Below are 60948 nucleotides of genomic sequence, written 5' to 3'. Positions count from 1 at the left end.
AAGAAAATCATTATTCCTGTACCTCTCTTTAGCTACCTACCTCTCTCTCCTTCTTGTCTAACCCAAGTTTCTCAAAAGGAGAGTCAATACTTGATGCCCAATCGCCTCTATTTTTCTGGACCAGATTTGCCCATATCAGAGCTTCTTCTAAGTATGCCCTCTGTGCCTACAATCCCTATGACTCCCACACCACTGCAACCCTGCCTGCTCTATAGGATAGAGATGGGGCCCAACCTATCCCAGGAAACATGCTAATCTTGCTCCACTGAATTCAGCAATGTCACCTCAAGCTAAGCACAGATTGAGGTGGAAACTTTCCCAGTTCATTTTAAAATATGATACAAAAACGTGACAGCCCACCAAAAAAGGCAATAAACTCAGAAATGGCAAATAGATTTAATGTAGAGTGTCAACTTCAGTTGATTGATAGTGGCTGCCTAGAGCGCTGTGTTGAATAGGTTTCTGAGGATGCACCCTGGCTCGAAGAGAAAGACTGCTGGGATTAGGAATATCTGAAAACAAGTAAAAGAAAATAAAAAAGTCAATTATATCCACCAATAGGAAGGAATAAAATGCCAAAAGTAGTGTCTTCTCACACTCTCCATGTGATCCTCCAACCCTGGCCTTCCTATAACCACCCAGCTCTTTATCCCACCCCCATGAGCCCTGGCTTCCCCCCAGAATAAGTAGATACCTGAAATCTCACTTGTAGGAGAAACCACAGGCACCAGAACTGCCACTGGCACTGGCACCAGCTCCACCAAGGCCTGCGAAGAGCCCAAACGTGAGAGTGGCTGTCAGGCTGGTGCTGGCACCAAAGTTGCCACCAGCACTGGCACCAGCACTGGCACCACCACTCTCCTGGGCTTTGGCTTTAGCTTCAGCTCCCGCCTGGATACGGGCTTTGGCCCAGGGTCCAATATCAGCTTCATCCCAGTTGCAGGGCCCAGCAGCATTCTCAGAGCCGAGCCCAATGCCCATCTGAGCTCTAATCTCAGCCCTTGCCTTGGCTTCAGCTGCAGCCTCAGCTGCAGCCTTCATATCTGCTTCCATTGCCTCTCGGTACTGAGCTGCCCATTCCTTAGGGTCCTTCTTTTGTACCTACAACAGGAAGAACAACCATCTGAAGGATCTAAATCTGAGCACCAAGTGCCTACTCTATGCAAATTATAATACCATGCTGCTGCTGCTGCTGCTGCTGCTGCTAAGTCGCTTCAGTCGTGTCCAACTCTGTGCGACCCCTAAGACGGCAGCCCACCAGGCTCATACCTAATATTCCAGCTCTGCTTTGACACTTACTATCTCTGTGACCTTGGACATGACACCTAACAACCTCTGAGCCTGAGTATTCTCACTTGCAGTAAGGCAATGACATGTCAGTTGTAAGTATTAAATGATTCAAATAAAGTGTTTGCACATTAATACAGGCTTCAGAATGTTCATGCATGAACCACAGACTGCTCTGCACACAGCCTACCCCAGACAGTGGCACCCCATGCTCTTGGTATGCCAAGCTTGGGCAGTTCTCCAATTACCTTGCAGGCAAACTTGAGGACTTTCATTTTGCTGGTTTCATAATAAGAGCGCAGGCCCCAGAAGAACTCATATTCAGGGGGATTGCTATTAGGGACTCTGACATAGTCCAGGTACCTTGAAAAGAGAGGGTCAAAGCCTTTATGTCTATAAGACCACTAATGGCCCATTCATGCATTTAGGTGGCAAACTCCCCCACTGACTACTGCAGCTTTTCTTCCAATCTTCAGCCCTATCTCACTGACCTTACCCAACAGCCATGTGGAGGTACAAGGGGCCTATATAGAGTATTTCTTCATAGGAAGGCCACAAGTTTTGTGCCTCTATCACAATAACCCAGATTCCTATTGGGTGTATTGCAAACAGAGAAGCCAATTCTTTAGGCCCCCTGCTCTGAACACACCCCACCAATGGGCTCATCCATGGCCTGGCTGAACCCTGGTACAGTCCATCCTAGGAAATGACTGTATGGGACAAAACAGTCAACCAAGAGCAGCGGATTCAATGCATACTCTGGACCATTTGTGTGTGAGCATACAGGTATGTGTGCTGGTGCAGCTGCGTGAGTGCACACATGTTCTCCAAGGACCAAGAATAGGGTGGGACCTGGCCAGAAAAGTCAGGAGGACTGGGTTTCAGATCCAAATGGGTCCTTTACCAGCCAGGGCCATGTTCAGACTTCTACTCTCTGAGTCCCAGGCTCCTCAACTGATACTGGGGTTGGGATGATGGCAGCTATTCTGCAGAGTAGTTATGAAAATGAAATGAGATGTTCAAGTCAAGACTCCAAGACAGTACCTTGCTGCCTAAAGCTACCATTCTATGGCATTTCTTTATGGAAATTAATTTCTATGAAGCCCTAGCTAGCATAGTAAAAAGAACCAAGGTATTGAAGTCAGGATTTAAATACAACTCTTCTATCTGCTGCCTGTATAACCCTGAGCAAATTACTTCACCTCTCTCAGTTTTAGTTTCCTCACACATACAATACTGGTGATGACAATCCTTCCCCTGAAGAACTGCTCCAAAGGCATATATGAGAGCACAAGTAGGTCGGTAAACGTGTACTCATGTTCTCTGCCACTACCTCAGGAATAAGCTACCACTTGCATATGCACTTATATAACATGCACAAGCACATGCACATGCACCATAGCTTTATCACTCATTTCGAAGACAGGCAAAATGCATGGAACACAGCAACACCATACAGACTTACTTCTGCTTCACAAACTCATCAGTAATGAGCTTCTTCACATCTCCAAAAAGCGAATGATGTATCCTTACAGTAGAGAATGATAAAATAAATACATACATACATAACTACATACACAGATAAATATAACTGGGGCTACAGCACTTCCCAGATATGGACAGAGACATGTCCCACATGGAAAAGAAGCTTCCAGCATAAGATGGAAATTCCATAGAAACCCAAGAGTCAGTGACATAGAGCAGAGTTCAGGACCATTTCCCCATCCACCTAGGTCAGAACCCTGGACCCAATCCAGCACCCCTGCCCACCCCACCAGACCACCAGGCTGATGCAATCCTGGGACCATCCTCTCTTGCCAAAGGACAACACGGACAGCACGTGCTGACAGAGTCCAATCATACCCAGGGCGCAGCCCCAACTTGCGCAGCACCTCCCAGATGACAGCTGCAAGGGGAGGAAAAAGGAAACAGGGATAGAAAATGAACATGTGCAATTCTGACCATGACCCCCCATCCAGCTACCAACCCAGCCACTCACCCTCACTGGATCGATTTCCATTCATGAAGATGATGCTAAGAAGCACCATGAGGAGACCGAGCTTTGGTGAGTCCTTGGTCCTAGGAGAATAATGGGACAGAGAGAAGGTTTACATCCAGCAGCCATCTGCAAAAAAAAACACATCAGCCAGCTCACTAGGCTAGCTTTTCCCAGATTCTTCAGATATGGGAGAATTCTGCCCAGTCTATGCTTCAAGCTCTATGTATCCTGGGTAAGGCACTTATGATTTTGAGCCTAGTCTCCTATTCATAAAACGGGAAAAACACATCCTTCTCTTCCTGTGTTGCTGAGAGAATAGAAGAATGGTATGATCTGAGCACCCAGTCAACTGTGAGTCCCTTCTTACTCCCCTAGACCCATCAGTTTCAAGAAAATTCTAGGCATAGCCCCACTGATGCCCCTGCCCATCGAGCATCATGATCCACTCATACCAGGAAGCCCTCCTGTGAGAACTATTCTACCAAGGCCAATATGAAGAGACAAGGAATGACAAGTCTGCTTTCTTGGAAAGCTTCTGGAAAACCAGAAAATCTTACAGTAAGAGTACTTCTACCCGAGGCTTCTACACCCTACAGACAATCATAATCAGGTACCACTCCTGTGTGCAGGGCTCCAACTATGTGTGGGTGATAGAAAAGGGGTCTGGGGTTCTGTCCTTCCTATTTCTTAAGGGGGTATAGGGAGAAGATAGGGATGAACTAGTACCATGAACGAAAGCAGATGCCTCCCTCCCATCCCAGCCCTATCCCAGCTTACGTTCCCAGTATGCCTGCATCAGTGGGCTCTAAGGTGCTGAGAAGAATGTACAAGTGATCATTCTTATCAATCTCCTTTAATTGGATCCCAAAAACCTGTGGATGGGGAGAACAGTTTGTGAGACCACAGAATTCAGCTTCCTTGGCATCCCATAGCTCCCCATGTACTCAGGAGTCTGTGTGTGTGTGTGTGTGTGTGTGTGTGTGCATGTGAAATCAGTGAGATAATGCACATAAAGCACTTAGCTGAGTGGCCAGCACACAGCAAACAGACAACAAATGCATTACTGTTATTGTCATCTTTGTGATCAGTGGAATCCAGGGAGCCAGAGAGTGGGGAAAGAAATTGAGAAGTGAGTATCTGAAGTACATTACAGGACTGTCCAGCAGTGGACAGAAGCCAAGACTAAGCTGGTTAGCTTGGGTTCTAGCTGTGATTTTACCATGGACTTGCTGTGTGACCTCAAGCTAGTCTATGCCCCTTGATAGGCCACTGTCTTCCCATCTGCACAGTGACGGGGCTGGATTAGTCTCTGTGGTGCCCCCCAGAAGAGACATGTACACCTTTGTTTGATTCAAGGTTTCCCCATTGCACCCATCCCCCAGGTCTGCCCCTTCACCTTCTCCAAGGAATAGCCTGCTCGTTCAATGATTTCAGGGTACACATCAGTGTATTCTTTGATGATGTCCTTCAGCATGTCTGCAAGGGGAGAGTGTTGCGAGCACCTGGGCTGAAGTGAAGCCAAGTGGCCCCCATACCCAAACTATACACCCTTTTCCAACCCTGCTGTGGGTGGCACAAACAGGTTCTGAGCTAGTGAACAGAGATGCTACTACTGCCAAATTAGAACTTTGAGAGGGCATAAGTGGAAGCAAGAGAGCAAGAAATGCCCTCAGCATGTGGGGGAGAGGGCAATGGAGGGCAGAGCTGGAGGAAGGAAGGGGTTAGTAGGACTCTACCTGAGCGTTTGATGGGAATCTTCGTCTGGTCTTTAACCAACAGGTACTTCACCAAATCGTTTGCCTGGGAGAAGTGGAAAAGATGGAAAGATCAAAATGTGTTTGCAAAAAACTTGACACAATGGCAGAGAAGAAGGCAGGCAAAGCAGAGAATAATGCAGAGTGGAGAGGACAGGGTTCTTACCCTCCCTTGCAAAAGGGCCACATCCCGGGCTGGTGGCACTTCAGGCTCTTGGGATGACTGGAGCTTGGCAGCTCTGCGGCGAGCCTTGCCCCTACGGGCCTTGGGTGATCTCAGAGAAAGCAATGCTCTCCGGGCCCAAGCAGCCAACCGAGTCCTTGATGCCCTGCGGGCCCAAAATGCTATGGGGCCCCTTGAAGCCCTGCGGGCCATTGAAGCCATTAGGGCCTTTGAGATCCTTCGGCCACCTGTGGTTCCAGAAGCCTGACTCTGATCACTGCTGCCATCCTCTTCCCCATTCAGATGCTTCACCTGCATCAACAGAGAGCAAACACAACATTGCCAGATGAAACAGATGGTTCTTTTTCCTTCATCTTCTCTTTTCCAGAAGTCCCCTCTAATCCCACCCTTGTAGTAACAGCCCGACTCACTAGATATTGGCCATGTTGAGTCTTGGATTCATCTTTCACTGGTTTCCAAGTAGGAGTTTCATCTTCCCACCAGGACAGGAGCAACCCAAGTGTAAAGCCTGAGGCTTCTCCTCTTCCTGTGTCCACCACTGATTCTGTTTATATCACCCTGGACAAGTCACTCCACCTCTCTGGGACTCAACTTCCTTCTCTACAAAACTAGATCACTTTCAGGATTTAATGAGATAACCTGTGTGAATATGCCTAGCTCAAGCCCTTGACATATGGTAAGCTACTACGTAAACATAAACTGCATTTTGTTTAGATTTCGGCTATGCGTATTCCTATCTCATGTCCAGTCTATGAGCTTTCTGAAGACAGGAATTATAACAAATTCCTCTTTGTTTCCCCCCACAGCTATTATGAGGAGAGGGAACCAACCTTCTAAAGGTTTACAGAACCATGAACCAACTAAGAGAAGTAGAAAAGCAAAGATCTTACCTTTCGGGCTTTCTTGGCCTTGATCTTGGGCCGGGTATCCTGATTCTCCTGAGCCTGACCAGCTGCACCCTCAGGCTCAGGTTCATCTGCCAGAGCCTGAGAGGCAGTAGACTCAGTCTCCAGGGTCTTTGTATTGACCTTTGTATCAGCCACAGAGCTAACCTTTTTGGTCTCAGTAGCAGGCACTGTCACAGCCTGAGGGTCAGTATGCTGCATGTTGGTGTCAGCTGCCAGACTCTTCTTTTTGGCTGCTAGAAACTGGGTATCGGTCAGCTTAGTGGTAGGTGAAGCCTGAGTGGCAGATACCTCCTGAGCCTCAGTGGCCTTTGAGACTCCTGCAGCATTTGAGATCTTCGTGGCCTTTGAGACCTCTGGTGTCTTTGAGCCCTTCGGTGTTTCTGAGGCCTCTAAGTTCTGGGTCACTGTCAGTACGGTCTGCATCTTCAAGCCAGGGTCCTCTTCTGAAGCTTCAGCCTGCAAGATGAAGCAGGGAAGCTCACAAACTTTCTCCCCACCCCCAGTTAAGCAAATGGCTCCAAAATTCCAGGGCCTCACTTCTCTTACCTATACTAACTCCTATTTGCGGTGTGCTCTGACCACCTCTGCCCAACAAGGCCTCTCCTGAGCAGAAAAGGGGCGGGCCCACTCTCCCTCTAGCGTTGCTTCCTCCCTCCTTCCTTCCCTCCTCCTTCCCTCTACTTGGGGGAGGGGGGCAGCACCCAAGCAAGGAGGTAGGTGGAGAAGGATTAGGATGGGAGGGGAGGTGCCAAGGGATTGGGGGCAGCAACAAGAGCTGGAGAGCAAAAGCAGCTAGGGAGAGGGCAGAAGGGCTTACCTGGAAGCGGGTTGGACCTGTACCACTCTCGCTTGTGTCAGACATGTCTCAAGTCGGCCTGGCAAGAGCTGAGCCTGAAGGGGAGAAAGCCTGGGTCAAGAGGCAAACCCACTAAACGTCTTCTCTCCCGCTTTGCCTGCAGGCTGATCCCCATCCAATCCCAAACCCTCCCAACGCCCCCCACCCCCACCCAAAGACTTCGTTCTCAAATTCAGTATTCCAGAACGTCTAGGTCTCAATTCTCTGCAGCCGCACCCTCCCCTTCTCCAGGAAGATGTGCCAGCGCGGCAGCCCTGAGGACCCCGCCCCCTTTCCCAGTGCACCCCCCTCCCCAGCCGCAAGTCGACAATGCGCATGCGCATCCGTTGCAGGGCCCATCTCAGCCCCACCCGCTTTCCCAGCAGAAGCCCTTTCTTTGATGTCCACCCTGCACATGCGCACACTGCAGCTGGTGTCTCTCCAAGCTGGCCCTTCTCTACACGCCCCTTTCTAGCGAGCCATAGTGCGCATGCGTAATAGTCGAGGACTCAGTCCAACACCTTTTTTCCAACACGCCCCTCTCCAAGTTCATAGTATCATTCGGTCCCGCCCCCTCCCCAACAAACCTCACTCTCAAATTGTCGCAGTGTCCGTTAGTCCTGACTCCTCCCCTACTGAATACACCCCAAGTCCAGTACACCGCCTGGTCCCGCCCTTTTTCATAATATGCTCCCCCTCCAAACAGGGCCCAAGTGCATCTTGGTTCTTCCCCGTCCCTAATACACCCCCTCCTCAAATCAGTACTGAGCTAGTGATTCCATCTTTAGGCCCAGCCAAACAGGGTCCGGTCCCCTCCCCTCCTGACTGGATGGATCCGGTACGATCCAGTCCTTTAGAGCAGAATTTCTGCAGATCCCAGAGGGTGGGGCAGATCCCTCCCGGGCTCAGATCCAGGGCTGCTCACCTCGTCCTTCTACAATTCCTGAGTGCGTCCACTCCCTCTGAGCCCCTCATAAACTCAGAGACTTCCCTCTCCGCTCCAGGCCGGAAGTGGCCCCGCCCCTTTCCGCCTCCCTAGGGGGGCCTCCGTCTGCCCTTCCCCCGCTCCCTACTCCTCATTCCTTATCCCCCACTTCGTACCAGTCCGTATTCCCTCTGCCTTGATCCCCGCTCCCTAGTTCTCCATTGACTTTCCTATTTACCCCACAGGATTCCTTATTTCCATTCCTCACACCATCCTCCTTCATGTTACTATTGCACTCCCTCCCCTAGTATTCCTTAACCCTTCTCTACACTCCCCTATTTTCTTTTCTGAATTTCCAGTTCCCCTCAGCATTCCCCTTCCCCCTCATATTCCCCATTCACCATTCAACACGCCCAGTTCCCAGTTTTTCTCCCCTCCCTTCCTCAACTACTCTCTGCTCTCCAGTCCATAAACCTACTACTCTCTTGGTCGTCTTCGTTGCCTACATCCCACTCCGAGTAACCTCTCCCCTAGCTGCAGTGGTGCAGTAAAAATTGCCCACCTGCCTGGCTCTATGTTCGAGAGGACTGGAACTACTGTCTGGAAACCTCAATCTCAACGTCCCTCACCTTGTCCTCCAGCGAGTCCGGAATTTGTCTTCCGTCTCTCAGTCCCTCTGGAAGTCAGCGTCCTGGACTAGAGCTGCAGACAGCCCAGCCCAGCCCCTTTCCGCAGCCCCCTGCCACCCCCCTTCTCCTTCCTCGGGGGGTGGGGCAATGGGGCCCAGCTCAGGGCTGTCTGACGCCGAAGCCCGTGTTTATGCCACTGTACCAGGCTCGGTCTGAAGCCATTCCAAACCAAAACCACCGCCTCAAAGCGATTCATTCATTGAATATATTTATTTTTATATCTTTATTTTTGCTTATTGCAAAGTAATGTGTTGTAGTTGTGAAATTTCAAATAATACAGAAATTTGTAACATACTTAGCTCATGCCCCAGAAATAGCCACTATTAATATTTTGATATACATTCTTCCAGATTTGTTTCTATTCATATACTGATTATTTGAGTTTTCTCCCCACAAATGGTACACTATATCTGTTATTCTGTGACCTGGGTTTTTTTCCCAGTTGTATATTCTTTAGAATTAAGCTGTTTACAGCTTTCCATAGTGTACATTTTTCTTAACTGCTCCATAATCTTTTTTTAATATAAATTTATTTATTTTAGTTGGAGGTTAATTACTTTACAATATTGTATTGGTTTTGCCATACATCAACATGAATCTGCCACATGTATACACGTGTTCCCCATCCTGAACCCCCCTCCCACCTCCCTCCCAGTACCATCCCTCTGGGTCCTCTCAGTGCACCAGCCCCTAATCTTTTCTGTATAAATGTCCCATAATGTATTTAACCAGTCCAGGAGTACATAGACATTTAGATTGTTTCCATTTTTTATTTACTGTTACAAGCAGAGCTGACTCCATTTTGATACACGAACTTGTCAGCTTACTCTAAAAAGATACACAGAATAACATTTCCACAAGCAATGTCTCTTGCACATTTGTGTGCTGCATATATTACAAATGTCTTTCATGTTATTTATAATATTCTTAGCTGTACAAAAAGATTTAATTATTATGTAGTGAAATGTATCAGGTTTTCCTTTATCGTGACTGATTCTGCTTCATGCTTACAGATGCTTTATAGACTTCTACTGTATAATAATCAGTTTTTTCCAGTTTTATGTCTCTATTATTTACATTTAAAAGTTTGATCACTCCAGCATTTGTATAAGGATTATTTAAAAAAAAAATGCAGCTTCTTCCCTATTCCATGTGCAAATTCATCCATCTTTCCCCCAAATGACTTGAAATGGTACTTTTACCACATAACAGATTCATATAAGTAATTGAATCTATTCAGGAGAACAGAATAAGATGTATAAAAAATGGAAAGACAACATTATTATTAATTACAGAGTATATGAATGCAGAGCTGGACAACCTGAGAGCAGCAATTGATATTATTCGAAACCATAATAAAATTCAACATAGTGGTCAGTTATAGAATTAATATTCAATGTCTTTCCTACATCCAAAAATAATTTAAATGGTTATACCTTCTGCTTTATGAAGTCACCCTTTCCTCATTTAAGCAAATGAAATGTGAATCCCTATGTTCTGTGAACAATTCAACATATGTATACACATACACACACTTTATAGATATTCACAGTGGGTTTCTATTCTCCTGGTTTTTTTTTCTCTAAATTGTTGCTTCCTCCAAGTTTGTGACATCAGCTCATGACTTTTCTGTCTCCTAGGTTCTCTCCCCCAGCTACTGCTGCTGCTGCTAAGTCACTTCAGTCGTGTCTGACTCTGTGCAACCCCATAGACGGCAGCCCACCAGGCTCTCCCGTCCCTGGGATTCTCCAGGCAAGAACACTGGAGTGAGTTGCCATTTCCCTCTCCAATGTATGAAAGTGAAAAGTGAAAGTGAAGTTGCTCAGTCATGTCCGACCCTCAGCGATCCCATGGACTGCAGCCTACCAGGCTCCTTCATCCATGGGGCTACAGGGCTTTATTTCGCACTAGACACAGCCCTTCCGTTTTTCCAGTTCCAGTACTCTAAATCCCCATCCCTTTCAAATCACGGCAAGCCTTGAATGCCAAGGTAAGGACTTTGTTCTTGATCTTGAGAACACCAAGAGGTTATTGAAGGGTTCTAGGCTTGGATACAGCATAGATTTGTTTTAAAGAAAGAACACCATTCTAGTTGCCTAGCCCATTAGAAGTATGAATTAGATGTCTTCCTGGAAAAATGGAGAGTAGTCATCCAGCTAAGCAGTGACTGTGGTTAGGCCTAGAATGGTAGCAGCAGAGGTGGTGAGAAATGGCTGAATTCAGAGATATTGAATTAAAAATGACAAGACCTTATGAATAATTGGATGTAGGAAAAGAAGTGAGGAGGAGGGAAGTGTCAAAGGGAACTCTTGGGAATCTAATTTGAGAGATCAAATACTAATGGAGGGGACCATTGATTTTGAGGTACCTGCACAACAGCCAAATGGAAATGACCCAAAGGCAGTTGAATATACATATCTGAAGCTTATAAACGAGGTCTGGACTGAGGTTACAGATCTATAATATGAACAATTCTTTAATCCATGGGAAAGAGCAAGAGCACCTGGGAAGAATGAAAACCTTAAGAAGAGAAAGAGGCCAGGGAAGAGCCCTGGAGGCCAGCAGTGACCTCAGCATATGCAAAGGAAGAGGAGCCCAGGAGAGAGACAGATAAGTAATGACAAAGGAGATTGAAAAGCAGGAGAAAGTAATGTCACAAAAGCAAGGGAAGAGAATATTTCAAAGGGAGGGAGGGGTCAATAGCATTGAATGCTACCCAGAGGTCAAGAAAAGGCCTGAAAAAATGGTTAGGGATTATAGCAGTCAGGTAGTGGTCTGGTCTCTGGTGACCTTGGAGGGGATAGGTTCAGTACAGACACTTGTGGCATAGATTTCTAATTATTTACCTCAATATACACTCCCGTCTCCTTCCCTAGTGATAGAACATCTGATTTTTACACAGGATGTCTTCTGGAATAAAGGCTCTGAGGACAAAGGTCATCACCCTAAGGATAGTGGAGGAGGAAACTAAAAAGAATAGGGACCTCTAACAATTTCAAATTGCCAACATCTGCTGGATCATGGAAAATGCAAGAGAGTTCCAGAAAAACATCTATTTCTGCTTTATTGACTATGACAAAGCCTTTGACTGTGTGGATCACAATAAACTGTGCAACATTCTGAAAGAGATGGGAATACCAGACCTCTTGAGAAACCTGTATGCAGGTGAGGAAGCAACAGTTAGAACTGGACATGGAACAACAGACTGCTTCCAAATAGCAAAAGGAGTATGTCAAGGCTGTATATTGTCACCCTGCTTATTTAACTTATATGCAGAGTACATCATGAGAAACACTGGGCTGGAAGAAGCACAAGCTGGAATCAAGATTGCTGGGAGAACTATCCATAACCTCAGATATGCAGATGACACCACCCTTATGGCAGAAAGTGAAGAGGAACTAAAAAGCCTCTTGATGAATGTGAAAGAGGAGAGTGAAAAAGTTGGCTTAAAGCTCAACATTAAAAAAACTAAGATCATGGCCTCTGGTCCCATCACTTCATGTGAAATAGATGGGGAAACAGTAGAAATAGTGTCAGACTTTATTTTGGGGGACTCCAAAATCACTGCAGATGGTGCTTGCAGCCATGAAATTAAAAGACGCTTACTCCTTGGAAGGAAAGTTATAACCAACCTAGATAGCATATTGAAAAGCAGAGACGTTACTTTGCCAACAAAGGTCCGTCTAGTCAAGGCTATGTTTTTTCCAGTGGTCATGTATGGATGTAAAAGTTAGACTGTGAAGAAAGCTGAACACCGAAGAATTGATGCTTTTGAACTGTGGTGTTGGAGAAGATTCTTGAGAGTCCCTTGGACTGCAAGGAGATCCAACCAGCCCATCCTAAAGGAGATCAGTCCTGGGTGTTCATTGGAAGGACTGATGCTAAAGCTGAAACTCCAATACTTTGGCCACCTCATGCAAAGAGTTGACTCATTGGAAAAGACTCTGATGCTGGGAGGGATTGGGGGCAGGAGGAGAAGGGGATGACAGAGGATGAGATGGCTGGATGGCATCACTGACTCGATGGACGTGAGTCTGGGTGAACTCCAGGAGTTGGTGATGGACCGGGAGGCCTGGCGTGCTGTAATTCATGGGGTCGCAAAGAGTCGGACACGACTGAGCAACTGAACTGAACTAAACTCAACAATTTCATAGGGCCACCTCACCAGCTTTGGACTGCCTAACTCTGAATTTCTTTTAGGTGAGATCAGTATGTGTATGCCTTATTGAAGCCACTGTTTGGGAATCTATGCCATATGGAAGGTTTCTTTTTTAAATTTTTAATGTTATGTTTTTAATACAATTTTGAAAGGCTACTTTCCTTTTACACTTACTACAAAATGTTAGCTATATTCCTTGTATAATACAATATACCCTTGTAGCTTATTTTTTCCCTAATAGCTTGCATGTCTTAATCCCCTTCCATCTCCCCACTGATAACCACTAGTTTGTTCTCTATATCTGGGAGTCATACAGCAGTTCTATGATTGCAGTGAGTTGAAATGTGAATTGCAGGTGAAGTATTCCTGACAGTGTGTATAAACTACTTTTTAAAGAAATGTCTGACTCTGATTCTGAGCCTCTCCCAAAATATAGCCCTGACTAGTTTTCCAGCCTTTTTCTTGCTATTCTTCTGAGTGCTGCCTATATTCCAAACACTTCACTATCACCAAACATGTCCTGCCTTCTCTTATGTAGGAGCCTTTGTTCATACAATTTCTCCCCATGGAATGCCCTCTGTTACATCTACCTTCTGTTATACCTCCATCATTTTAAATTTCACAGCATTTTAAGTCCTGGTTGTGGCCATTAGGATCCTGGAGTAACTTTAAAAGAATATAAAGTCAGACTCTTAGCAGTTATTGGACTCAAGGAACTCAGCCGAACTCTCAGTCCATGTCCATTGGAGAGGCATTCCCCAAAATTTTCAAAGTCAAACTTCCTAGACTTTGAAGTTTGTCTAGAACTATCACCACCTTCCTAGAAAAATACCATAACCGCCCTTATCTTATGATCTGGGGGGTCAAAGGACAGGATGAAACTTTATCAGGAGAGAACAAAACAAATTCACTTGCAATCTTCACCATTTGACTAGAGAGATTCCCCACCACCTTCTCTCCTCTGAACTCTTGGAATCTTTTGATCTTCAGCATCTGCTCAGAAACTCTGAACAAACCTAGGTCACTGGGTCCCAGATGGGTTTCCAGCATTCACGGATCAGCAGGCAAATACCTGCAATCACATAGATCCTACATATTTACTTGGAACAAAGATGAAAAGCTGAGTTATTACCAGGTAGCTTTGTTCAGGAGATAAGGAAAGGCAAGCTAAAGACTGTTTAGTGCAGAATGTCAGGGAATGAAACTGCCTAATACTGGAGCAGTCAAGATTTCAGACCCCTAAAGTTTACATGGAAAGCCCAGAATATCCTCACCACCAGTCCTCTCCCAACACATTTCCCTTTCCCCAAACTATATAAAATCAGTACCTCTGAATGTTGGAAAATTCTCAAAGCTGGGAGCAAGTGGCAAAGGTTTCCTTCCAAGGCTACCTATCACTTCTTTAGTCATCTAAGTTGTACAGCACAGCATAGAAATCAAGTTAATATTGAACATCAGACGTTCTTGCTCTTCACATTTCCTAAGCTGTTCACATCACTGAGACAGGCTTCCTAACCAACCCTTCTCCTGGACCCCAATCCATATCTCTGTTGGGCTCTTTCTGTTCCAAACATGCAGAGAGAGGAGCTCCCCTCCTTTCCATTTCCAGGCTCATGTGCCCTCTCCCTGGAGCTGCTGGTGAACTCTCATTGTTTTCTTCCTTTTATGTACAGGGCAATTTAATTCAATTTGTATCACTTTAAGCCCTGAGAGCTATTGTTTCCACAACCAAAATGACTACATTTTGTTAAACCAAAGGCAAATTTCTCTTAGACAAGGAAACCAGCTACCCACTTTTGGACTAACACTCCTCCTCTTCTCTTTGCACACACCTGTGAGGCAGGTTCAGGCCTCACATGCAAACACTGAACACCAACTATATATTAGGCACCTCTACAGAGGTGGCTTTTTCTCTTCAGGGGCTTACATTTGACACCTCTACAGAGGTGGCTTTTTCTCTTCAGGGGCTTACATTTCTACTGTATGAGCATTAGCCTCACTTTCAGTTCAGTTCAGTTCAGTTCAGTCGTTCAGTCGTGTCCGACTCTTTGAGACCCCATGAATCGCAGCACGCCAGGCCTCCCTGTCCATCACCAACTCCCGGAGTTCACTCAGACTCATGTCCATCAAGTCAGTGATGCCATCCAGCCATCTCATCCTCTGTCGTCGTCCCCTTCTCCTCCTGCCCCCAATCCCTCCCAGCATCAGAGTCTTTTCCAATGAATCAACTCTTCGCATGAGGTGGCCAAAGTACTGGAGTTTCAGCTTTAGCATCATTCCTTCCAAAGAACTCTCAGGGCTGATCTCCTTCAGAATGGACTGGTTGGATCTCCTTACAAAGGACAAATCGAGGGTAAGGGAGGTAACTTGCCCATGACAGATCAACTAGTGAATGGCAGAAAAAGAACTTGAACCCAGGTCATTGTGATGCCAAATACCAGAGACTTTACCACTATATGGGATATTAAGTCCCATAATATCTTTTCCAACCCTCTTCATGAACATATGCAAGGCACATTACAGTATGATTTTCCTCTCCGGAGGGCAAGTCTAATTGGATATCCACATACCCTTTCTGATATTGTCATAAAGTATCATAGGATATATAATTATTTTGTTGTAAAATCATTATAAATTTTTAAGATCTTATTTTTATTAGAATAATGCGCATACAAGGCAAAAATCAAACAGTATGGAAGGAGAATGACCCTCCTCAATCTGTCCCACCCTTCAAAGCAAACTTTTAACAGTTCTTGCACTTAGTTCTACTGGTGGTTGCCTTACAACTCTAGATAACACCTATATACTTTATCTTTTGGTTTATAAAATTCAGACAATATCCTGTTGACTCCCAAGTATGACAATGAGGGCTTTGCTTATGTACACTGCCTCACTTTTCCCTCGACTCCCCTGCAATGTTTAACACTGATATTCCTCTTTTGTTCCTAGTTGACTTTGTAACTTGAAAAGACTATATACTTAAACTTTATTCCATTTATTTTTGACAGTTAATTTTGACCACCCACTTTTTAAGACAAGGATATTAGAATCACCACCCTCCCTCTACCATTCAGTGACCCACATTGTCAGTCTCATCTTTCCTTTACATTGTCTAGGTTATTAACATTTACATTCTGTTCTGCAGCCACATCCAGGTCTTCCCCGCTTTGTCCCCAGATTGACTTTAAAACTTGAAAACCAATAAACAGCATCTACACTATCATGACTATTTTTAAAAACCAAGCTAAGTGGTGAGCCAGGAATACAGTTCTTCTCTACAAGTCCAACATCACAATATCTGGGCATCTTAAAAGAGAATGTTTCTACTATTAAGGCCAGAAGGAGTCCCTCTTATATTCTATCAGCTGCTTATAATCATGTTGCATTTCATTTAGCTTTGTAGTTAGCCCATGATTTTCTTGAACAGTTACACACACACACAAACACATACACATGAATTTTCTAATAGCCTTTCTTTTTTCTTTGAATTGTTTGCCTTTGTTGTATTCATTCTTTCAACAAATATTTATTGAGTATCTACTATGTGCCAGGCATTGTTCTAGAATCTGAGGATACAGCAGTGAAATAGACAGACATCCTTGTCCCCATGGAGTAATATTCTAGCGAGGAAGAAAGAAAATGATCAGATAAATAAGTGAAATATATAACAAGTTTAAGTTTGATTAGTGCCATGGAGGAAAAAAGTGAGGGAAAAAAGGACAGGGAATGCCAGTGAGAGTGGGAGGTTATTGCAATTTTAAATAGGTTGGTCAGGGAAAGAGTCACTGAAAAGGTAGCACATGAACAAAAACTTGCATGAAGTGAGAGAACTAGCTAAGTGGATACCTGTGGAAAGAACATTCCAAATAGAAAGAACAATCAATGCAAAGGCCCTACAGCAGGACTGTGCCTCGCATTGCCTCCTGCTCGTCATTTTTTGAAGAATATAAAAGTCAGTGTTGCTAGACAGGTGGAGGAAGGCAAAGAGGGAAGTAACAGAAAATGAGGCCAGATAGGTAATGAGGGCCTACTCTTATAGCAAGCCCCCCTCCCCCGTGAAAGACACAGTGGGATCCACAAGAGGGTTTTGAGCAGAGGTGGGAGAATATCTGACTTGAGTTTTTAAAGGTTCCCTCTGGCTGTTGTGCAGATATACTGGTGAAGTGGGTGGGGCGGGAGGTGAGGAATGACAAAATAGAAAACTTGAAGACCTGTGAGGGGGCTGTAGCAATACCTGCTTGGGTTGGATCCACTGTTTCCTGGGTTCATTTTTCTGGGGACCTATTCTGGAGATCCTTCTTCAGCTTTGGAAAATTAACTTCTAATATGTTGTCCTTCATTTTTGATAAATTGTCCTTCATTTTTTCTGTTCCCTCTGGCTGAAACTCCTGTTATTCAGATGCTGAACCTGCTGGATTGATCTTCATCTCTTAAATTTTCTCTTGTACATTGTGTTTCTTTGTGTCTTTTTGCCCTAAATCCTGGAAAATTTCCTTAATTTTATTTCCCAGTCCTTCTGTTGCTTTTCTTTTAATTTCAGCAACTTATTTCCACTCCTGAGTCTTTCTTTTCTCTGATTGTTCCTGTTCTGTGGCATTTCGTTCTTGTTTTATTTCTGTTTTACCCTCTTGAATTTTGCTGAAGATCATTTCTTTTATGAAATTCTCTTTTCTTTCAAAAATTTCCAAATTTATCTGGGGTCAGTTGTTCTATTTGCTTACTTCAGTCTTTTGCTTTCATGCTGCAGGTTCCCTTAATTTACCTGAGGACCCCTGGTTATCCATCCCAGTTAAGGGAAAAGGACTGGTAGCCAGTTGTTATATAAGCAAGACTGTATTCTAGCTAGGGCTCTCTCCCATGAGGGAATTCTGACAGGAAACCTCTTGTGGACTTGGGAGAGGTGGCAATTAACAAGCCATGGATCACCCAAATACAAGAATGAGGAGGCCTTGTTCTGTGGTACCAAATGCCATAGTAGAATCTGAATGTTCCTTATGCAGTTTGTAAAATGTCATTAGAGATTTTGCCTGAAGGTAAGTGCTGGAGCTACATGTTCTCTATGTGGGTGGAAAGGGCAGAGAGATAGGGGTTCTGATTGATGCTGACCTCTTGTGTGCAAATCTTCAAGTAATTTTCTTTCTAGGCTCCACTTCTCACTCTTGCCCTCCACAATTCCTACAGACACAGTCCAGAGCACCTCTGGGTTCCCACAGACAGACTGATGCCAATCAACTCAGCATCTCCTCACCCCTCCCCAACCTAGGTCTCCGGAGGGAGTTTCCCATACTTTTGAACTCAATCAGGCCTCATCCCCCTCTAGTCCTAGAAGCTAATGTTCACTGAACACTTACTGTGTGTCAAGCATTCTGAAAGTACAACCTTAGTTAATCTTCATAACAACTTTATGAAGTAGGTGCTATTATTATTCTCATTGTATAGGTAAGGATACTGAGGGTACAGAGCAATTAATTAAATTTCTCAATATTACACTGTCAGTAAGTGGCAGAATCAAGACTCAAACCCAGATGGTCTGAGTCCAGCAGTTCTATTTTGAACCATTATCTTATTTTCTCAGTCCTGCTCTAGACTGTCTTGGCCTCTGACTATTCTGCACATTGTAAGTTTCATGTCCATGAGTCTTAATTTTTATGGGACCATAAGTCCTTCCTGTCTCAAGGCTAAAATCTGTGTCAGAAAGGACCAGGATTGGGGCCTTGCCCCACCAACCCCTTTCTCATATCTGCTGCTGCTGCTGCTGCTGCTGCTGCGTCACGTCAGTCATGTCCGACTCTGTGCTGCTACCTTTTAAAGATGATCTGTGCTAAGTGACCTTTCTCTGGCCTCAGTTACTGGGCTCCTGTGGATGTTTATAGGAAAGAAAAGTCCCACCCTGAGCCAACCCAGCAAACAGACAGCCCCAGAACTCCAGTATGTTTAGTTTCCATTCATCTTACATCTAGATGACGGGGATAAGGGAAACATGGAACTGGCCCCTCTCCAGGCAAGATGCCAGCCCCAGATCTTGGACAATCCTGGCTTATGTGTATTCAATGCCACATTCAGAGCCTTCCTCACCCTACAGGATAGTCCCTCCTTCTCAAGAGAAGAGATACCTGGAGACTTAAAAGAACACAAGTTTGGAGATTGGGCTCAAACCTTCTGGACATGAACAACAGCACCAGGAGAGAGGTATCATGTCTAAGTGGAGATGCTTCATCCACATCAGCTTTTTGTTGACCATTCTCCTGGAACTTATATACCAGGGTCCTTCTGGGCCCTCCTCATCAAGCACAAAGGTTGGTTCTGGGGTGATGGAATAGAGCTTTTGGATTTGCAAGGAAATTAACTCTTTGAGGGCAAGAGGGGATGGTTATTTAGCCTGCTTTCTCAGTCCTAGGAATCTAGGGCCAGAGGGAAGAGTTAACTATTTTCTGAGCACATGTCAGTTGCTGCACCAGGGATTTTAGAGTTATTATTTGAGTCCTTACAGCTTCCCTGTGAGCTAATTTCTACTATTATCCCTATCACATAGAGAGGAAACTGAGGCTCAGTTTCTGAGATTAAGTACAGGAAGTGGCAAAACCAGAATTTGATTCTAGGTCCATCTGGTCACAAATGCCCTCACTTCCCACTGTCCCACACTGAGAATGAACTAGATATGTGGGTAGATGGAGGGATCGTGGCTTCAGAAAAGGTGAGGAAGGAGATTGATATGTTACTTGCTGTGTGACCTCGGGTGCTGGGCCCAGTTAACACATCCGTACAATATGAACAAAAATATTCTGTAGCCCACAGAGCCAAGGTGAGGATTAAGTAAGATCATGGGTGCCAAATGCTTATCTTGCTTTCAGTGCCTGATTTCACTTATCAGGTGCAACTCTTTTTTTCTCTCTGTATCTTTTGGCCATGCCTTGCTACAGGCTTATTTGCAGATTGAACTTCTATGCAGAGTACGTCATGCGAAATGCCAGGCTGGGTGAAGCACAAGCTGGAATCAAGATTGCTGGAGAAATATCAGCAACCTCAGATATGTAGATGACATCTTAATGGCAGAAAGTGAAGAGGAACAAAAGAACCTCCTGATAAAGGTGTACAAGCAGAGTGAAAATGCTGGCTTAAAGTTCAACATTCAAAAAACTAAGATCATGCATCCGGCCCCATCACTTCATAGCAAATAGATGGTAGGGGGTGGAGAATGGAAACAGTGACAGACTTTATTTTCTTGGGCTCCAAAATCACTGTGGACAGAGACTGCAGCCATGATATTAAAATATGCTTCCTCCTTGTAAGAAAAGTTATGACAAACCTAGACAGCATATTAAAAAGCAGAGCATCACTTTACCAATAAAAGTCCATCTAGTCAAAGCTGTGGTTTTTCCAGTAATGTACAGATGTGAGAGTTGGACCATAAAGAAGACTGAGAACCAAAGAATTGATGCTTTCAAACTGTGGTGCTGAAGAAGACTCTTGAGATTCCCTTAGACAGCAAGGAGATGAAAGGGGTCAATCCTAAAGGAAATCAACCCTGAATGTTCATTAGAAGAACTGATGCTGAAGCTGAAGCTCCAATACTTTAGCCACCTGAGGTGAAGAGCTGACTCATTAGGAAAAGACCCTGATGTTGGGAAAGATTGAGGGTAGGAGGAGAAGGGGGTGACAGAGGATGAGATCGTTGAATGACATCATCAACTCAATGGACATGAGTTTGAGCAATATCTGGGAGATAGTGAAGGACATGGAAGCCTGGTGTGCTGCAGTCCATTGAGTAGCAAAAATTCGGACACGACTGAGTGACTGAACAACAACAATGCAACATGCAAGATACTAGTTTTCTAACCAGGAATAGAACCTGCACCCCTGCAGTGGAAGTGCAGAGTCTTAACTACTGGACAGACAGGGAAGTACTAAGGTGCAGTTCTTTACACTTGGGTTCCTAAAAAGGGAATTGAGAAAGGAAGTGTTAGTTGCTCAGTTGTGTCCGACTCTTTGCTAGCCCGTGAACAGTAGCCTGCCAGGCTCCTCTGTCCATGGGATTTCCCAGACAAGAATTCTGGAATAGGTTGCCATTTCCTTCTCCAGGGGATCTTCCTGAGCCAGGGATTGAGAGTCTCCTGCATTGCAGGCAGATTCTTTACCATCCAAGCCACCAGGGAAGACTTTAAAAAAGGGGGAATAGATTTGGTGATATAGAGATAGACTTGTATATCACAGTATCTTATATAGAGCAGAGCTCAATGAATGACAGCCACTCTGTTATATTCTAAAGCCTTGCTACTCAAAGTAAAATTCATGGAGAAGGAGCATCAGCATCACATGGGAGTTTGTTACAAAGTCAAAATCTCAGTCTCCACCAGAATCTGCATTTTAAAAAGATACAAGAAATTCATATGCGCATTACAGTTGGAGAAGAACTTGTCCCTTGATTTGTGATCTTCTGTGAGTCTTCTGTTATGAGACTTTGCAAAGCTCACTCAAATATTAGGCAGATCCACCAAATGAATGAGAGAGTGTGTTTTCTCTCTTCTCTGGGCCTCAGTTTCTAAACCTGTACCTTCAGGCTTGTCCAGGAGCCCTGGGCCAAGGATAGAGTCTACCTAACCCAGCTTCCTGTTTTTCCCTCCACTGTTGATGAAAAGCTATTCCATGCATTCTACCATGGTTTCCCACTATGCCCATAGCTTGGTCACCTCTGTTCAGGCCCCATGCTGAGGCCCATGAAGCCATCTTGGACCTGGATCTGCCTCACTTTGCTTTTATCTCCAATTTTACCATGTAAATCTGCTTCCAAAATCACTGTTTTATTCATATGTGCAAACATTTATTCATTCTTTTGTTCATTCTTTCAGCAAGCATAGTGATAAAGAGCATGCACTCTTCAGTTTGAATGTTGGTTCTGCCAGCTATGGGACTCAGGACAAGTCATGTCACTTATCAGCATCTAATTTTACATATCTGTAAAATGGGGATAAGATTGAACCCACTTGTGAGGATTAAATTAACTAATTATATGTGAAAATATATGCTAAAATTAGTGGCAGGCAGATAATATGTCCTTGATAATATTTGTTTGATTATTTTTTAACCAAACATTTCTTGAGGCTGACTGTGTGACTTAAACTGGGCTTGGTATTATGGAAAGAGGAAAATTAATTGCAGTGGGTCTGCTCCCAAAGAGTTCACAATCTAATGGGGGAAATAAAAATGAAAACAGATAATTTTAATGAAGTATGCTGGGAGGAAAGAGAAGCAAGAATGTGGAATAATAGGAATGGTGAGGCCAACCAGGAGACACTGGTCAGTTCCCCTGTCCCATACCAATGACAAAAATGACACCTAAACTGAGTTTTGAAGTATGAGCTGTCATCAGGAAAACAAGGTGAGGGCAGGGCTGGGGAATCCAAGCAAAAGGAGCACAGGAACAAATGTTTCCTCATTAGGGGAACTGGAAGGCCTTCAGTGTCACTGGAGTGTAGGGCACAAGCAGTGGTAGAGAGTGGTCAAAAGTGAGACTGGAGAGGTAAGGAAGAACTATGTGGTAGAGGGCAGCCGAGTACCTGGCACTTACTTGATGGTCTCCAAACCATCTTATCTGTTTGCACACCCATCAGAAAAAACTTGATCATGTACTTCCCAAGTATATATTATTTATTAATTTATATCATCTATAAATATACTACTCAGCAAATAGGTTTATCGTGAAGCATACAAAAATATAAGGCGCTCAGAACAATTACCACATAAGAGCTGCTGAGCGCTAGAGCAGTGCAGTGGGCTGGGATTTGAGAAACCATAAAGAGGGAGAAACAACCTGGTGCTTACATGTGGGGAGTGAGTAAGTAAACATAGAGGGTGCCCACCTGATTTTAGCTTGTCTGACCCGGTAGATGACAGTGCCTTCTTTGAGATGGTTAATGTGAGAGGAGGGGCAAATAAGAAGAAGCTTACTGGGGCTTCATTGGCTTATAAAATACCTTAATATGAATTAGAAAATGGCTCCTGGCTTGTAACTCAGATTTAGCAGATGAGGGAGTTCAGCACAGGCAGAGATTTGGCCTTTGCTCAGACCCCCTCATGAGAAGTGTGCTTTGTGCTATAAAGAATCTATAACCCTCTATTAACAGCAGCTCTAGGGCTTGAGCTCTGTCATTAGGAACCTCCTGGCCTTGGCGGACAGATGGCACTCCCCTAAAGCGAGGAAAGGTTGGAGGAGGTAGGCAGTGTGCACCTGCCTAGGAAGTTTATGGGGGAAGTGCTGAGGTATTAAAGAGGGCTTCCTGGAAGCATGATTTCCAAATAGGTAAGATTGGAAGGAACCAGGATCACTGTACATGGATAATTCAGGAAAATCGAAGGAAAAAAAGATGGCATGGGTTTGGCATATGAGGACTAACCAGGGAGGTTGCTGATCAAATGATGCAAGAGCTAAGCAGTCAGACAGAATGTGGATTTTTGCTCTACTAGGAAAAAAAAAAAAACCTCCAAAATAATTTTTTTTTAATTAAGCAAACCAGGCTGGAGGAAATGCTCTTGGGCAGACTCCATGGAAAGTATGCTTGCTGGATGCAGCACACACACAGAGGTCCCAGTGTGCTGCTGCCTGACTAGCTCCACCCTACACCCCCACAATCCACCAGGAGACCTTGGGGCAATGCCAGCTCAGCCCACCCCCACATGAGCCTAGCCACAGCAATAGTCTGTTTCAGCTGCCTAGAAACACTTCCTGCCTGAGTGGTCTCTTTTGCAGGTTGCAAATGCTCCTCAAGTGTTCCTAGAAACTGCTGCTTTGGGCAAATAAGTTCATTCTACCCCAACCACTTCCTGGTATGTGTGCATTAGTTTATCCATTTGTAAAATAGAAACTGTTGTTCCTGCCTCTTACAGAATTACAGTAATATTTTTTAAGACACTGAACTATCTATCACTCCTCAAAAACCAGGTCTGACCCATCCCTACTTCAAGATTTATCTAGGACTCCCATTCTCCACATGAAGTTGTCAGTGCCATATGAGCTCATTGATTCTGGTGTTCAAAGCTTTTTATTGTCTAGGCCTACCCAACCACTCCAGACTTCTCTCCATAACTCCTTTCCCTACCTCTCTGTTCCATCCAAATCTAACTTTTTTATTCCCTAAAACATGGTCCCTGTATTTTCTTGCTGTCTATGGGGAATGCCCATTCCAGAAATAATTGTTGAATGCCTGCTATGTGCCAGGCAGCATTCCAGGCACTGGGGATACAGCAGCAATTAAGACAGACAAAATCCCTGTCCTCAAGGAGCTTACAGTCCAGTAGAGAAAATAGATAAGGGAAAAATAAACAAAAAAGTATATATCAGTTTGTGAATGAGAAGTGCTACAAAGAAACAGAAAGTAGAGCAAGGGAGATAAAGAGTAGAAAGATGCTGTTTTAGTGATCAAGGATGTCTCTCTGAGGAAATGACATTTGAACAAAGACCTAAAAGAAGAAAGAATATAAGATTTGTGAATATCTAGAGGAAGAGTGTTCCAAGCAAAGGCTTTTAAACAGGAGGATGCTGAAAAAATTTTCAAGAAACAGCAAGGAGGCCTTTGTGGCTGGAGAAGAATGAATAATGGGAAGAGAAGGAATAGATAGAGTTAAGGAGGTGACAGTAAGCCAGAAAGCATAGAGCCATGGAGGTCCTGGGAGGACTTTGGCTTTTACTCTGAGTTGAGACAAGAGCCACAGAGAGTTTTGAGCAAAGAAGGGACATGGCCTGACTTAGGATTTAATAGGATCTGTCTAACTGCTGTGAAGAGAACAGATAATAAGGCGGCAAGACTTTAAAGAGGGAGGCCAGTTAGTATAAATACTGCATTTATCCAAGAAAGAAAGAGCTTCCCTGGTGGCTCAGTGATAAAGAATCCACCTGCACTGAGGGAGATGTGGGTTCGATCTCTGGGTCTAGATGATCCCTGGAGGAGGAAATGGCAACCCACTCCAGTATTAGTGACTGAGCACACATGCAAGTATTCTTGCCTGGGAAATCTCATGGACAGAGGAGCCTGGCAGGCTACACCCCATGGGGTCGCAAAAGATTTGGATACAACTTAGCAACTAAACAACAACAACAAAACAAGAAAAGTTGGTAGTTTAGACTAGAGTAGTAACTGTGGGAGTAGCGAGAAGTAGATTGTTGATGTATCTAAAGATAGGGTCAAAATTCCCTGATGGATTAGGAGTGGAGCATGAGAGGAAGAAGGGAGTCAAACATGACTCTAAGATTTTCAGTGGAACAACTATTTCCTGAGATAAGGAAAACCAGGGGAGGAGTGGAATTGAGAGGTAGGGGAGATACAAGGAACTCAGTTTGGGATACCTTAAGCTTTAGGTGCTTAGTGGAAATGCTAGTGAAATGTAAAATAAACAATATATAGGTCTGGATTTCATAAGACATGTCTATACTAGAGATACAGATTTGGGAGTCAACTGTGTACAAATGATATTTAAAGCCATGGAACTAGATGACCTCACCTACAGAGTGACTGTAGAAAGAACAGAGGAGAGGAAGGGGAGGTCTAGAATAGCACCTCCAAGTGTCCCAAAGATTTAGACTCAAGAAGAGAAGGAGCCAATAAAGGGGACTGAAAAGTTATGTCCAGGAATGATCATCTGTCCAAATCTTTCTTGATTTGACCTCCCACACAACCAAGGCTGTCTCCTCTAGGACCTTTTCTGTAAGACTTGAGCAAAGGCGATCCCTCCCTTCTTTGAACTCCATATATTTCACTACCTTCCTTAGAACAAAAGGAAAAATGTCGGTGAAACAAGTCTGAGTACCTCATCGGTCTCTGAGCCCCTTAAGGTCAAGGTCAAGTCCCCTAAGGTCAAGATCAAACTTAGATGCCTTTGCAGTAATTTGCATTCTGCTTTAACAATTGTTACTGCCTGTGCTACCCACTGTATTATTTACTTAGTTTCTTTAAATAGATACACTTTTTAATATTACTTGTTCAGTTCAGTTCAGTCGCTCAGTCATGTCTGACTCTGCGACCCCATGAAATGCAGCAGGCCAGGCCTCCATGTCCATCATCAACTCCCAGAGTTCACCCAAACTCATGTCCATCAAGTCCGTGATGCCATCCAGCCATCTCATCCTCTGTCGTCGTCCCCTTCTCCTCCTGCCCCCAATCCCTCCCAGCATCAGAGTCTTTTCCAATGAGTCAACTCTTCGCATGAGGTGGCCAAAGTATTGGAGTTTCAGCTTTAGCATCAGTCCTTCCATAGAACACCCAGGACTGATCTCCTTTAGAATGGACTGGTTGGATCGCCTTGCAGTCCAAGGGACTCTCAAGAGTCTTCTCCAACACCACAGTTCAAAAGCATCAATTCTTCGGTGCTCAGCTTTCTTCACAGTCCAACTCTCACATCCATACATGACCACTGGAAAAACCATAGCCTTGACTAGACCGACCTTTGTTGGCAAAGTAATATCTCTGCTTTCCAATATGCTATCTAGGTCGGTCATAACTTTCCTCCAAGGAGTAGGTGCTTTTTAATTTCATGGCTGCAATCACCATCTGCACTGATTTTGGAGCCAAGAAAAATAAAGTCAGCCACTCTTTCCACTGTTTCCCCATCTATTTGCCATGAAGTGATGGGACCAGATGCCATGATCTTAGTTTTCTGAATGCTGAGCTTTAAGCCAACTTTTTCACTCTCCACTTTCACTTTCATCAAGAGGCTTTTTAGTTCCTCTTCACTTTCTGCCATAAGGGTGGTGTCATCTGCATATCTGAGGTTATGGATATTTCTCCCAGCAATCTTGATTCCAGCTTGTGCTTCTTCCAGCCGAGCATTTCTCATGATGTACTCTGCACATAAATTAAATAAGCACGGTGACAATATACAGCCTTGATGTGCTCCTTTTCCTATTTGGATCCAGTCTTTTGTTCCATGCCCAGGCCTAACTGTTTCTTCCTGACCTGCATATAGGTTTCTCAAGAGGCAGGTCAGGTGGTCTGGTATTCCCATCTCTTTCAGAATTTTGCACAGTTTATTGTGATCCACACAGTCAAAGGCTTTGGCATAGTCAATAAAGCAGAAATAGATGTTTTTCTGGAACTCTTTTGCTTTTTCCATGATCCAGCAGATTTGGCAATTTGATCTCTGGTTCCTCTGCCTTTTCTAAAACCAGCTTGAACATCAGGAAGTTCACGGTTCACATATTGCTGAAGCCTGGCTTGGAGAATTTTGAGCATTACTTTACTAGCGTGTGAGATGAATGCAATTGTGCGGTAGTTTCAGCATTCTTTGGCATTGCCTTTCTTTGGGATTGGAATGAAAACTGACCTTTTCCAGTCCTGTGGCCACTGCTGAGTTTTCCAAATTTGCTGGCATATTGAGTGCAGCACTTTCACAGCATCATCTTTCAGGATTTGAAATAGCTCAACTCGAATTCCATCACCTCCACTAGCTTTGTTCATAGTGATGCTTCCTAAGGCCCACTTGACTTCACATTCCAGGATGTCTGGCTCTAGGTGAGTGATCACACCATCGTGATTATCTTGGTCATGAAGATTTTTTTTGTACAGTTCTTCTGTGTATTCTTGCCATCTCTTCTTGATATCTTCTGCTTCTGTTAAGTCCATACCATTTCTGTCCTTTATCGAGCCCATCTTTGCATCAAATGTTCCCTTGGTTTCCCTAATTTTCTTCAAGAGATCTCTAGTCTTTCCCATTCTATTGTTTTCCTCTATTTCTTTGCATTGATTGCTGAGGAAGGCTTTCTTATCTCTCCTTGCTATTCTCTGGAACTCTGTATTCAGATCCTTATATCTTTCCTTTTCTCCTTTGCTTTTCACTTCTCTTCTTTTCACAGCTATTTGTAAGGCCTGCCCAGACAGCCATTTTGCTTTTTTTCATTTCTTTCCCCTGGGGATGGTCTTGATCCCTGTCTTCTGTACAATGTCACGAACCTCTGTCCATAGTTCATCAGGCACTCTATCTATCAGATCTAGTCCCTTAAATCTATTTGTCACTTCCACTGTATAATCATAAGGAATTTGATTTAGGTCATACCTGAATGGTCTAGTGGTTTTCCCTACTTTCTTCAATTTAAGTCTGAATTTGGCAATAAGGAGTTCATGATCTGAGCCACAGTCAGCTCCTGGTCTTGTTACTTGTTAGGCTTATTCTAAGCAACAATATCTATGATCTCATGTTTTCAACATGCTAGTTATATTTTTAATACACATTATAGTCAATATATGGCAACTAAAATAAAAATGTTCAGTTATATTCCTCCTAAAGTTATTTTATGCACCAAAACAACAAAATTCATTCAACACTTTCGAAAACATAAACTCCTAAAACCATTCCACCGCATACCAACTGTGTGGTCTCTATTTCCCCACCTGACAAATGGAGATAATGATAACTGCTTCACCTGGTTTTATCTCCCTGGCCTCTCCTGGCCTCTCCTACTCTGGCTCTATGGTACTATTTTGCTCTTTTTCTCTCCCCACTCCCCATCTTCCTCCTCTGTCTTCTTTGTATATCTCTCTTTATGTCTCTGACCATCTCTTTTTTCCTTTGTTTCTGTCTGTCCTTCCTCTTTTCTGCTCCATTAGGACCATCAACAATAAAGTCTACATTGCAGAAGTCAAAAAGAAGGACCAGGCAAAGAAAATCTATGAAGAGAAGCCTATCAGCAAGGAAAAATAGCTGCTCATGTAGGCATCAGGTAAGGCTCCATTCAGTATGAAACATGACAAATTCATCTTAGATGCGTGATCAGGGGCTTACACACGGTGTCACTTGGCCTCAGTCTCTGCCTTTGTAAAGTGGGGACAATGATCTCTACTTCATAGGATTACATGAAGATGATGTGAGTTAATGAATATCAAAGCCTATAAGACAGTAAGTGTTCAATAAATGGGAATTTATTCCTCACTTCCACCTTCCTCCCGCCAGCAGGATGTGGCTTATTTAAGAATTGGCATCTTCCAGTAAAGTTATGTTCAAGTGAGATTTCTCTAAATCAAATCCTGTTTTCTAACTGAGTTCTATTCTGCTGGCAGAAATGTATTGCCTTCTTCAGGGTTTCCTCTTAGCCTCCAAAAGAGCTTCATCAAGGACAGAATAGGTTTGGCTATTGAATACTGAGGAATTAATGCCATATAAATAAGTTTAATCTAAAGCATGGGGGAGGGGTGAGTGTGAGGAGTTATTTGAAGAGCAAGAGGTATTGTGTATAAATTGAAAGCTCATTTTGTAAAACAAATCATTAGCCTTTTATTGTTTTATTGTAGATTCAGATTTTCAATAACATAGTTTTGTTATGGGTAAATTGCCTGTAATAAAATTTGTTAGGCAGAATATTTAAAGGCGTGAATGAGGGAGAAAGACAGTTTTAAAAGTAGGTAAATACTCACTGTGGGCGAGGGACTTAGTAGAAGTCTGAAAAGTTCTGCTGTGGCCAGAGAGGGGGCAGGCAAAACTAGATCATCTAACAGCTCCCCTCACCTTCATGAGATCCATTCTCTGGACCAGTACCAGCTGGTGGTGAGCTTGAGCCCTGGCCAATTGGTGAAAAGGCTGAGTGCAGAGGTTACAGTGCTGGAAAAGACAAGCATTGGATATGTTCATGTACCACCTCTGAGGACAACTTGCTTGTGCACCAATACCACACAACTGTGGGGGCAGCACTATGGGTCAACCATAAGAGAGGCCTTTCCTGATAAGGAGCCTGCCCCTTTTCCATCTGCTTACCTCTGATACCACTTCTATCCTACATTCCTTTCCCATTCAAGGAGTAGAGGGCATGTTTGAAGTTGAAGACAGTTTGGTTACAAACTTGGTCTCATCTGAACCAGCTGTGTGAAATCATTAACTGTCATATTTCCCACACTGGTAATTTCCCTCCAAAATTGTAAAAAGTGGGGAAGGGTTTCCTGGCTTGGCTCCATGAAATAATATATTAACAAGACTAGGGGATTCAGAACCCACACTTGCATTCCTCTGGAATTACTACTGAGAATGGGAGGCAATGAGATGACAATGTTAAGGACAAGCTGCCCCAGAGGATATCTCAGGCCCTAAGGGTGGAGAAACACTGAGGCTGCCAGTCTTGCTTCAAACTTCATCTCGAGGCATTTGAAGGCCACACTGGCTACAGCAGAATCATTATATGAGCTGTCCAAATATGGATTCCTGGGCCTCACTCTCCTGGAGTCTGCATGAGTAGGTTGTGGAGGGGCCCAGGAATCTATCTTTATAACCCATTTGCAAGTGAGCTTGATGTCCAATCATATTGGAGAACCAGTGATCTGGGCTAGAGGCCTCCTCTGAGGGATGAGTGGACAGACACAGAGAAATCACCCATGTTATATGGCCACTCTCACTAAACTGTTTATCTTCAAAGGTCCTACCTAATTTGACCCTGCTCACCCAGAGAGACAGTGTGGAATGCAGAGAGGGGAGACACAGACACAGACCTGGGTTTAAATCCCAGCTTTGACCTTCTGTGAAGGTGAGGCAGCAGGCAAATCACCCACTGGCTCTCCTTCACTTTTCCCATCTGCACAATGAGCATGCACAATCTTCAGCCCAGGACCACTGTGAGAATTTGAGAAAATTCCTCCCCACAAATCACTGGTACCCAGGAATGAAGACCTGATGATAATTGTAATCCTTAGCATTATCAAGAGATAATTATCAGAGAAGGCAATGGCACCCCACTCCAGTACTCTTGCCTGGAAAATCCCATAGATGGAGGAGCCTGGTGGGCTGCAGTCCATGGGGTCGCTAAGAGTTGGACATGACTGAGCGACTTCACTTTCACTTTTCACTTTCATGCATTGGAGAAGGAAATGGCAACCCACTCCAGTGTTCTTGCCTGGAGAATCCCAGGGACGGGGGAGCCTGGTGGGCTGCCGTCTATGGGATTGCACAGAGTCAGACACGACTGAAGTGACTTAGCAGCAGCAGCATTATCAAGCACTTACTAAGATCCAAGTATGGTTCCAAATGATTTACATAAATGATCTCACTGAATTTGCACTAACTTTATCTATGAAAGAGGAGCTATTATCCTTCCCATGCTACAGATAAGGAGTCTGAGGTGTAGAGAGTGTGAATAACTTGTCCAGGGGCCCACAGGCAGCAATTGAGTCCTTGGAGCCTGCACTCTTAAACCCTAAGCCATAAATGACAGCTCCCTCCTCCCCCCACCCCCATTCTCCTTAAGGGTTAAAACAGAGGGGAGAGCCAGTCCTGTTGAGATCAAACAGAACAAAGACCTCTGAAAGGAAGGAAGCCAAGAGAATGTATGTAAGCAGGCACCTCAGAGAGTATGGGGGCTCAGTTTGCCCCTAAGCTTCCTGACAGCTGTAGCAGGAAAGGGGGTGGGGAGCAGAATTCCCTAGTTTCCATGTTCTGGGGGGGAAAAAAGGAGGCACAGAGGCATATCTAAATGGACATTTGTCTTGGACTGAAATTCCAGAGGAGTTAATCTTGTGGCCAGCTCAGCAAACATCCGGGACCAGAAATTCGTCTGTGATTTCATGAGGCGCTAAAAGGCTTATTCACACACGTGATTCTGTGAGAGTCAAAAGGCAGAGGGGGGAAAAACATGAAATTCTATCTAGAAGAGAACCTTGCTAGACTAAGTTCCCACAGCAGTAAGGGGTGTTGGGGGAGACTGAGGCCCTGTCTGTGTATCTGTCTCTCTCTGCAATGCACACCACAGGGTCTCTCCAGGAGGAGATCCAGGCTCATGAGGACATGACACTCCTCCAGAGCCTGGGCTCCAGGATGGATGGCAAATGAGCCAGGATGAAGTTGTGAGTGATAGCCAGACTGCCAGAGCCTGGGAGCTGAGTGGAGGCTGGGTCTGTTGGGCTGGGCATGCTTGGAAGAGGCAGAGTAGGGGCAGCTGATTGTAGGTTTGGGAGAAGCATGTGGTATTTGGGCAGGTGGGGTGGGGTGTTGCAGGCAATGGAGCAGCAGGTGGTGCAGAGCTCACTTCTCATCCTCCCCAGATATTGGCCCTTTTGATGTCCCTTTACTTGGCTTTCTGCCTGGTGAACTCTTCATACCACCACCCATGCAGGTGAGGCTGACTTGCCCCCATCCACTATGATTGAGAGGGGAGAGACCTGTGTCCGAATTACCTTTTGTCCATCACTGCAAGACCAGTCTGCCTTCCCCAGTTCAGGGATCATGGCCAACTTTGTGGTCCAGTATGATGTAGCATTGGAGGACATCATAGGAGACGTGCACGTGAGAGGGCCAGCAGAATGGAAAGTGGGCTCAGGAGTCAGACAGTCCTGGGAAACAAGGTGCTGGCCTCCCGAGGTACTTGTTTGTTTCTCCCCGGGGATCAGTGAGGACTAGTGCACACAGACAAGATGGTGTGTAGCAACACATGACTTCACAGCGGGGAGGCACGTGTACCCCAAAGGCTTAGAGACCTGGAACTTGAATTCAATAAATTGAACTGAACTCCAGGTAAACACGCTCCTAAGTGAAGCAAGCCATAGCCCACTCCTAACCAGTCCTTTTAGGAAGGGTAATATTGGCCAGTGATTAGACTCTCACACTTTCTGCAGCTCTGATACTCTCATGTCCTCTTGGGCTTTCTGGATGTCTCTACATTTTAAAAAGCCTTTTAGCCTCACTTGAGCCATTTGCCTAAACTGGGAGCCCTTAAATTCTGAGCTCACACACTCACAAAGAACATGCCAAGGTCCCATCCTCTTCCAGAGGAGTAGAGGCTGATCCGGGACGCTTGTCTTGACAACAATTGTGTGGCAGCCTGAGATGTCTGGTCCCAGCCTGCTTGTTCCACAGCACCTCTCACTGCCTCCAGCACACAAACCATCCTCCAGCTGCCCTCACACCATGACACATCACACACCATTGTGTGGTATGACCACTCACCTAGAGCCAGACATCCTGGAATGTGAAGTCAAGTGGGCCTTCGGAAGCATCACTATGAGCAAAGCTAATGGAGGTGATGGAATTGCAATTGAGCTATTTCAAATCCTGAAAGATGATGCTGTGAAAGTCCTGCACTCAATATGCCAGCAAATTTGGAAACAGCAACAGTGGCCACAGGACTGGCAAAGGTCAGTTTTCGTTCCATTCCCAAAGAAAGGCAATGCCAAAGAATGCTCAAACTACCGCACAATTGCACTCATCTCACACGGTAGCAATGTAATGCTCAAAATTCTCCAAGTGAGGCTTCAACAGCATGTGAACCGAGAACTTCCAGATGTTCAAGCTGGAAAGGTGTTCAAACTTCCACATGTAAAGCTGCCTTTAGGAAAGGCAGAGGAACCAGAGATCAAATTGCCAACATCCCCTGGAACATAGAAAATGCATTAGACCTCCAGGGAAAAAATCTACTTTTGCTTTATTGACTACTCCAAAACCTTTGGCCGTGTGGATCACAACAAACTGTGGAAAATCCTTAAAGAGATGGGAATACCAGACCGCCTTAGCTGCCTCCTGAGAAATCTGCATGCAGGTCAAGAAGCAACAGTTAGAACTAGACATGGAACAACGGACTGGTTCCAAATGGGGAAAGGAGTATGCCAAGGCTGTACATTGTTACCCTGTTTATCAAACTTATATACAGAGTACATCATGTGAAATGCCGGGCTGGATGAAGCACAAGCTGGAATCAAGATTGCCAGGAGAAATATCAATAACCTCAGATACACAGATGACACCACCCTTATGGCAGAATGTGAAGAGGAACTAAAGAGCCTTTGATGAAAGTGAAGGGGGGTGGGAGAGGGAGAGGGTGGGAAGATTTGGGAGAATGGCATTGAAACATGTAAAATATCATGTATGAAACGAGTTGCCAGTCCAGGTTCGATGCACGATACTGGATGCTTGGGGCTGGTGCACTGGGACGACCCAGAGGGATGGAATGGGGAGGGAGGAGGGAGGAGGGTTCAGGATGGGGAACACATGTATACCTGTGGCGGATTCATTTTGATATTTGGCAAATCTAATACAGTTATGTAAAGTTTAAAAATAAAATAAAATTAAAAAAAAAAAAAAAAAAAAAAATAAAATTCAACATTCAAAGAACTAAGATCATGGAATCCAGTCCCATCCTTTCATGGCAAATAGATGGGGAAACAATGGAAACCCTGACAGACTTTATTTTCTTGGGCTCCAAAATCACTGCAGATGGTGACTGCAGCCATGAAATTAAAAGACGCTTGCTCCTTGAAGAAAAGCTATCACCAACCTAAACGGCATATTATAAAGCAGAGGTATTAATTGTGAATACTTTATACCTATGGGTTTCTGAAGCCATTTCTTTAAAAATAAAAATAAATAAAAAGCAGAGGTATTACTTTGCTGACAAAGGTCCGTCTAGTCAAAGCTATGGTTTTTCCAGTAGTCGTGTATGGATGTGAGAGTTGGACCATAAAGAAAGCTGAGCACTGAAGAATTGATGTTTTGAGCTGTGGTGTTGAAGAAGACTCTTGAGAGTCCCTTCAACTTCAAGGACATCAAATCAGTCAATCATAAAGGAAATCAGTCCTGAATAATATTGGTGCTGAAGCTCCAATACTTTGGCCACCTGATGTGAAGAACTGACTCATTGGAAAATACCCTGATGCTGGGAAAGATTGAAGGCAGGAGGAGAAGGGGATGACAGAGGACGAGATGGTTGCATGGCATCACTGACTTGACAGACATGAGTTTGAGCAAGCTCTAGGAGTTGGTGTTGGAGAGGTAAGCCTGGCATATTGCAGTCCATGGGGTCGCAAAGAGTCGGACATGACTGAGCGGCTGAATTGAACTGATACTCCCACCCAGGGTGTGCTCTGATTCCTGCATCCCCAAAACAAGAACCCTTCAATCCACCTACCTACCATTTTACTTGAGTATGCCTGCCTTTCAAAGCCCAACCCCCTCACTCCATGAACACCTAATCCGTTATGCCCACTACTGCCTGTGTTGGGAACCCTGAAGTGAATCACACACTGATCTTATTTACTGTCTCCAGGTGAAACAGAGACATGCAAGAATGACTCAAGATGAGAAGTGCTTTGTCAATGACAGCTTAAGTATGATGGAAGCCATTGTGAGGGGTGAGGAGGTCAGAGAGTGCTCCCTGGAGGAAGAAAAGACATACTGTGGTCTTAAAGAATTCAAAGACATGTGCCAGGTTGGGAAGGACGCTCTCAGAGGCAAAGGCAATCTAGTAAACTGAGGGTTGCATGATACAAAGAATGGAGGTTGGAAAAATCCAGGGGTGTGAAGGGAACTACAAGAGGATTGGAGCTCCTGAAGCGTTGATTTGAGGCTCATGGTATGTTCAGAGGTGAGCCTGAAGGCCATGAGTGCTGCAGGGGCTTGATAAGGAATATAAAATTTATGTTGAGAGGCTTGAGCCATCCAAGGGAATGGGTCCAGGGGTGAGTGGGTATGAATTTGTGGAGGGGGAACGAGTGAAGAGCATTGGACTGGAGAAGGACTTGTGGGGTCAGCAATGGAGATCCATGGGTTGAATCCAAGAGAGCTAGGGAGGTGACCCAAGCAGAACGTCTAGAGCCAGAAGAGCAGATCTAGGATGGCAGTTGCTAAAGCAGAGCTTCCCAGTCTAGCAGCTATTGACTTCCACAACCCTTGGGATATCCAGCCCCACCAACTGACATCGGGCTGTTCAGGGTTCTAAATGCCCACCACTTCCCCCATTGTGCTACACAAATGTAATCATTTTCTTTGCATGCCACGACTGACAAATATTAGGCAACACTGCTTATGGAACACGGGGAGAACATGGAGCTGAAGAAAGAGACTGAACCCTATGGGCCTGAGAGCCTGTAGGAGAATAAGGAGCTTTCGTCATCTCTGAATCCCAGGGGACAAGATTCTTCTAAGGACCAGAAGTGATTGTCAATTGTGAACAACATCAGGCAGGTGCAGTCTGAGGAGAACTGAAGTACATCCAGTGAGTTTTCAAACCAACTAGTCATTGCTGCCTTTGGTGAGAGAAGGATCAGTGGTGAGGGTGGGAGCTAGGCTCCCGTAGGCAGCGGAGTAAACTGGAGGTGAGAAGACCGTTACAGCTGTGAGTTCGTTACCTCGGCATGCTACCGGGAAGAAAGGAGCTGGTTTGAAGTTTGTGTGGGATTGGGATGAATGGAGGTTTTCTTAGTGGATGGAAAAGACAGCAACATTTTTAAATTCTAAAGAAGACCCGGTCGGGTGCATGGGTGGGGTTGGAGAGTAGGAGTCTGGCTGGTGGAAGAGGTCCTGGAAGCTGGGCATGCATGGGGTCAGGGAAGGATTGTTTTGTCTTTCAGTAGAGGGATGAGGCATATAGGCATGTGGACCTTGTGCAAGAGTGGAGTGGGCAGTCCAAGGGACATGGCCTGGTGCCCTTACCGTTCTCCTGTGGAGGGAAGGGAGACGGCTCCTGAGAACAGTGTGGCATGATAGCTGAAGGGAGTGTGAGAGGTAATGCCTCTGGTTTATAAGATGTGAGGTGTGGCACCACCAGTGAACCTGGGTGCATGGAGAGGTAGGGATGTGATTTTCCCAGAAGCTCTCACCTACACAGGTATGGGAAGAACATGGAAAGAGAGCTGGACTCTGCCTGTTGCTTGGGCAGTTGCAGGATGTTTGACTCAGGCTTTGGGGGGACTGCTGTAGTGTGCAAGGGCAAAGTGCAGACAGCGCCTAAACTTGTGCTTGTGAATTAATTAAAAGGCTGGCATGGAGGAGAAGAGCAAGATGTCCTCCCACCTTCCTTCCTTCTCTCTACTCCCAGCTCCCGCCCTCCAAGAGGGGAGGAGATAGTGTGTCCAGCTTTGTGATCAGAGAATGCCTGAATGTCTGAGAGGAGAATAAGCTGGTTATCCTGGGGTAGAGCCTGCTGCAGGCTTCTGGGCAGCACAGACCCTCTGCAAGCCTATACTTGCTTAGGCTGAGCTGCCACTGGTCCTGGGGGCCCTCCCAACTTCCCTCTCCCTTTCCCTCAGCTGTCCCAGGCCCCAGGCTCTGCAGAAAGAGAGATGGAGTGGGGGATGGGGGTCAGCAGCCAATCACATACCTGATAGCCCAAGGCATCTGCACCTGGTCTAACCAATCCCTTCTGAACAAACTGCTCACTCAGACTCTGCTCCCTCCTCCCCTCCCTGCTCTGCCCAGCAACAGCAGAAAGGAGGCTGAAGGAGGAGAGGGAGGCCCTGCAAACTCCCAGCCCCTGGCAGCAATGGAGCTGGGCCTCAGACTCACTCTATAGAGAGAGGCTGAAACAGTACTTACAGTTCCTGGAACGCAGGCAAATCGTCCCTAGGGGCCCTCAAGACTGTGCAAGCCCGGCTCTCACAGACAGGAACTCACATATTATAGACATCCTGATCCTTGGAGCCTTTGGCCTCAAGCCAGTCTCATTCTCTCCACACTCAGGGGCAGGCCCTGGGCTGGCAGTCTGACCAGCAGAGATACATAGTTCTGGTGGAGGAGACGGACATTGAGCAAGCAATCCCACAAATGCCTATTTTAATGGCAACAGTGATAAGGCCTAGGAAGGAAAAGAGTAGAGTTTTATGTAGCAAAATAAGAGAGGACTTGATTTAGACGCTTTCACAGTTTTTGTTGATTTCACTTCTGTTTTCCTCAGATTTACAACGGCTATTTTATTTATGAATTGCACCCAGAGGCCTTCCACCTGTTGGTAAAAATGTGGGGTTTGTTTTCGACGTGAGTGGCTCCATGTGTGGTACCAGGATGAAGCAGGTAACAGGGGCCCTGGGGGTCTTTCGTAGCTTTTGATTTAGAAAGCTCAGAAAGCGGAGTGCTGGAACAGTGGTTCCCTGAGACCGGACTCCCTGCCATCCCATCACCCTTTGACCTTATAGGCCTAGGCCTACCTTAGTGTCTTGGTTCCTTATCAATTAGAACCCCCATCGCCATGGAGCCACAGAACCCTAGGGATACTGAAACATAGGACCACAGGGCCTGAACCCATCGATAGCCTCCACCACAAGCCTCCAGATCTCATAAGGGCTCAGAGTTAAACAGCCTTTGAGCTAGAGTACTCTGGCATCATAAAGGCTGAGTCAAAAATATTAAAACTTTGATCATTTTAGACTCTGAACTGTCAAGGGGCCACAGCTTTGTTTTCTTGTTTTTTGACTACATAGCCAAAAGAGTACTGTGCCCTGGGCTTATAGTTCTTAGGAGCCATAGATATGGAGCCAAGTATGGCTAATATGCTGAGGATTCTAATGGGAAAAGTGGACAACATGCAAAAACATATGGGAAATTTAACCAGAGAGGTATACTCTAAGAAAATTTATAAGAATGCTAGAAATATAAAACACTGTAACAATAATGAATAATGAATAATGCTTTTTATGGCTTATCAGGGGAATGAACATGGCCAAAGAAAGAATCAGTGAACTTGAAGAATGAGAATAGAAACTTCCCAAAGTGAAAAGCAAAGAGAATGAAAACAAAAATAGAAAACCAACAGAATATCCAAGAACTATGTACTTATACAAAAGTGTAACATGTTTAATAGTATTCCCATAAGGAGAAGAAAGAAAGTTGCAGAAGAAATATTTGAAGGAATAACAGGCACAGATTTTCCAAATAACAAATGACATCTATCAAGTCAGAGGTCCTAGAAGCTCAGAGCACACTAAGCAGGATAAATGCTAAAAGATGTGCATGGAGGCATATGCAGAAAATCAAAGACAAAGAGAAAATCCTGAAAAAGCCCAAAAGCCCACAGAAAATAATATCTTTCTTATAGAGGAACAAGGATAAGAATTACATTTAATTTCTCTTGAGAAACCATGCAAGGAAAAAGAGTATAGTGAAATATATAAAGTGTTGAAGGAGAAAACCACCCAATTTGACAGCAAAATTGCCCTTCCAAAATGATAAATAAAGACTTTATCAGCCAAACCAATATTGAGATAATTGTCACCAACCTGTCTTGCACAGCTAAGTTAAAAGAAGTTCTTCAGAGAGAAGGAAAATGAGATGGCTCAGATACTTGGATCTATATAAAGAAAGGAAGTTTGTTAGAGAAATAATAAATAAAGGTAAAATAATATATTTTATTTTTAAACTAATTGATCTAACAGATAACAATTTACTCAGAATAATTAGAGCAACTATGTATTCAGTGATTATAGCTTATTGATAAGTGAAATTAATGATAGCAGTGGTATAAGGGACAAGAGAAAGGAATTGGACTACTCTGTCACAAGATGCTTGAACTATGCATGAAGTCATAGAGTGTTATTTTAATGTGGACTTGGATTAACTGTAAAGGCATATTTTAAACTCTAGGGCAACCACTAAGAAATTTTCTTAACGTAATGGATATGCTAAGAGACGAGAGAAAACAGGACCATATAAAACACTCAATTAAAATTAAAGAAGTCAGAAAAAAGAGTAGGAGACAAAGCAAAAAAGGGAAATGAAGAGAAAGCAGTTTTAAAATATAGCAAATATTAATCTAGCTATATCAGTAATCATTTTAATGATGACTTGTCTAAATATACCAGTTAAAAGATAGAAGCTGTCAGTGTCAATTAAAAGAAAACAAAACAAAAGAACCAACTATATGTTTTCTACTAGAAGCCCATTTTAAATATAAAGACACAGATAGATTAAAAGTAACAGGATAGAACCATATGCTATGCTAACACTAACCCAAAGAAAGCTGAACAGCTATATTAATTTCAGACCAAGTACACTTCAGAGTAAGACAATTGTTAAGATTAAGAAGTGCATTATATTATGGAAAAAGGTTGAGTCTCCAAGAAGACATAATAATCTTTACTGTGTATTCAACTGAAATTACAGTGTCAAAATGTGTGTGGCAAAAATTAATAGAACTGCAAGAAGAAATAGAAAAATCATTAATATAGTTGGAGACTTCAACTTCCTTATATTAGAAATGGACATATCCAGCAGACAGAAAATACATAAGGACACTGTTGAATAGCACCATCAATTAATTGGATCTAACTGACATCTATACGATGCTTCATCCAACAATACACATTTGCCCCAAGCTCACATAGAACATTTGCCAAAATAGTCTACATTGTGGGTCATAAAACACACCTTAACAAATTTAAAACAATATAAATCATACAAAGCATGCTCTCAGACTAAATGGAATAAAACTGGAAATCAGCAACAGAAAGACAGCTGGAAAATCTCCAAGTAGTGGGAGATTAAGCAACATACTTCTAAAAACATAATCTGTCCCTGGATAGGAGATTCTTAGGAAAAGCCATCCTTTATGTGACAGTCCTCTCAATGGAAATAAGAATATGATGCTCAGCTTCTGATTCCAGAATGTGTGACCTATCCCATCTTATGGCAGGAAAACTTGTGACCTACTTAGGAACATTCAAGGCATCTTCTATCAGTTTAAGATGTAGAGAGAAAGGCAAGCCACAAATGTTCTTCGTGTGGTTTCTAGAATCCACACCTATATAAAAGATTATGCCTTAAATCACTGGATTTAACACCTCCAAAATACACATTTGAGTCCCTGGTCCATCAATGACTAGCCACTTCACTCTCTGAGCCTCAATGTCATCACTTGTAAAATGAGGATATTATTAGCACTTTGTTCATTGTGTTGCTGTAAAGATAAAATGAGCTTAGCTTATGCATCTAAACTACAGTGCCAGGAACATAGCAAGTATCCTATAAATGATACCTAATACTAGAACCTACATACTATATTCCTTGAGTCTAGCCCTATACTAAATACATCATGGAAAAGGGAGCCAAGGGGAAGTAGCATTCTAAGCCCTGTTCTCAGAGGACACAATATCTGTATGGAGGATGAAAATATTCCACATAAGATAAGCAGCAAATAGCCAGGGACAGAGAATGTCTGGGTGTGAAAGGCATGGATCAGAGTAGGCAATCAAGGAAGGGCTGCCCAGAGAAAGAGCAACTGAAGTAACTGTGAAGATATAAATAAAGAGCAAAGTTGTGGAGATGAAATGGAATCTAGGTTATCTGGGGGCTGGTGAGAAGACCAGCCTGGAAGAAACAGATGGTAAGGTAGAAGAACAGATTAGAGAGAACTGCAACCAAAGCATGCAAAATCATTGACGTGTTAGTCATCAGTCATGTCTGACGTTTTGCAACCACTGTAGCCCACCAGGCCCCTCTATCCATTTAATTCTCCAGGCAAGAATAATGGAATGGATAGTCATTCCCTTCTCCAGGGGATCCAACACTCTTAAACTTTAGGGCAGCCCTGGAATCATTGAATCTTGGGTCACGGGGTTCAGAAACCATAGGAACATGAATCCTAGTGCTCTGAAAGCACAGAGCTTGAACCTTCTAGACCACCACAGTCCAGTAGAACTTTTTTGATGATGGAAATGTTCTAAAAGTATGTACTTTTAGATGTACTAATTTACTGTCCAATACAGTAGCTGCTGTCCACATGTGGTTATTGAACTCTTGAAATGTGGCTACTGCAAGTGAAGAAACAGAATTTTGACTTTTTCTTCAATTTTAATTAATGTACAGTTCGTTAGTTAAATATACTCCAAAGGTAAACAGTAGTTAAATGCTGACAAATATCAGTCTAGTCAAAGCTATGGTTTTTCCAGTAGTCATGTGTGGATGTGAGAGTTGGACCATAAAGAAGGCTGGGCACAGAAGAATTGATACTTTTGAACTGTGGTGTTGGAGAAGACTCTTGAGAGTCCCTTGGACTGCAAAGAAATCAAACCAGTCAATCCTAAAGGAAATTAACCCTGAATATTCACGGTAAAACTGGTGTTGAAGCTCCAATACTTTGGCCACCTGATGTGAAGAGCCAACTCATTGGAAAAGACCCTGATGCTGGGAGAGATTGAGAGCAGAAGGAGAAGGGAATGACAGAGGACGAGATGGTTGGATGGCATCACTGACTCAATGGACATGATTTGAGCAATCTCAGGGAGATGGTGATGGACAGGGAAGCCTGGCATGCTGCAGTCCATGGGGTCACAAAGAGTCAGATGTTACTGAGTGACTGAACAGCAACAACGTATGTTTACATTTAAATAACTACATGTGGCTAGCAGTTACCATTGGACAGTGCAGTTCTAGGCTTTGCGCCATTAGAGCCTATAGAGCATTTTGACTTAGGTCTTAGGACTTCTAGATTTACAGAGTGCTAGAATCAGAAAGGAGAAGGCAATGGCACCCCACTCCAGTACTCTTGCCTGGAAAATCCCATGGATGGAGGAGCCTGGTAGGCTGCAGTCCATGGGGTCGCAAAGAGTCAGACACGACTGAACAACTTTGCTTTCACTTTTCACTTTCATGCGTTGGAGAAGGAAATGGCAACCCACTCCAGTGTTCTTGCCTGAAGAATCCCAGAGAGGGGGAGCCTGGTGGGCTGCTGTCTCTGGGGTCTCACAGAGTCAGACACGACTGAAGCGACTTAACAGCAGCAGCAGCAGAATCAGAAAATGTTAAAACCCTACAACACTTAGACTTCAATACTTTGTATAGAAAGTGCCTTTCAGTCTTGAGCAAGACCTCAGGTCTTGGTCCATCTCCTTTACTTCATCTATATCCTACAGACTAAAAAGGCAATGAATGTTATCCTTGGTAACCTGCGGGCCAGTGACTACTTCAACATCATCTCCTTTTCTTACACAGTTAAGTGTCTGGAAAGCTGGAGGCTCCATCCAGGCCACCGTCCAGTATGTCCACAGCACTAAGGACTACCTGGGCCATATGGAAGATGCTGGTTGTAAGTGTTAGACCTACCTACTCAAATTGGCAGACTCTGGTGACATTGGAAATTCTCCCATCATTCACCCATCGACTTTACCTCTCATAATGTCTGAAATATCACTTTTAAATTTTACACAAATATCTTCCTTCATCCTTTTGTGCTTCTTTGCCTAACAGAGCACAGCTTATTCTCCATGTATTTTAGGGCACATTCCTCTTTGGGGCTGAGTTTCCTCCTCCTTAAAGCATATACTCAATTTGCTAAAACTTTCGTTTTGTATTTTATCAATAATCTAGATATTTATTTCTAAGTATTTTGAGTAAGTTTCTGCCCTGATTTTGGCTTTTGATCAATCCTCTCTCAAACAGTTACTGAAGAATCCCCCTCCTACCACCTCCTGACCACGCAGCCCCTTCTTCCCCTGTAACATAGAGGTGGGGATGCTATCCTTGAGGAGCTGCCACTCTGACTAAAGAATGAGACATCCCCCCAGGAAACAGGCAAAGCAATCTGAGACAGGAAGTGATAAAAGCCAAGGACATGTGGGACCCACAGTCAGATCTCAGGGAGTTTGTGTGGGAGTGGGGAATTGGGAAGGATAAGCAGCGGAAACAGTCTGAGCAAAGATAAGGAGATGTGACTGAGCCTGGGAAGTTAACGAGGTGCTCAGTGTGTCTGGAATGGGGGTAGAAATTACTAGAAAAGGTAGTCTCACAGTCTGCTCTCGAATTAGAGACTGACATCAACATGGCTCTGCTGGCAGCTGCTGCAGTGCTAAAGCATAGCAACCAGGAGCTTGGGAGGAGCCCCATTGTGGGGGAGGATCCCTCTCATCTTCTTCCTGACAGATGGGAGCCCACAGCTGGAGTGACAACTTCCAGTGTGATCCTCTCTAACATCCGTCAGGCACTGGGCAACAAAGTGGCCCTTTTCAGCTTGGCCTTTGGGAATGATGCTGACTTCCCACTGCTGTGTTGTTTGTCCCTAGAGAACTGAGGAGCAGCCTGGCACATATATGAAGATACCAGTGCAGCCCCTACAGCCAGAGGCCTCTATGAAGAGATTTCCATGTCTCTGCTGGCAGATGTGCATCTGGACTACCTGGGTGGCTTGACTGGGGCCTCTCCTTGGGCCCTTTTCCCCAACTACTTTGGTGGTTCAGGGCCTGTAGTGGCAGGCCAAGTGCAGCCAGGCAAGAAGGAACTACACATCCACCTGAAAGCCCATGGGCCCAAGGGTCAGCTTCTATGGCCTGCCACAGCGAAGTGGCCGCCAACAGCAGCCAAAAGGTCTTTGGTTTCCCAGAAGAGCCAGCCCCCCAATGTAGCCCACTTCATACACTGCCTTTGGGCCTACATCACCATTAGAGAGCTACTGGAGGCATGCTTCCACGCTTGTGATGCCAGCACTCACCACATGCTGGCTGCCAAAGTCCTCAGTCTGTCCCTTTAACAAAATTTTGTCACACCTCTGACTTTACTGGTCGTGGCACAGCCCAAAGAAGCCAGTGAGAAAGCCAGGAAACAGACTTCTACCACAGATGGACCAGGCACCATCATGCCCTTAGTCATGGCCTAGGGGCAGGCACAACCCAACCAACCTAGTGCCCTTTGTTTCTCCCAAATAAAGGCTTGTGAAATCAAAGTTCTACTTATCCTCAACTACTCTTGTCTCTACAAAGAAGATACCCAGTTCCAAAGAATTAAGGCCACTGAGTCGGAGCCCTAGTACCCCATACACCATTGCATACCCAAAGCCCCAAATTCCAGGATAACAGGATTCTGGAACCTTGGCTCAGCCAAAATTTAGGACAAAACCTGCTGTCCTTGTGCTCTCAAATTTTGGTGCCCTATTGCTCCTGAAGTCCAGCACACCATTACATCAGAACCTTGGTACTGTATTAGCCATGAATTCAAGACACAAGTCCCACCTCTGAATTCTAGCATTCTAGCCCCTCCCCAAACTGGCCCTATGAAACATGCTACTCTGCTGCATTCCAAACCTGGTGCTCCATTACAAACTAAATGAGATGCCTCATCACTCCCACAACCTGGGGTTACTTATACCACAATCAAAAAGCTTGTCGCAGCCCAGGCCTGAATTCTCCACACATCAGATCCTCATATACCCACCACACACCACAGCAAGGGTTCTTGCTCCTAAGACCCCAAACAACATGCCATATCCTAAACCTGGGATCCTCTTACCTAAGACCCCTAAAATTCCATCACCTCTTAAACCTAGTGCCCCCACCTCACCAACCTTCCCTAGGTTTATCACTTTCCAATCTAGGACACCAACTCCTAATAAACACAAAATCCCATTACCTTCCAGGCCTGCCAAGCTCAGGCCCCCACCTCCAGAGGCTTTGCATACTCCCAAGCACAGTCTCAAGTCCCACAAGTCCCAGCAGTACCATGACCATTTCTGCCCTTGGAGAATTCCTCACTACTCCCTTTCACCCCACCCTGCCCTCTCTGCTGCCCCTTGGAAGGCTCTGGCATCAGCATGACCTGTTGCCAGAGCCCCAAAGCACCACCTATGTCTATGAACAAGAGGTCAAGCCACAAGGGAATAGAGAATAGAGAGCACTAAGAACCAGAAGCCCGTGCAGATTTTTATGATTTAAGCCACTTGCTTGCTTGCTTTGAGACTTTAAATGAGATACTTAACTTCTCTGGGCTTCAGCACATAGGCACAGAATTAGAGGCCCTGGGAGTGAAGAGATGTTAAGACTGGGAAATGCACAGAAACAAACTGGTCAAGCTGTGGCTTTGACATTTGCTTTGTTGGACAAGAGAATTGCTTATGCTTCACAAGCAGAGAAGGGATGTGGGGTTATAAATGGGAGCATCCCTGGGCAAGGTAGGTCTGATTCGTTGTTTTGTGCTCCATAAACACCCCTGCTTAATGAGAGGAATATAAAAAATGAGGAAGATGATGACAGTTGTCTTTAAATTTTCCAAAGGCTGTGAAATAATGTTTACATTTTTTTTATTTTTAATGGAAGGATAATTGCTTTACAGAATTTTGTTGTTTTCTGTCAAATCTCAACATGAATCAGCCATAGGTGTACATATGTCCCCTCACTCTTGAACCTCCCTCCCATCTCCCTCCCCATCCCACCCCTCTAGGTTGATACAGAGCCCCTGTTTGAGTTCCCTGAGATATACAGCAAATTCCCATTGGCTATCTATTTTACATATGGTAATGTAAGTTTCCATATTACTCTCTCCATACATCTCCCTCTCCCCACCTCTCCCCATGTTCATAAGTCTGTTCTCTATGTCTGTTTCTCCACTGCTGCCCTGCAGATAAATTCTTCAGTACCATCTTTCTAGATTCCATATATATGCATTAGTATATGATATTTATCTTTCTCTTTCTGACTTACTTCACTCTGTATAATAGGCTCTAGGTTCATCCACCTCATTAGAACTGACTCAAATGCATTCCTTTTTATGGCTAAGTAATATTCCATTGTGTATATGTACCACAACTTCTTTATCCATTCATCTGTCAATGGACATCTAGGTTGCTTCCATGTTCTAGCTATTGTAAATAGTGCTGCAATGAACATTGGGGTACAAGTGTCTTTTTCAATTTTGGTTTCCTCAGGGTATATGCCTAGGAGTGGGATTGCTGATTCATATGGTGGTTTTATTTCTAGTTTTTTACATTTTTTAGCTCTTCCTATGTACAAGTACTGATCTACATACTGTACTTGTAGTCTTCATTTAATCCTCACCAAAAACCTCTTATTATCTGGATTTTACTCATGGGGAAACTGAAGCACAGAGAAGTGACACTACTTCACACCACTAGTAAGAGATTTGAACCTACACACTTTGGTCCCATGATGAATGTGATTCATTACTTCATTATTCACCTTTCTGAGAGGAGTGACATTTCCTGGGTGACGTTATAGGGCAGGATTAGAACAAGTTGGTGGTGACAATAATTTACAGGGATATAAATTTGGGGATGACATTCTTGACATACCCCTCTCCTTCACCATCCTCCCTCCCAATATCCCATCCATCTTCAATACCTGACACAGTTATCTCTGTTTGTCAAATGCACCCACTTCTCACTACCCCAACTGTCACTATCTTAGGGCAGACTACCATTGTGCTTCACCTAGAAAACTGTTCCAGACTCATCACTGGTTTTCTTTCTTCCTTTTTTGAGATATTCTCTTGGACATTCTTCCCCAGCAAAGGGATCATTTAAAAACATATCACTTCATGTCTCTTCCCTACTTAACTCCCCTCAAGGGTTTCCTATTGCACTTATCATTTCTTATCATACTTTTTAGAATAAAGTTCAAAGTCCTTTTAATGAGCTACTAGTCCCTGCATGACCTGCCCTATATCCCATACCTCTCTGACCTCACCTTCTCCCACTCACCCTCTGAACTCAGGCCACACTGGCCTCCTGTTCCGCCAATAGGCCCTACCCTCTCCCCTGCCTCCACACAGGGACCTCTTCCAAGCTGTTCCCCCTGCTTGAAAATTGCTCTGCTTTGCCCTGCTCCTGCCTACCACCCTCATTTCTTCCATTGTCACTCAAGCTCCAGATCATGCATTAAATCTCAACTCAGATGTCCTTCTTACCTCTTACTACTGCTTCACACTATGTTGAGTACCTGCAACTCTCTCGGTCAATCTATTCTTTTTTTCTTATAGCATTTGTCACAATTGGTAATTATAATTTCATTCATGCCTGCCTTCCCAACTTAAATATGAGCTTCACCACGTCAGAAATCATGACTCACTTTTTCACCACCATGTTCCTGATGCTTAAACAGCACGTGAATGAATAAATAAATGATCAAGTGAATGCATGTCATAAATGTTATGCTGCTGCTGCTGCTAAGTCACTTTAGTCATGTCCGACTCTGTGCGACCCCATAGACGGCAGCCCACCAGGCTCAGAATTTTGAACGTAACTGAGCTTGCACTCATCTCACATGCTAGTAAAGTAATGCTCAAAATTCTCCAAGCCAGGCTTCAGCAATATGTGAACCGTGAACTTCCTGATGTTCAAGCTGGTTTTAGAAAAGGCAGAGGAATGAGAGATCAAATTGCCAACATCCGCTGGATCATCGAAAAAGCAAGAGAGTTCCAGAAAAACATCTATTTCTGCTTTATTGACTATGCCAAAGCCTTTGACTGTGTGGATCACAATAAACTGTGCAAAATTCTGAAAGAGATGGGAATACCAGACCACCTGATACGCCTCTTGAGAAATCTGTATGCAGGTCAGGAAGCAACAGTTAGAACTGGACATGGAACAACAGACTGGTTCCAAATAGGAAAAGGAGTACGTCAAGGCTGTATATTATCACCCTGCTTATTTAACTTATATGCAGAGTACATCAGGAGAAACGCTGGACTGGAAGAAACACAAGCTGGAATCAAGATTTCCAGGAGAAATATCAATAACCTCAGATATGCAGATGACACCACCCTTATGGCAGAAAGTGAAGAGGAACTAAAAAGCCTCTTGATGAAAGTGAAAGTGGAGAGTGAAAAAGTTGGCTTAAAGCTCAACATTCAGAAAACGAAGATCATGGCATCCAGTCCCATCACTTCGTGGGAAATAGATGGGGAAACAGTGTCAGACTTTATTTTGGGGGGCTCCAAAATCACTGCAGATGGTGACTGCAGCCATGAAATTAAAAAACGCTTACTCCTTGGAAGGAAAGTTATGTCCAACATAGATAGCATATTGAAAAGCAGAGACATTACTTTGCCAACAAAGTTCCGTCTAGTCAAGGCTATGGTTTTTCCTGTGGTCATGTATGGATGTGAGAGTTGGACTGTGAAGAAGTCTGAGCGCTGAAGAATTGAAGCCTTTGAACTGTGGTGTTGGAGAAGATGCTTGAGAGTCCCTTGGACTGCAAGGAGATCCATCCAGTCCATTCTGAAGGAGATCAGCCCTGGGATTTCTTTGGAAGGAATGATGCTAAAGCTGAAACTCCAGTACTTTGGCCACCTCATGCGAAGAGTTGACTCATTGGAAAAGACTCTGATACTGGGAGGGATTGGGGGCAGGAGGAGAAGGGGACGACGACAGAGGATGAGATGGCTGGATGGCATCACTGACTCGATGGACGTGAGTCTGAGTGAACTCAGGGAGTTCGTGATGGACAGGGAGGCATGGCGTGCTGTGGTTCATGGGGTCGCAAAGAGTCGGACACGACTGAGCGACTGAACTGAACTGAACTGAGCTTGAAAAACTAAGATGCCATGGGGAGCATAAGGTCTCAGTCTTGGCAATGTGCAAGGTCAGATTGGGAAGCCAATGAAGACTCTCCTAATCAGAAGGAAGGTGTGCCTTTTGGTGGGCTGGAGACCTCTTTGCCCTCAGAGTGTGAAGGATTTCTCCTATTTCTTTTACATTTGGCATGGAATCTTCATTGGGACAGCAATTCTGAAGAGATCTGTGGAGGAGATGGAGGCAGCATGAAATCTCAGGAAAGTTCTGCAGTACTAGCGAAAGGTGAACAAAGAGCTCCGCTGACAAAGACCCCCAAGCTTTCATTTCCACTTATGTTAATAATATATAACAAAGTTCTAGAAATCTACAGGAAGAAAAATGAGGACAATCCAATTGAAAATTGACTTAAAACCAGCACTTCAAAACAGAACAAATGTTCAACTTCTTAAGTCATAATGAAAATGCAAATTAAAATATTAATGGGACTTCCCTGGTGGCACAGTGGATAGGAATCTGCCTAACAATGCAGGAGACACCAGTTCGATCCCCAGTTTGGGAAGATCCCATATGTTGTGGGGCAATTAAGCCCATGTGTCACAACTACTGAGCCCACACTCTAGAGCCCACATGCTGCAACTACTAAAGCTCACTCACTCTAGAGTCCATGCTCTGCAACAAGAGAAGCCATCACAATGAGAAACCCGTGCAGCACAAGTAAGAGTAGCCCCCACAACTAGAGAAAGCCTACACACAGCAAGAAAAAGCCCCAGGTGCTTCAACGAAGACCCAGTGCAGCCAAAAATAAATCAATAAAATTTTAAAATAGCATTTGAGCTGACCTAGAAGAATGATTAGAAATTAGAAATATTACTAGTTAAAAGAACGAGAGCATTCCAAGTAGCAGGAGAAACAGAAACAGTGGGGTCACTAGCAAGATAAGGCAAGGTACCCATAAGAATATTCAGTTCAGTTAGGCTGGAGCATACAGAGAACAGTGGAGAGCTAGGCAGGGACTAGATATCAGAAAAGACTTAAGTACTGAGCTCAGGAATTTGGGGTGACTCAGAGGTCAGGGGGCCACAGAGTTACTAGGAATGTAATAATCAGTCTCCTATCAACACAGTCCTCCTATCTTTTGCAGGCATGTTGCCAAGCATCTTCACTTTCTCATCCTTGAATAAGCCAGCCACTCTTGCTGACTTGAGTATAGGACAGCTTGTGCACTGGGACTGGGGCTGGACTGTCTCTCTGGGGAGATAAACATGGCCTCCTATCTTCCCCTCCTCTCTCTTTCCCTCTCCTCATCTCCCATACCTTCTAAGGCTATAACTACAGAGTTGTGCCTCCTGCCTTGCAATAAATGGGACCCTACTTTGTGATCCACATCCCACACTCAGAAGAGAAGATCTTCTTCACACTGGATGAGCATCCAGGGGAACTGCTACAACTCATAGATGACCCAAAGGCAGGGGAGAGCACCAAAGACTCTATCTCATGTAACTCCACAGCCAAATACACACGTCAACACCTCCAGACATTTGTGGACTAATACAAACACATAACAGTGCACCTCACTAACACACAAGTGCATATTCAGACACATGAAAACACAAATACACTCTAACACCAAGACACTCATAGATACACATACACATACAAGGGCATACAGTAAACTCACAAAAACACACACCCAGGGACATATATTTTGACACTTTCCACACCTACAAATAGTAACATACAAATATGCATCTAGACACATATTGATGCATAATACATGCCCAGATATACACAATGACACATTTATCAACATACATACACTGATAACCCCAGATTCATCCCAATTCACAAGAATTTAACACACACAGGCACACATACTCTGCTACTCTAGATACATAAAACACACCAATGCACACAAATTCCATGATACACAGACAGATGCATACTCACTAACACCCCAAGATACATAATATTTACCAACACACAACCAGACACACATGACATAAACTATTCACCAAGATTTATAACACTAAGATATCCAGCATGAGTCCCAAGTCTATTCAGTCGTGTCCAACTCTTTGCGACCCTATGAACTATAGCCCATCAGGCTCCTCTGTCCATGGAATTCCCAAAGCAAGAATGCTGGAGTGAGTTGCCATTTCCTCCTCCAGGGAATCTTCCCAGGGATCGAACCCCAGTCTATTATGTCTCCTGCATTGGCAGGTAAGTTCTTTACCACTAGTGCCACCTAGGAAGCCCAGAAACACATATCCAGAGACATATTATAAACATACAACCAAAAAAATATACACTCTACCATGACATTTTTCCCAAATATACAGATGCACTGATATGCCCAGAGATATTCAGATGAATGGAACTAAACACACACATTTACACATTCAGAGGCAAACACACACATGCAAACAGCCCCACTGGGGTAAGCATGCACACATATACATACATGCTCACACACTGCACAGGAAGGAGCAGCTGGATAGGCTATGGTAGAAGCACTATCCTCAGGAGCTAGCATTCTAACCACAAATCTGCACCACTTCATCTGAATTTCAGGTACTGAGACTTCACCCCTCCTGTGCTATGGGTGACCATGTGAATGACCATGTGAAACCCTGTGCTCCTGGTAAGCATTCTTCTCCCCGCAGGGCTGCATGTGAGTAGACAGCTTCTTGGGGCACCATCAAGGCCAGGGCACAAGGACCAGATCTGTACCTACTTCCAGGTAGGTCTGTAGGCCTGTACCAACCCTGTGTTGGCCCTGTAGACCCCTGTATACCCTGGGCCTACACTGTTTCCATTACCCACATTTCCATATCTGTGCAAGGTAAGGGTACCTTGCTTCTGTCCTGGGACCAGCCTGCACTACTGAAAAGGCCTTATCTGGAGCTCCAGTGTGACTGCTGCAGCATGTGAAACCCTCTACGTTGGGCCTTACCTTGAATTCCTAGGTCTCCAGCACCACTACCAGAACCCCAACATCCTGCAACTACCACACCTGGGGTTCTATGTGGTCAATGGCTCAAGTCTCAGCCCCTTGGCCCATGGCCTACTGGGTAAGTGTTACTGAGGCTGATAGTGGCCAGGGAGCACCAGTCCCAAGAGAAACTCTGCCACAATGAAAGGTCAGTTAGCCCCCAGCACCTTGACCCTCAAACCACAAAGAAGAATCAGAACCAAGCTCTGCCCTTGGAGAGCTCCTGATCTAGGAAGAAGACAGACCCAGACATGGATAGTGATCCCAGTGAGTATCAGTGCTAGACAGAAAGCAGTCCAAAGAGCTGGAGGAATCCAGGGTGAGGCACCTTGCCCAGCCTTGGAGCTCAAGAAAGATCTCCTGTAGGAGAGAGACCCACACTGAGTATGGAAAGCTGAGCAAATGTGTAGAGGAAAAGAATGGAGATTGGAGGAGATGGAGCTGGAGTAGTCAGACCAGAGTGCCCGCATGAAGAATTTGACTTTTCCTGAAGACAATAGGAGTCATGAAAAGACATAGGCAGGAGAAAGTGAAAGTGAAAGTTGCTCAGTTGTGTTGGACTCTGAGACCCCATGGACTGTTGCCCATCAGGCTCCTCTGTCCATAGAATTCTCCAGGCAAGAATACTGAAGTGGGTACCCATTCTCTTCTCCAGGTGATCTTCCCGACCCAGGGACTGAGCCTGCATCTCTGCATTGCACACAGATTATTTACTGTCTGAGCCATCAGGAAAGCAGGAGAAAGATACAGTCAGATCTGAGTATTACAAAGATCCCTCTGGATGTAAAGGGGTTTTGCAGGAAGCCAGACTGTAGGTCAGGAAACACTAGCAGAACCTGAGGCCGAGACCCCCACCAAAGAATTTGGGCAGTGTTGGTGGATTGAACAGATATTTTTACTTCCTTTGAACCTCCTCACTTCTCTAATCTAACTTGTCATCTCCTTCAAGCCAGACTGTACCCTATCTGCTGCCATCTCATCCACTTTGGCCCTCTACTTTCATGCTACACTCCTGTCCCATCTGACTCCTCCACAAATCACACAATGCTCAGTCTCTTCCCTCCTCCAGGCCTTTGCTGCCTCTTCTCCCTCCTACTTTTCTTTCAAGGTTCCCTGCTTTAGGATCCTCTCAGAGCTATCAGTGGGACTCAGGACACTGATCTGACTGGTATTCCATCTCTCTCCCTCAGGACAGTTCCAGCATGCAGACATCAAGCTGGTGGCAGGGCTTATGGGGCCAAACCTGAGAAGTCACCAGGGCCCAGATGTGCCTGTGGTCGTAGGCAAGAAGCTGCTGGAGGATTCACCAAGACTGTTGCCCCACTGAGCTTCCTACTGGCTGGTGGAATGCTCTCATGTATGGTGGTTTCTGGGCCAACCCTACATTGCTTATGTCCTGTGATGGTCCCTGAACCCCACAGCCAAGAGACCTGACGACTCAGAGGCCAGGGCACAGGGTTGACCAGGAACAAAGCCCTGAGGACATGAAGACACACAGGGACACACACACTAACACAGGCTCTAAGTGATACATTCACCAGAACACGTACACAAAGATATGCAGATCTATGGAACTAGAGGCTTTGAGACTCCTGCCTCCTCACAGTCCTTACTGTCTCCAGTCTCTACCCTTTTTAATCCATACTCCAGAGCAACCTTAAAAGTGACTTCTTTAAAACAAAAACCTGAAGCACCAATACTCCTCACAACCTTCTCTGGCTCCCATGGCTTATTTAAAGCTCTTACAGTTCCCCTAGGGTTTCCCAAGTGACTCAGTGGTAAAGAATCTGACTGCCAAGGCAGAAGATGCAGAAGATGTGGATTCAGTCCCTGGATCAGGAATATCCTTTAGAAAAGGAAATGGCAGCCCACTCCAGTATTCTTGCTGGGAGAATCCCATGGGCAGAGGAGCCTTGTGGGCTACAGTCCATAGGGTCACAAAGACTCAGACATGACTGAGCGACTATGCATGCACACAAACATGCCCACCAATCAGCCCTTGCATGTGCTTTTCCTTCTATGTGGTATTCCCTTCCTTGGCTTCATTCAGGTAAATGTTACACATTCTTCAAGTCTTAGTTGTCACTTCCTCTAGGAAGCCTTCCCTGACCCCTCCCATAGATTGAGTTTGGTCCCCTGTGTTCCCACAGCCCACCCCCATTCCATTCAAATTCACCTTTCATACTATGTACTTACTTGTACATACTGTGTGCATACTATTTACTTGTCTGGACCCTTACTTAGACTGTGAGCTACTTGAGAGCAAGGACCTTTTCTAAATCATCTATGTATCCCCAGTTCTTAGCACTTAGTAGGTGCTTAGTAAATATTTGCTGAATAAAGAAATGAATGAACAAAAAAGGATCCCATGACACAGCAGTAGGCACACACGTATACTACTCACAACCAAAGTCACAAGATCATACACAGAAATAGCAATGAGGACACAGATATGAATGGGTAGAGATAGTGACATATGGAAATACAAGGATTTCAAAATAAAGAGAATAGACATAGGGGCATGTAGACGTACAAAGATGGGGGCAGGAAGCCAGTGTGACAGCATCAGGTACATAAACCCAGAGATACAGATGCTCTCTGGCTGAGCTTCTATATCCCCGTTTTGAGGTGCTGTCTCTGTCACAAAGATAATGGCAGAGAGACAAAAATGGGTCACCCAGAAACAGGCACACAGTGACTAATATGAAGACACTGAGACATAACAACATACAAAATGAAAAGATAGAGATTCAGACACAGGGACACAGAGGTAACCAGGGAGACATTGGTCAAGATCCTAGTCTTGGTCTTGACGTTGACCAAGACCACAGTCTTAGTCTTGTTTTTGGCCAAGATCACACCAAGGACAGAAAGGTAGAAACACATAGACATGATGGCATGCAGACATGGGATGCGGGATGAGAAGAGAACACAGAGACACAAGACCCGAAACCTATAAGGACATAGAAACAGATTCAATGTTACACAGATACAGACTTGGTGATAAAGACCCAAAGACACACACACATGCAGAGGAACACACTAAGAATGAGACAGAAGCATAATTTATATAATTAGAGATCCAACGACAAAGACATGGGAATGCAGACATCTCAACCATGACAAACCATTGAAGAGATAAGTTTCAGATCAGGTAACAGACATAAGGACAGGCAAGATAAGCCCAGGAATAATGGGGATATTGTGACACAGTGACAGGGATACAGGAATTCAGAATGAGAAATCTTAGAACAAGTAGACATGGGGATGTGAACCCACAAACACAGTCATATAGAGTAGACATAGGGACAGAAACACAGACACATTTCTGGAAGGATCAACATAGGAATAAAGAAACCTAGACATAGAGAAACAAACACACAGAACATAAGCAAATGGGTAAAAACACTGAATAAAGATACACCTGGAGATGCCCAGAAATAGAGACACACAAAAAAGGAACCAAGGCCACAAATGAGGAAATAGGAACAGTGAGCCAGACCCAGGGACACAGAGATAGTGGGTAAAAAATAAAAAGACATGGATCCAGACACTAGACACAAATAGAGAGACAGTGACACAGACATGGTGAGTCAGATCAAAACAGAAACAGGGACAGAGAAAGACAAAAAGAGGAACCAATACAAAGAAACACCCTAACAAACAGACCCACAGAAATAAGAACACAGTCATGAGAATCTAGATAAAAAGATCTATGGACTAGGAAAGAATGGTATTGAGGCACAGAACAATTTAAGACACAGCCATAGCAATATCAAGAAACTAATAAAGAAACATTGGCAAAAGTTGCAGAAAATAAATGGAGAAGTAGGGTAAATGCTAAATCACAGACATGGAGAGCCAAGCCCCAGAGATGCACAGACTCAGGGATTCACCAACAAAGGGCACATGGAAGGAGGCATATGCAGATTCATGAGTACAGACACTAGAACACAGAGGCTCAGAGAGAGACACCCAGAACAGAAATACAGAGATTCCAGGACACACTTACAGTGCATCATGAAAGTTCAGGGATATGCAAAACTTGGGGATGCAGAAAGATAGAAACACACAGATACTGGAACACACAGAGGCTCATGAATGCCCTGACACAGTGATGCACAAACACTAGATCCTAGATCACATGCAAAGACTCAGGGACATGCAGATTCAAGGAGGAGCAAAGACACAAGGACACAATAAAGACTCAGGAAAATGCAAAGATCCAGAAACATGTAAAGATTCAGGAACACAAAAATTCAATGATGAACAGAAAAGGGGATGCACCAACACTCAAACAGAAAGGCTCATTGGATGCCCAGACACTAATATGCAGAGATCCATGGGCACACAGAGACAGGGAGATACAGACCACTAGAGCACAAGATATGCAAAGACTCAAGTACATTGAAGGATAAGGATACACAAATACTAACATACAGAGATCAAGGACACACAGAAACAACAGATAGAAGCAGGAGAATACAGTCAGAGGCTCCGAGAAACCCAGAGAGGTGAGCATACAGACACTGAAATAAAAAGACCAATAGAGTGTATAAGACAGGTGCATAAAGAACAGGAAACAGAAATTCACAGAATTATAGGGAACCAAGGATATGCAGATAGTGAACTACAATACGCAAAGGAAACCACAGACACCAGAACACAGAGACATTGAAACACAGAAACCTTGAGAAACTAAAATATGTAGACACTGAACCACAGCCAAACACTTGCTCATACATATATTAAGAGGCACATAGCCATTGGGAAATATAGCCAACCAATAAAACACAGAGAGACACTGAAATATACTAATGCAACACACAGATACTAGAACAGCCATCAGAACACACTGGGATGCTGGCACACAGAAACAATGGGACCAGACACTGCCACACAGGTACTGGTATACACAGACACTGGGATATACAAACAGAAGGATACATAGAACCTGGGACACGCACACACACTGGGACATAGCACCACTGGGACACAAGGAAACTGAGGCATAGAGACCGAAATGTGAAAAAAATGAAACTCAGGATCATTCAGAGACTAGAATACACAAAAATAGAATATAGATATTGAAGCACAGAAACATAAGGACATTTAAAAACACTAAGACATACAGACACTTTACCTCACAAACAGTGGAACAAGCAAACACTGGAATATACATACACTGAGGTACACTGACATCAGAACACACAGAAATTGGGACACATCCTGGGACATGCAGTTATTGAGGCACATACAGACATGGAACCGTCATAGAACCACCACACAACTGGATCAAACAGATGTTGTGACACACAGACACTGGGCTACAGGTACTGAAGTATACAAACACTGAAATTAAGAGACATGCACAACATGCAAACAGTCACTGGGGTTCACAAACCATGGGACATATAAAAAATCTGTGCATCTCTGTGTCAGGGCATTTGTGAGCCTCTGTGTGTTCCAGTATCTGTGTTTTCCTATCTTTGTGCACAGATATTGGAACATACACAAACATAAAGACACACAGATACTAGAACATACAGTCATTAGGACATAAACAAATATTGGGACACCCAGCCATTAGAGTACAGAGAGGCTGTGATCTATAGGTACTGGGAATTATATATACACTGTGACACACAGTCATTTTTTTAAATATAAATGTATTTATTTTAATTGGAGGTTAATTACTTTATAATATTGTATTGGTTTTGCCATACATCAACATGTATATATACACTGTGACACACAGTCATTTTGACACACAAACTGTTGCACAGTCAGAAGTTGACAGAAATAGGGACTTATAGATTAAAATACATAGACACTGGGATACATAAACATTTAGACACAGCTACTTGGGTGTATAGACAATGGGACACAGCCCCTGACACACATAGACACTTGGATATACAGAAACACTGGGAGATACAGTCACTAGGGACACTAGTGAAATGCGAAGGACCTAGACACTGGGAAACAAGGTACATAAACACTGAGAAAAAAAAAATCACTGGGACATACAGACACTGAGACACACAAACACTGATACATAGAGATGTGTGGTACACAATGGAATACATAAACATCAGGGTCCTCCCAAACTAGGACATACAGACAGCAGAAAACATACAGACACTGGCATACACAGTAGCAAACACTTAAGCCTACAGATACTGGAACACACAAACACTAGGACATACAGTGTGATATAGTCATGAGGCACACAAACACTGAGACTCAGACAGACTACCACATGCTAACAAAGGGACACAGTCACTGAAATATGTAGACACTGGGATACACAGACTCAAACACACAGAAACTGGGATACAGTCACTAAGCACACAAAACACTGAAATACATAGATACACTGCAACATGCTTACTCTGGAACACACAATCACTTTAGAACAAAGTGGGACAAATACTGGGACAAACAAACACTGACACAGATAATAGAACATACAGTAAATTGGGACTTGCACAGACACTAGGATACATACACACTGGAACTTATAGACATGGGGATATACTGACACTGGGACAGACACTCTTTTCACAGATACTGAGATACACAGACACTAGTACAAAAACACTAGGGCACATAGAGTGGGATAGACACTGTGATTAAGGCACACAGAAACACTGAAACTGAGCTATACAACCAACATGCTGGCACAGAGACACTGGGGCACATGGATGCTAATGCACTAATTTACAGAGATAAAGAGAAACTGGTATACATAGACATCATGGTACACAGATACAGACAGAACTTAAGACACATAGAAACTTTGGTATATAGTGACTTGGGGATATATAGTCATTGAGACAGACACTGGGAACATAGATAATGGTGCATAGTCACTAAGAGACAGACACTGGGATATACAGGCGCTGGAACACATGGATATCAGTGCCTACACATGAGGTACACAGACATTGGGACACACTAATACTAGCACCTTTTCCAGTCCTGTGGCCACTGCTGAGTTTTCTAGATTTGCTGGCATATGGAGTGCAGCACTTTCACAGCATCATCCTTCAGGATTTGAAATAGCTCACCTGGAATTCCATCACCTCCACTAGCTTTGTTCGTAGTGATGCTTTCTAGGGCCCATTTGACTTCACATTCCAGGATGTCTGGCTCTAGGTGAGTGATCACACCATCGTGATTATCTGGGTCATGAAGATCTTTTTTGTACAGTTCTTCTGTGTATTCTTGCCACCTCTTCTTAATATCTTCTGCTTCTCTTAGGTCCATACCATTTCTGTCCTTTATCGAGCCCATCTTTGCATGAAATGTTCCCTTGGTATCTCTAATTTTCTTGAAGAGATCTCTAGTCTTTCCCATTCTGTTGTTTTCCTCTATTTCTTTGCATTGATCGCTGAGGAAGGCTTTCTTATCTCTCCTTGCTATTCTTTGGAACTCTGCATTCAGATGATTAATCTTTCTTTTTCTCCTTTGCTTTTCGCTTCTCTTCTTCTCACAGCTATTTGTAAGGCCTCTTCAGACAGCCATTTTGCTGTTCTTGCATTTCTTTTCCCTGGGGATGGTCTTGATCCCTGTCTCCTGTACAATGTCACGAACCTCATTCCATAGTTCATCAGGCACTCTATCAGATCTAGTCCCTCAAATCTATTTGTCACTTCCACTGTATAATCATAAGGAATTTGATTTAGGTCATACCTGAATGGTCTAGTGGTTTTCCCTACTTTCTTCAACTTAAGTCTGAATTTGGCAATAAGGACTTCATGATCTGAGCCACAGTCAGCTCCCAGTCTTGTTTTTGCAGACCGTATAGAGCTTCTCCATTTTTGTCTGCAAAGAATATAATCAATCTGATTTTGGTGTTGACCATCTGGTGATGTCCATGTGTAGAGTCTTCCCTTGTGTTGTTGGAAAAGCATGTTTGCTATGACCAGTGCATTCTCTTGGCCAAAGAATGCTCAAACTACTGCACAATTGCACTCGTCTCACACGCTAGTAAAGTAATGCTCAAAATTCTCTAAGCCAGGCTTCAGCAGTACGTGAACCATGAACTTCCAGACGTTCAAGCCGGTTTTAGAAAAGGCAGAGGAACCAGAGATCAAATTGCCAACATCCCCTGGATCATGGAAAAATCAAAAGAGTTCCATACAAACATCTATTTCTGCTTTATTGACTATGCCAAAGCCTTTGACTGTGTGGATCACAATAAAACTGTGGAAAATTCTTTAAGAGATGGGAATACCAGACCACCTGACCTGCCTCTTGAGAAACCTATATACAGGTCAGGAAGCAACTGTTAGAACTGGACATGGAACAACAGACTGGTTCCAAATAGGAAAAGGAGTACGTCAAGGCTGTATATTGTCACCCTGCTTATTGAACTTATATGCAGAGTATATCATGAGAAACGCTGGGCTGGAAGAAGCACAAGCTGGAATCAAGATTGCCAAGAGAAATATCAATAACCTCGGATATGCAGATGACACCACCCTTATGGCAGAAAGTGAAAAGAAACTAAAAAGCCTCTTGATGAAAGTGAAAGAGGAGAGTGAAAAAGATGGCTTAAAGCTCAAAATTCAGAAAACTAAGATCATGGCCTCTGGTCCCATCACTTCATGGGAAATAGATGGGGAAACAGTGGAAACAGGGTCAGACTTTATTTTGGGGGGCTCCAAAATCACTGCAGATGGTGATTGCAGCCATGAAATTAAAAGATGTTTACTCCTCAGAAGGAAAGTTATGACCAACCTAGATAGCATATTCAAAAGCAGAGACATTACTTTGCCAACAAAGGTCTGTCTAGTCAAGGCTATGGTTTTCCCTATGGTCATGTATGGATGTCAGAGTTGGACTGTGAAGAAAGCTGAGTGCCAAAGAATTGATGCTTTTGAACTGTGGTGTTGGAGAAGACTCTTGAGAGTCCCTTGGACTACAAGGAGATCCAACCAGTCCATCCTAAAGGAGATCAGTCCTACGTGTTCTTTGGAAGGAATGATGCTAAAGCTGAAACTCCAATACTTTGGCCACCTCAGGCGAAGAGTTGACTCATTGGTAAAGACTCTGATGCTGGGAGGGATCGGGGGCAGGAGGAGAAGGGGACGACAGAGGATGAGATGGCTGGATGGCATCACCGACTCGATGGGTGTGAGTTTGAGTGAACTCCGGGAGTTGGTGATGGACAGGGAGGTGTGGTGTACTCTGGTTCATGGGGTCTCAAAGAGTCAGACACGACTGAGCGACTGAACTGAACTGAACTGAACACTAGG

At 44.2% G+C, this 60948-nt stretch overlaps 2 protein-coding genes and 1 non-coding gene across 5 annotated transcripts; 1 reads left to right on the top strand and 2 right to left on the bottom strand.

The window, feature by feature from the left end:
* Positions 1–361: 361 nt before the first annotated feature.
* Positions 362–8605, bottom strand: MAGED2 (MAGE family member D2). Of its 3 annotated transcripts, none has more exons than XM_055563133.1 (13): positions 8522–8605; positions 6950–7023; positions 6115–6588; positions 5207–5515; positions 5023–5086; positions 4683–4762; positions 4064–4158; positions 3287–3366; positions 3151–3193; positions 2753–2815; positions 1536–1650; positions 695–1101; positions 362–512 (listed from the first exon to the last, which is right to left on the bottom strand). In XM_055563133.1, exons 2-12 carry the CDS (start codon positions 6992–6994, stop codon positions 703–705), a joined length of 1767 nt encoding a protein of 588 aa, XP_055419108.1. In that variant the 5' UTR covers positions 6995–7023; positions 8522–8605; the 3' UTR covers positions 362–512; positions 695–702. The 3 variants fall into 3 exon arrangements, with proteins under 3 accessions (XP_055419108.1, XP_055419110.1, XP_055419107.1); XM_055563135.1 differs by lacking the exon at positions 8522–8605 and adding an exon at positions 8455–8478; XM_055563132.1 differs by lacking the exon at positions 8522–8605 and adding an exon at positions 7893–7984.
* On the bottom strand, positions 1812–1939 carry LOC129640503 (small nucleolar RNA SNORA11). The gene has a single exon (XR_008708870.1). It is a non-coding gene; the product is annotated as a small nucleolar RNA SNORA11 (small nucleolar RNA).
* A 10329-nt stretch (positions 8606–18934) lies between the features above and the next one.
* On the top strand, positions 18935–53084 carry ITIH6 (inter-alpha-trypsin inhibitor heavy chain family member 6). Its single transcript, XM_055565392.1, is given in 27 exon segments — positions 18935–19035; positions 21362–21427; positions 21429–21512; positions 28331–28397; positions 28400–28443; positions 29099–29383; positions 31802–31982; positions 37360–37381; positions 37384–37475; positions 42308–42388; positions 42390–42480; positions 43199–43711; positions 43714–43781; positions 43783–44026; positions 44029–44061; positions 44064–44378; positions 44381–44514; positions 44516–44841; positions 44843–45023; positions 45264–45330; positions 48841–48972; positions 49832–49874; positions 50053–50165; positions 51354–51434; positions 51473–51600; positions 51602–51761; positions 52873–53084. Coding segments are annotated over 27 exon segments (3864 nt in total).
* The last annotated feature ends 7864 nt before the right edge of the window (positions 53085–60948 follow it).

The sequence above is a fragment of the Bubalus kerabau genome, chromosome X (genome assembly GCF_029407905.1).
Source record: "Bubalus kerabau isolate K-KA32 ecotype Philippines breed swamp buffalo chromosome X, PCC_UOA_SB_1v2, whole genome shotgun sequence".
Taxonomy (NCBI): Eukaryota; Metazoa; Chordata; class Mammalia; order Artiodactyla; family Bovidae; genus Bubalus; species Bubalus kerabau.
Note: the sequence above shows the minus strand (reverse complement) of the source record. Positions and strands in the feature narration are given on the sequence as shown.

Coding starts and splice junctions, on each gene's coding strand:
- MAGED2 (XM_055563133.1), bottom strand. CDS start 6,994: ATGTCTGACACAAGCGAGAGTGGTACAGGTCCAACCCGCTTCCAG. Junction 4,159..4,682: donor CAGGCTATTCCTTGGAGAAG/GTGAAGGGGCAG, acceptor CCCCATCCACAG/GTTTTTGGGATCCAATTAAA. Junction 3,367..4,063: donor GATGCAGGCATACTGGGAAC/GTAAGCTGGGAT, acceptor TTATTCTCCTAG/GACCAAGGACTCACCAAAGC.